This window comes from Carassius carassius, chromosome 10 (assembly GCF_963082965.1).
Source record: "Carassius carassius chromosome 10, fCarCar2.1, whole genome shotgun sequence".
In the NCBI taxonomy this organism is placed as follows: Eukaryota; Metazoa; Chordata; class Actinopteri; order Cypriniformes; family Cyprinidae; genus Carassius; species Carassius carassius.
In genome coordinates, this window is record NC_081764.1 from 29,009,276 (window position 1) to 29,069,683 (window position 60,408).

At 37.8% G+C, this 60,408-nt stretch overlaps 5 protein-coding genes and 1 long non-coding RNA gene across 26 annotated transcripts; 2 read left to right on the forward strand and 4 right to left on the reverse strand.

The window, feature by feature from the left end:
- Window positions 1–1,730: 1,730 nt before the first annotated feature.
- On the forward strand, window positions 1,731–10,096 carry LOC132152095 (integral membrane protein 2B-like). The gene is made up of 6 exons (XM_059560780.1): window positions 1,731–1,933; window positions 5,219–5,350; window positions 7,261–7,476; window positions 7,599–7,709; window positions 7,917–8,067; window positions 9,152–10,096. The coding sequence occupies exons 1-6, from the start codon at window positions 1,847–1,849 to the stop codon at window positions 9,238–9,240; spliced, it is 786 nt and encodes a 261-aa protein (XP_059416763.1). The 5' UTR covers window positions 1,731–1,846; the 3' UTR covers window positions 9,241–10,096.
- A 487-nt stretch (window positions 10,097–10,583) lies between these two features.
- LOC132152096 (abl interactor 2-like) lies at window positions 10,584–31,572 on the reverse strand. 20 transcript variants are annotated; one of them, XM_059560790.1, is made up of 13 exons: window positions 31,309–31,459; window positions 28,116–28,312; window positions 26,495–26,662; window positions 25,874–26,050; window positions 25,392–25,409; window positions 25,187–25,284; window positions 21,455–21,601; window positions 19,937–20,058; window positions 19,408–19,641; window positions 16,047–16,235; window positions 15,700–15,786; window positions 13,528–13,716; window positions 10,584–12,230 (listed from the first exon to the last, which is right to left on the reverse strand). In XM_059560790.1, the coding sequence occupies exons 3-13, from the start codon at window positions 26,555–26,557 to the stop codon at window positions 12,055–12,057; spliced, it is 1,500 nt and encodes a 499-aa protein (XP_059416773.1). In that variant the 5' UTR covers window positions 26,558–26,662; window positions 28,116–28,312; window positions 31,309–31,459; the 3' UTR covers window positions 10,584–12,054. The 20 variants fall into 20 exon arrangements, with proteins under 20 accessions (XP_059416773.1, XP_059416765.1, XP_059416764.1 ...); XM_059560782.1 differs by lacking the exon at window positions 28,116–28,312 and having other exon boundaries at window positions 19,937–20,055; window positions 31,309–31,562; XM_059560781.1 differs by lacking the exon at window positions 28,116–28,312 and having other exon boundaries at window positions 31,309–31,557.
- A 302-nt stretch (window positions 31,573–31,874) lies between these two features.
- Window positions 31,875–37,579, reverse strand: LOC132152099 (cytochrome P450 20A1-like). The gene is made up of 13 exons (XM_059560802.1): window positions 37,222–37,579; window positions 36,896–36,945; window positions 36,658–36,824; window positions 35,973–36,118; window positions 35,559–35,726; window positions 35,389–35,467; window positions 35,184–35,299; window positions 35,016–35,070; window positions 34,449–34,569; window positions 33,974–34,085; window positions 33,782–33,846; window positions 33,607–33,696; window positions 31,875–32,066 (listed from the first exon to the last, which is right to left on the reverse strand). The coding sequence occupies exons 1-13, from the start codon at window positions 37,291–37,293 to the stop codon at window positions 31,916–31,918; spliced, it is 1,392 nt and encodes a 463-aa protein (XP_059416785.1). The 5' UTR covers window positions 37,294–37,579; the 3' UTR covers window positions 31,875–31,915.
- A 231-nt stretch (window positions 37,580–37,810) lies between these two features.
- Window positions 37,811–41,259, forward strand: zp2l2 (zona pellucida glycoprotein 2, like 2). Its single transcript, XM_059560803.1, has 9 exons — window positions 37,811–38,192; window positions 38,655–38,845; window positions 38,976–39,073; window positions 39,158–39,315; window positions 39,905–40,094; window positions 40,231–40,375; window positions 40,447–40,522; window positions 40,891–40,995; window positions 41,084–41,259. The coding sequence occupies exons 1-9, from the start codon at window positions 37,859–37,861 to the stop codon at window positions 41,206–41,208; spliced, it is 1,422 nt and encodes a 473-aa protein (XP_059416786.1). The 5' UTR covers window positions 37,811–37,858; the 3' UTR covers window positions 41,209–41,259.
- Window positions 41,233–41,988, reverse strand: LOC132152101 (uncharacterized). Its single transcript, XR_009436478.1, has 2 exons — window positions 41,835–41,988; window positions 41,233–41,701 (listed from the first exon to the last, which is right to left on the reverse strand). It is a non-coding gene; the product is annotated as an uncharacterized LOC132152101 (long non-coding RNA).
- A 3,708-nt stretch (window positions 41,989–45,696) lies between these two features.
- On the reverse strand, window positions 45,697–59,084 carry LOC132152104 (MAGUK p55 subfamily member 4-like). Of its 2 annotated transcripts, XM_059560810.1 has the most exons (22): window positions 58,842–59,084; window positions 57,532–57,657; window positions 57,240–57,361; window positions 57,091–57,168; window positions 55,958–56,041; window positions 55,529–55,660; window positions 53,942–54,023; window positions 53,705–53,790; window positions 51,979–52,050; window positions 51,189–51,385; window positions 50,955–51,013; window positions 50,829–50,846; window positions 50,328–50,369; window positions 50,221–50,241; window positions 50,018–50,032; window positions 49,846–49,887; window positions 49,405–49,584; window positions 48,266–48,346; window positions 48,069–48,162; window positions 47,853–47,961; window positions 46,892–47,026; window positions 45,697–46,783 (listed from the first exon to the last, which is right to left on the reverse strand). In XM_059560810.1, the coding sequence occupies exons 2-22, from the start codon at window positions 57,587–57,589 to the stop codon at window positions 46,592–46,594; spliced, it is 1,899 nt and encodes a 632-aa protein (XP_059416793.1). In that variant the 5' UTR covers window positions 57,590–57,657; window positions 58,842–59,084; the 3' UTR covers window positions 45,697–46,591. The 2 variants fall into 2 exon arrangements, with proteins under 2 accessions (XP_059416793.1, XP_059416794.1); XM_059560811.1 differs by lacking the exons at window positions 49,846–49,887; window positions 50,018–50,032.
- Between the last annotated feature and the right edge of the window lie 1,324 nt (window positions 59,085–60,408).

Consider the following 60,408-nt stretch of genomic DNA (forward strand, 5'->3'; position numbering starts at 1 on the left):
CTGGACAGGTCTCTCTCAGCTGAACCAGTTAATTCAGAGCCAGAGAAGAATGAAGGTAAACCATTTCTTTGAATGTGTTGTTGCCTGTGTAGTCTCAGGCCCAGATGGCCCACCCACAGATCATTCGTGATAGTGATAAAAATCTGTCATGTGAGACTATTCCCTGTCTCACACCAACTTGGCAGTCACCATTACAACAGGTTTTAACAGTTTTGAGAAAATATTAAAATGTTTAAGATAATGATGGCATGGTTTTTTTTTTATAAAGCTCTAAATGCTTATTTGGCAAGTTATTTTGTTGTAAAAAAGTGTAGGTTTTAATTTTAATTAATTTAATTTATGCATTTAGCAGACGCTTTTATCCAAAGTAACTTACAGTGCATTCAGGCTATCAATTTTTACCTATCATGTGTTCCCGGGGAATCAAGCCCCCAACCTTGCGCTTGCTTGTTTGCTAACGCAATGCTCTACCGCTTGAGCTACAGGAACACTAGGTAATACTGAAACATTAGTGATTTATATTTTATTATTTAACTGTATTTGCCCAAATGGCAAGCTGCAGTATTTCACTGAAATATTCAGATTCCTTAGGTACTTCTTTCTCAGGTTGGACATGGAGGCAGTGGGAAGATTTCCCCCCGAAGAGCAGCTATTCTTGCCCTTAGTCAGCTTGAGGCAGCAGGACATTCAGTCATTCAGAAAAAGAGTTAAAGGCGTTTCTGTAATTAAGAAATCAATCTTATCACTCCCTGACTCACCTTAGACCTTTTCTCACTCATTTTGAAGAGAGCTTTGACCTGATGAAAGGACACATGTCCTGTTGTTAGACTGACGTACTGTACTTTGAGATTGACTGTAATGCATAATTAATTCATTATTGAATGTTATTCCAGCTTCTCAGTAGCATAATGATTTCATTGAACACACATGTATTAAACTATCTAAGTCTATTAAACTGACTATTTTCAGTCAGATATTTATAATGTACATGCCATTAAAGTCTGCATTGAACATGTTATAGGTGATGTTATGTTAAAATATTTAGGTAACAGTTTACAATAAGGTCAGATTTGTTAACATTACTGAATGCATTAGGTATCCCAAGAGCAATACATTTAAAGTATTACATTTTGCTTAAAGCTAATTTCTACATATAAATTTTAATATTTCAAGTAATAAAATAACATTTACCTATAATTAATTGGATTATTTTATTGAATTTAATATTATATGAATATTATCTATTATATTAATTTAATTATATTAATAATGAATTGTATTTTATTGTTAAGTGTTACCAATATTGCGTCATAACTTCTTCTGGCATAACTTACTCTTATCCATTCCCACCAGACAACACCCTTTGCATTTTGCAATACTACTGCAAGGATTTCGCAACATATAGTTTTTTTCCACATAAATCTTACCTGCACTCAAATAAACATTACCTGGTAGGTTGGACAGTCTTTCTTTTCTTTTTTTCAAACCACGCCCCCTATCCGTGAATTGATTATATTATATTATATTATATTATATTATATTATATTATATTATATTATATTATATTATATTATATTATATTATATTGTGCGATCATGTAATATATTTATTACATTGAAAACGTAACATTAAAACAAAACAAACGATGATATTTGTATTTGGTGGAAACAGCGCCCCCTTTCTGTTCATTAATGAACACAGTATTAATCCGGTCGTCTCGACCTAAATGCGCCACAGCAAGTTGATAAGCAGCGCAGTGTAAACAGAGAGGTCGTCGGCTTTGCCAAGCTTTCGCTTATAGTTCGGTGAAAAAAGGAATAGACAAAACTAATTCCAGTTGCACAATATGGTGAAACTCGCTTTCAACTCCGCTCTCGGACAAAAGGATTTAAATAAGGAAGAGAAGGATGAAGCTTTGATCCCTCAGGATGTGGTGAGTTTTGTTAGCACAAACGCTAACGATAACCGGACATTGAGATTAAAAACAACGTTACTTTAAACCATTAAATTCTTAACGTGTTTATTTTTTGTAATGGTGGTCGGCCAAAGTGTAGAGATAAACATGACAACATTAAATTAAAACAAAGTATTTTTTTACATAAAAAAAAAACGTTGTTGTTTGACCGGATCATAGACGTTGTTTACAACAGTGTTTGTTTGGACTTTGAGGATTGTAACCGTATTTTCTGTCAGATAGTTTTGTTTTTGTGTGTGTGGAGGGAAGCCATCTCCTGCCTTGTGTGTGTGTGTGTGTGTGTGTGTGTGAGTGAGTGAGTGAGAGAGAGAGAGTGTCAGACAGCTTTGAGCTTACAGGAAAATGGCCGACAGTTCAACACAAACACCAGGATAAATACACAAATCTTATCGCGTTGCACTTTTGAGATATTTTCCATCAAGATTCCTAATACATGCACATGCAATGTTCAGAAATATATATAAAAAATTCAATAAAACATTCAATTTTAAATGCTTGTTCAAGCAGCCTGATTTATGTCTGTGCAGTCAATGCAATATTTAAAATTAAACACAAGTTCATTTTAAAATGAGATTAGCATTTAAAGGTTTCTGGGTTTGTACATTTGTCCCTTGCACTTCCTGAAAAGGTTGCAGTTGTAAACATAGTAAAATCAGGAAGAGGAAAGACATGTTTAACCAGTCTATCGTGGGAGACTTTCATAAGGGTGAGACCAGCCCACTCAGATGCATGCACCGTCTGGCTGCTTCTGTTCCTCAAATACGATCATCAGCTGCCACTGAGGATGAGTCAGTGCCTAGTGTGTGAATTGGGTTGATAATCAAGAAGAAGAGGTCGTGAATCATTCATAAGACACTGTGGTGTCTGCTGAAACACTGCCACTGCTATCAGACCGACAGTGCAGCCTGATCTCACTGGCACTGTTTCAGCAAGGAGCATTTCAGAAGGAGAAATTTATTCAGAAGATTTCATGCATGGAGCAATGATCCTTACCTTTAGACATTTCTAGCAATCGGAGACTCTAATTCTTATCTAAATCAGTTAAAAGGTACCAATTCATCATGAGATAAGCTGAAAAGTTTGTGCTGTGTGGTCTAAAATCCTCTGTCACACAGTTGATCAAAGCCTCACTGAACTTGTGGCTGGAACCGACTACCAAAAACAGCTATCTTTGTTCCTTCAAGAAACTCCTGAAGGCTCTGGTTATTTAAACAAAGATGGCCTCTGTTAGCTAAGCCGTAATCTGCAGTGTGTGTCTGTGTGTGTGTGTCCGGGTGTATTTGAAACCGCTGTGTTTGTGTGTAAAGTGTGAGTGAATCTTTGAAGCCTTTTGTTATCAACTAATTTTTCACAAACTCCAAAACAGGAAGGGCATTTATGCAACCAGAGCGCCACTTGAACATAGGATATCAGTGCATTTGGGTAAATGCAGTTAAATAGAAAGAAATACAATCTAAAATGATAGAAAATGCAAACGCATTTTGTCGAACATGGCATTAGGATGATTTTGGAAGTTTTTTTTGTTGTACCTGCACAGATAATTAATAAAATTATCATTTTATTAACCCCCCCAGAGTTAATAAAATGAGTTTTACTGTTTTTGAATCCATTGAGCCAATCTTCGGGTCTGGCGATAGCACTTTTAGCCTAGCTTAGCATACATCATTGAATCCTATTAGAAAATAGTTCCCAGCAACACTGCTATTGCTGCAACCACAGACATATACAAGTATTTATGTGTCTATGGCTGCAACTACAAAAACTAGCTGGGAACTATTTTCAGGGACTGCGTAATATCACTACGCCTGCTGTGGCCATGTTACGGCAGCACAGTTCCTTGATTATTACGCCGGAACTGAAGTATAGTTCCTAATCATATTGGCCTAGAAAATCACAACTTTTCATTTTCCGCTGGTCTTAGTACCCGATATAACTACAGGAGAGTCAAGTTTTAAATAGGAAAAATATTGAAACTCTTTGGTCCTTTTTGAACGTGATGCAACTGGTCTAATAGGATTCAATGATGTAAGCTAAGCTATGCTAAAAGTGCTATCGCCAGACCTGGAGATCGGCTCAATGGATTAAAAAATGGTAAAACTTTATTAACTCTGGGGGGGTTGGAGAATGAGCCTATTTCCAAAAAAAGTGGAGTGGCAAACTTCCTCCGATCTATCTCTCTCTCTTTCTCTCTATCTCTCTCTCTCTCTCTCTCTCTCTCTCACTCTCTCTCTCTCTCTCTCTCTCTATATATATATATATATATATATATATATATATATATATATATATATATAGTGTGTGTGTAAGTGTGTGCACAATTTCATTTTGTACTTTATTTTAAGGTGTCTTATTACAGTGTAATTACACAAATAAATACTGAGTAAAATTATAGTATTATGTATGATATTATATTGAAATAAGGTCAGGGTTTGGTTTATGTTTAGCCTAGTTGCTTGTAATTATGCCTAATGCACTATATAAATTATTTCACATACTATATAGTTTCATGTCTAACAAAAAAATATTATAAACATTGTATTTAAATACGGTCACAGACCAGACTAATTGATAATAAAATGTGTTAGTTGACTGTTTTCATTGATTAGTGTTTGCAGCCCTAATCATTTCAAACAGACACAATCTGAAATGTGTCTGTGGAAGATCAGGAGGTTGGTGTTTACTGAACTAGAGGAGAGCTAATGATGACTAGACTAAATTATAATGAAATTAAATTGCAGCATTGTCGTGGGAAATTGAGCCCAGACTGCATCCCTCAGACACACCTGTAAACAAACCTTTCTGTATATTATAGACATTTCCAGCTGAAATGTACTCCTTTGTTTGTTCCTGTTGGTCTCTGGAGGAAGGATGGACATTTCCCAGTATCTGTTGCACACAATGCAATTATTTTGAACAAAGCCACATCCAGACTAAGTGCACTCACAGATCACATCTATGAAAACTCTCTCCTTTAACAAATAAACACATGCAGGTGCTCAAGTGAAGTGGGATCTTTGGGGATTGTAGAGAGAAAACTGTGAACAGTTGTAAACAAAAACACGGTTCCTGAACACATGGCGTCATAGAGGAGACCATATAATACATGAAAATTTAGATTATATGTCTATACCAAAGCTAACATAAGAATAAATGTAGCATGCATTCTTGAAGTCATCAACTGCTTAAAGAAACTTACTTTTTACTAGGAGCATATAGTTAATTTTTCTTTGTGTGTGTTTAAAGGATGTGGAGGACGGTCTACGTATCAGGCAGCAGTCCAGGGGCTGGTGCTGGTGCATGTGTTTGGGTCTGGCCCTCATTCTGTCTGGCGTGGTTGTGGGCGGAGCTTACCTGTACAGGTATTACTTCATAGAGGTGAGAGAGTCATTTCCATCAGCTGCACCACATGAGAGCTCAGAGTAAATATGTGAATCTGTCGGATCCTTAACATAGTATCTTACATAGTATTAAATGTAAGATTTACTTCAAAATGTAATGCAATAAAAAGTCCAAACATAGATTCAGTATGAAATTAAAATTCCTTCATGAAAACATTTAGTAAAAAAAAAAAAATGCCTTAACTTGGTTTTATTGTATTTTAGTTTTGTTTTTTAGTTTTTGCATTAAAAGGATAAGTTAAAGGTGAACTTAAAACTACAGTCGTGGCCAAAAGTTTAAGGAATTACATAAATATTGGAAATTGGAAAAGTTGCTGCTAAAGTTTTTATAATAGCAATTTGCATATACTCCAGAATGTTATGGAGAGTGATCAAATGAATTGCATAGTCCTTCTTTGCCATGAAAATTAACTTAATCCCCAAAAAACCTTTCCACTGCATTTCATTGCTGTCATTAAAGGACCTGCTGAGATCATTTCAGTAATCGTCTTGTTAACTCAGGTGAGAATGTTGACGAGCACAAGGCTGGAGATCATTATGTCAGGCTGATTGGGTTAGAATGGCAGACTTGACATGTTAAAAGGAGGGTGATGCTTGAAATCATTGTTCTTCCATTGTTAACCATGGTGACCTGCAAAGAAACGCGTGCAGCCATCATTGCATTGCATAAAAATGGCTTCACAGGCAAGGATATTGTGGCTACTAAGATTGCACCTAAATCAACAATTTATAGGATCATCAAGAACTTCAAGGAAAGAGGTTCAATTCTTGTAAAGAAGGCTTCAGGGCGTCCAAGAAAGTCCAGCAAGCGCCAGGATCGTCTCCTAAAGAGGATTCAGCTGCGGGATCGGAGTGCCACCAGTGCAGAGCTTGCTCAGGAATGGCAGCAGGCAGGTGTGAGCGCATCTGGACGCACAGTGAGGCCAAGACTTTTGGAAGATGGCCTGGTGTCAAGAAGGGCAGCAAAGAAGCCACTTCTCTCCAAAAAAAACATAGGGACAGATTGATCTTCTGCAGAAAGTATAGTGAATGGACTGCTGAGGACTGGGGCAAAGTCATTTTCTCCGATGAAGCCCCTTTCCGATTGTTTGGGGCATCTGGAAAAAGGCTTGTCCGGAGAAGAAAAGGTGAGGGCTACCATCAGTCCTGTGTCATGCCAACAGTAAAGCATCCTGACACCATTCATGTGTGGGGTTGCTTCTCATCCAAGGGAGTGGGCTCACTCACAATTCTGCCCAAAAACACAGCCATGAATAAAGAATGGTACCAAAACACCCTCCAACAGCAACTTCTTCCAACAATCCAACAACAGTTTGGTGAAGAAAAATGCATTTTCCAGCAGGATGGAGCACCGTGCCATAAGGCAAAAGTGATAACTAAGTGGCACGGGGACCAGAATGTTGAAATTTTGGATCCATGGCCTGGAAACTCCCCAGATCTTAATCCCATTGAGAACTTGTGGTCAATCCTCAAGAGGTGGGTAGACAAACAAAAACCCACTAATTCTGATAAACTCCAAGAAGTGATTATGAAAGAATGGGTTGCTCTCAGTCAGGATTTGGCCCAGAAGTTGATTGAGAGCATGCCCAGTCGAATTGCAGAGGTCCTGAAAAAGAAGGACCAACACTGCAAATACTGACTCTTTGCATAAATGTCATGTAATTGTCGATAAAAGCCTTTGAAACGTATGAAGTGCTTGTAATTATATTTCAGTACATCACAGAAACAACTGAAACAAAGATCTAAAAGCAGTTTAGCAGCAAACTTTTTGAAAACTAATATTTATGTAATTCTCAAAACGTTTGGGCACGACTGTAGAAAACAAAACTAAAATTCAATAAAAACCAAGTTAAGGCAGTTTATAATAAAATTAATAATGGTCTTCAGGAGGAGAGGATGTATTTCTGTGGGGTGAACTACCGTGAGGAAAATTACAAGATGCAGGACAGCCAGGAGGAAACCGACATGGATTTGCCAGCCGCATACAAGAGGGTTGAGGAGAGAGTGAGGGTTCTGGAGGATGAGGGGGTGGAGCTCATTAACATCCCGGTGCCCAAGTTCAGCGACAGTGACCCTGCTGACATCGTTCATGACTTCAACAGGGTGAGAGCAGATATTTATCTCCCTCACAAAGCCATACATTTACACACAATTTCATCAGATTCCCAAAAATAAACTACTTCTGCCAAAATAGTTACTTGCTGGTTTTCTGTCTCTGCTTTTAGAGACTGACAGCGTATCTGGATCTGCGTTTGAACAAATGCTACGTCATTCCTCTCAACACTTCTGTTGTGATGCCGCCCAGAGACTTCCTGGAGCTTCTTGTCAACATCAAGGTAACTGCAGCAACACTGCTATCTTATATTTGAGCTTCTTCAAAATAGCCGTCCTTTAGTCTGCCATAAAACCTCATGAATTGCCTACTTGGACACTATGAATAATGCCCAGAAATGAAGTCTAGGTTGTCAACTGGCAAGGCTTTGCAATGCAGTTTTAGTCTGGAGTTCAAACATGTGACCGTGTGACTTCTGTTGTGTTTGTAGGCAGGAACATACCTGCCGCAGTCCTACCTGGTGCGTGAACAGATGGTAGTGACCGGGAAGCTGGAGCATGTGGATCAGCTGGGTTACTTCATCTATGGCCTCTGCAGAGGGAGAGACACTTACATGCTGGAGCGCAGAGAGACTGTTTTTGGTAACCACATGCATCCATCTATACTTCTGACGAGCATCCCATTGGTCTTATATTGATTACGCACTAACCGTTACAAACAATATTTGCCAATTAAGACTTTTTGACTAATTAATGAGTCTTTACTAGGACGTTTTTTTAAATGGTGTTTTATAATGTTACAAAAAATATGTTAATATTTTATTTATTTTAAATATATTTATTGGCTTTGGTTTGAACAACAACAAAAAAAAGACATTCCAAACTATCAAAACCACTGAAACAAAATGATAGAATTAAATAAAATAAGGTCAAAATAATGTACATTTTCATATATCCACAGATCATAGATTTCCAATGTATTCTTTTGCAATTTACAGATTTTCTGTTTTAAATAAATGCTGTTAATTTCAAATTTTCTATACTTCAGAGCATCCGGGGGGGAAAAAGTATCACAAGTTCAACAAACATATTAAGCATCACAACTGTTTTCAGCATTGATTTTATATATATATATATATATATATATATAATATAATATAATTTAATTTGAGTTTTTAGAATTTTTTATTTTCTATTCCTTTATTAAAAATGTCTGTGTAAATATTTCAGTTTTAGTTGTTTTAGTACATCAGGGTAAACTAAATGAAAAGCAGAAATTAATATCATGGATTCTTCATGAAGCAGCACAACTGTTTTCAACATTGATAATAAGAAATGTTTCTTTAGCAGTAAATCAGCATATTAGAATGATTTCTGAAGGATCATGTGACACTGAAGACTGGAGCAGTGATGCTGAAAATTCAGCTTTGTCAGGAATATATTATATTAAAATAGAAAACAAATATTTTAAACTTTAGGAATATTTGAGAGTATTACTTTTTACTGTATATTTTTTAATCAAATAAATGTAGCCTTGGTGAGCATAAGAGAGTACTTTAAAAAAATAGAAAAAATCTTACCAGTCTCATATAAACATATATATAAATATAATGTAATTTAAAGTTTTTTTTTTTTTTTTTCACTTGAGTACACGTTGACACAAAAATCAGATATTGAGCTCTGAAACAAGCCACATACATTCACCATACCATTTCTCTTTTCACAGGTATCCAGAAGCGAGAGGCTCTCAACTGCCACAAGATTCTCCACTTTGAGAACAAGTTTGTGGTGGAGACTCTTATCTGTGAGCCGTAGCGGGAGTAAAGACAGCTGGGTAACAAGATAAATCCACTTTTGACAAATTCCACTCTGACCCTTCCTCTCCTTCCATTAAGCCTCTTCTGTTTGTGTGCGTGGGAGTGTGTGCTTCTCTCCGATTTGTTTCTCTGTAATGAGACTGAATGCCAAGAGCAATATAATTCATAGAAACATTTGTGTGTAGGCAAACATTTGGACCAGTTTCTCTCTCTTAGTTACCATTTTCCTGTGTCTGGGTTTCTGTTAAGTGTGTGCGGGGTGTAATGTATGAAAGTAACTAGCAGCAAGTTGATCATGGCAGAGGGAAGGACTCGCAGAGGATAAATGTCCAATGAAATCTATCAAAGATGCACATGTTTAGTGTACATTTAAAACTGTGAATTGTCACAGATACCAGATTATATACTGGAAAATATATTTGGTTAGAGATTTGTGATATATGGCCAGTTATTACATGTCGAAAATACACAGAATTGATTTTTGTATTAGTTACACTTAAGTCTATACTTTTATTTTAAAGGAACAATTTTGCTCTGCTGTAAGTTAATACACTGTTAAAACATCCTTTAGTAGAGAAGTAAAATCTTGGATCAGATTTAGAGAATGCAGAACATTTTTTTAAATCTTAAATATCTTAACTTGTTAAACTGCAGACTTATAAAATGTGTATTATGTAATTTAGGGACTGCCGAGGTATTGAGGGGTAGACTGATGGATGAAATATGTAAAGGTTGTTTCAATTGACTAAAATGTCTACCAAGTTCAACATGTGTTGGAATGATTTAAACTTTACACATAACCCAAAAGGTTTCAACGTTAAACATGTTAATACTAATAAAAATTTGACCACTCAGTTTGCTTGTCTTCATTTCTATTTTTAGTGTCATGTAAATACTATCATAGTTTCTATAAGTATTTTGAATTTAATATTTTGTTTCCATATTTTTAGTAATTTTGTCATTTTTCTTTTCCTTTTTTTTTTTTTTTTTTACGTGTCAGTGTAGTTTCATGTTTCAGTTTTAGTGAAGTGCCTTCAGGTCAGCTAAATGAAAATGAGAAATGTTGACTTAGTGACTAGCAGAAATTAATATCATGGTTTATGCATAAATATTAAGCAGCACAACTGTTTTCAACATTGATATGAATTGCTTCTTGAGCATTGATTTGTGAAGCATCATGTGACACTGATCACTGGAGCAATGATGCTGAATATTACACATTTAACTGACAGATTTTTGTAAATGTGAATAAGATGCAGAAAAGACCTTGGAATGGCATTGTGCATTAGTAAAAACACATTCTCATTATATGATTCTTGAACTTGAGGAAGTGTGAACAAGTAGACCAGAAATATCCAGTTTATTCTCCATCAGCAGGAAAATCACAGAAATGATCAACATGCAAGACTCACCCTCACCACAGACCGTTCATTGAAAATAAAGATTTGCACACAGACAAGTCATTCACCAATGATCCAGTGAAATCGATCGATTCACACACACACGCTTACATATAGACATCAAAGAATTTGATTAAAAAAAAGTCTCTGTGCATTAGTACACTTTGTTCCACATTATCTGCATGTGGGTATGAGGATACTTTAAAACTTGGGCTGGTTTCTGTTTTTTAACATCTCTTCATTCAAAAATCAGTTCTTCACATTTTATAAGGTCTCCCTAAGATCACGTTTATCTCTTGTGCTTTAAAAATCTATAACTCGTTGACTAAGGACTTTCTAACTGTGCCTTTGTTATTGCAGATAAATGGGGTTCTCGTCTCTACACCAGTCATACATCAACACAATAGTATTTCTATCATATAAATCAATATAGAACATACATATAGAATAGTCTTGTATCTTTTAAGTCCACAGTTGGTCAAAGGGATGAATCGGAGGTTAAAGATCACAATACACATGTTCGTCCTGAAGAACACCACATCCGGTGCTGAGATTCAACAACCTCTAATGTCCAAAACTATGACCATCAACGAACATTTCTTTATGGCACAAACTTCCTGAACATATTTAATAGTGTTTTTTTTTTCTTTTTATCATACATACAAAGAATACACATACTTGCAAATATTTCAAGCAATAAAATCTTATAAAGGAATGGTGAAAAAGAAGTACGTTAAGGTTGTAGTCGGTCCCAAACGCCACTGAAATCCTTTGGTATATCCTCCTGCTAAAGATATCAAACTGAACTGCACTCGAAATGTAACGGTTTAAAAGAAATCCAACTCTCAACACAAAGAAAAACTAAAGAAATCCATGCTTCTCCCTTATTACCTGGCACAACAATATGCATAAAATCCCCGTTCTGGCATTCTTGGCAAAAGCTTTTCTGTCAGTTGCTGGTCAGTGGACAGCACACGGTTAAGAGGTGATGTAAAAGGAACATGCACATCCAAGATGGCCATCTTCCAATTCCGTGATGACATGAGAATGTACAACTGTCCTTCTACTTGTCAGACCCATTCCTCCAGAGTAGAGACGGATAGGAGCGAAAGCAAAGCGATCACTATCAACACAAGTCAAGCAAACCAACACTTTTCTGATACATGTTTCTAAGAGATTGAAATTAAGAGATGAATAAATGTTCCTAATGTATTTATCTTATACAATAGTTTTTTTCTGTTAAAATCTTCACCGCTGCAGTTTTTCCTGCAGCTCTCAGTCTGTTTGTCTGCAACAAGCCTGTGGATGATGTAGTGTAGCTGAATTCATATGTGTTTGTGTGTGTGTGTATGTGCGCACTCAAAAGAATGAGGAAGATGATGGACAGAGGAGCAGTGGCGCCACCCGGTGGCTCAGTCTGCGTAATGCATGATGGACTCCACGTAGTTTCCGGGGAAAAGACCCGTGGTCCCGCTCATCACGCCCTCGAACCAGCCATCGTCATTCTTCTTGATGACGTAAATGATCGCCCCCTCCTGGAAGGATAGCTCATCTTCTTTGTCGCACGTGTAGTCGTAAATCGCCACCACTGATGGGAATGGTGTGATAAAGACAAGAAAAACTATGTTTGGTTATGTTTTTATTGTAATTAAGTATTACAACATGACAGACCTTGCTACACTCTAAATATTGTATATTGTGATGATGTGGTTATAAACAACTGATCATCTTTGATCGACTTTAGTTAGGGAATTTAGTCCTTTCTCTTAGGAGCTAGCTTGGTGTTTGTTTGTTGTTTTAGCCTTTGCTCACCCCTGAAGTTGTGCTTTCAATTTGTGGTTCTGTAAATAAATGTATAAAGGATCGTTGATTGTTGATTTCAGTTTATGTTGCGGCTTTACTCTGGACGGGGTCGTAACAATTGGGGGCTCGTCCGGGATCTGAACTTGAGACCTCTCGCACCTCAAATGAGAATCATACCCCTAGACCCCAAGTTTATTTTAAATAATGTACTTTTTTTTAATGGTGTTCAGATTTAGTTTAGTAATAATGTAATAACACTGTATCCATTTTTCATACTGTACATTGCTGTGAAACCTAAATTTACTTTTCATATTTAAAATTATTTTTTGGTTTTGTGTTTATTTTTATGTAGATTTTATTTCAATTATGTATTGTTTGTATTGTTTCAATTATGTATATATTTATTATTTACTTGTAATTTAAGTGACTTGAATTTTTAGTGTTTTTTAATTTATGTCATTTATATTATATTATTTCATTTATATATTAATATATTTATTTATTATTTATGGGTCATTGGCCATAATATTAAAATAATTTGCAATCTCCAGATTTTTAATACCCTACAAATTAAATTAAAATTTAAAACCCTACAATGTTTTATAGAAGCCCATATCCACTACAAAACAAAACAAAAAAACCTTTTCACACTTTGGTAAATAAAGACATAATTGTGACATAAAATGTAATCGGCTAAAATTCATGACGACACACGAAATTTTTACTTATGTCATTTGTATTTTTATCTCAATGTCACTAATTATGACTTGTCAATTCCAGCTTTTTATGTCATAATTATAATTTACCAAAGATTGATTTTCTTTTTCTTGTGTAGTAAAAATGGGCTACCATAGATTGTCAATAAAACGTATAAACTGTATAAAAAAATAAAAGAAACATGCGCTAAACAAGTAGCATTTATGATAACTTTGTCAGATTTCATTGCTGATCTAATATACAGTACTATAATGCAATTATGACCAACAGTGTTGAAGATTTTGATCCATTCAAATCGACAGAAGCATTCCTACATGGCCAAACCAGTGTCTACTGCACACTGTGAGAAACGGCTAGATATGTACCTTTCTCCAGGTAACTGCGAGGGGCCCATGGCGGGTCTTCTTCAGCGTAGGGGTCACTGTACTCCACCACCGCTGACTCTTCCTCATCACCCTCCTCATCCTCATAGTCCTCTGGAGGAGGTGGAGGCGGCGTTGCTACCTCAAACTCCACCTCTTCTGCAGGAGGCGGCGGTGGAGGAGCGTCTGAGACTAAAGGGATGAACAAATAATCTCAGACACAAGCTATTTCTGGGAGAATTGGCTAACTTCTTTTAGCTGATGTGAGACAAATGACTCATGTTGGATGGGGAAGGAGGAAAATGTGTTAGTACAGAAGTTAGAAAGTATTAAATTTAGAGAAGGCAGAATTTCCACTGACCTCAAAACAGCAGTAATAAGCTATTATTTTGAAAAGGAAACTTCACTAAGGCCATGTACACACTATAGATAAACAAGGTCCAAGTTAATGTTTTCTTCACCACAACATCTAATAAATTATACTTTTAACTCTTTCAGTCTGAAATAAATGTTGAGATGAAACAAACAAATGATTAGTCTGACTCTTATTCACCCGTTCTATAGAATTACTTAAAGATGCTATCAATAACTGAAACTTAAAGTCTTTACTTTGAGTCATGTCTCACTTCAAATGAAACAAGAAGTGTAAAACAGCAACAGCTGAACAATTCCAGTGTACTTTTCTCCAAAAAATATTTCAGTGTACGTGGCCAGTACAGTGTACGTATTAATCAGAGTTTCTGTCCTAACCAGCTGTGATAGAAACCTTTAGGAAAACCGAATCCTCTATTTCTGCAACGCCGCAGCTGGGAACAAGAACATACAAAGTATATGTCCAATGACAATCACAGGTACTGATTATGTGCTTTGTATAATCTTAAAAGAGTTTACTTTTATTTTGACTTTATTTGTATGAATTTAATCATGCACTTATTTCATTACGAGTACGAGCCTGCCCACACACTCTTCTGATTGGTTGGGATTGATTTTGTTGCATCTTGTGACAAATTACTTGTTTCTGAAATAGTATCTTATTGTGTCTGGTAGGACACACTGTTGGAAATTCCCTGCATGTCTTAAAGAGCTCATCAGATAAAAAATTTCCACATGTTGGCATGATTTATTATTAGGGTCTTCATGAAACGTCTGTAACACATTTTGCTTAAAAACACTCAATGGCTGTGTAAACATCACCCTTATTGCCTTGTCAAAAACAGCTCTGCTCACACCAACCCGTTTTGGTCTATGCCTCTTTAAATGATAATGAGTTACTGCACAACCCACCCCCCTTCTGGGATTTCCAAAAAAAAAAAAAAAAAAAAAAGATCCACTCCTCTCTTGTCTCCTTTGAGGCTGGGACTCTATAAATAATGATTTGTGTTCGTCTGTGCTGCCAACAACATAACATTTAGCATGTTTTTATGCAAACGTTTGCCATGGTGTCAGAACAAGTACACCGCTGTTGCTTGCAAAAACAACAATGGCGGCCGAGCGCCATGGGTGGAAATGTGCAGATTAATGGGTGGTAACACTATAATAAGAACCCCTTCCTATGTCAGAGGGGGAGAGCAATCTGATCGTCTCATTTTCTCAGATACTTGCAGAGAAAGGCTTACAAAACCAAAATTGTTGGGTTCTTCTTTTACACGTTTTCTGAGTTGGTAGATGCACCGACTTAAGTGAAAAGTCAGATTTTCATCCGATGAGCCCTTTAACACTATGTTCTAGCAGGTTAATGATAGATCGAATCAGATGTGAAGTAACATGCAACAGATCTGCTGAATAGAGACATTTTAATATATAACACAAACATGCACGTTTAGAGCTGTTAGACACTAAAAAACATTCACTAATCTACCACAGACACATTTGCATGGATGCCCGTTTATGTCATGAAAAAAAAAGATTTTAATTCTAAGTTTACATCTCACTATTATGACTTTTTTCACTCGTTTATGATTTTACATCTCACAATTCTTTAACCATGAAATAAATAAAAAAGGTAATTGTGACTTTTCACAAACTTTTTTTAACTCCAAGATAATGAGATAAATAGATAAAATGTGAGATAAAAACAAATCACAATATATATATATATATATATTTTTTTTTTTTTCCTGCAGCAGAAACGGGCTTCCATATATTTGAGAGTATTTTCTCAAACGGATAACTTACTGGTCTCCTGAACCCGAGCCACAAACCCCATGAGCGGTAGCTGGGGGGTGATCTGGAGAATAGAGGGGGGCGGAGGGGCCATAGGGGCTACCCACCCCAACAACAGAGGTAATTCAGTTCAGAAATTAAACAAAAAATTGAGTGTGGTTGAAACAAAAGGAATGAAAAGAAAGGAAGTTGACAAGTAAACAGTAGGAGATGGCAAGTTAAAGAAGAGAGAGCGCAATCAGATCAAGCCAGTAAGACCGAGCACACTGATTTAAATGACATACAAACAGGCTACTCTTCTAGTTATTGTATAAATTTCAATTATTATATGGACACTTGAGCATGTCTAGTGTGTCTACCTTGGTTTTGGTTGTAGTGTGGCCCTCCATTAAGCTGGTTTTGGATCAGGTTTGGATTTGTGTTTTGAGGCATGTTGTTGGGTTGTCCAGTAACTGATGACGGCCGGCGGTAGGGCAGGGACCCTCCCACGGAGGGCGTGGGGTGTCGTGTCATTGGCCGGTTCATACTGTAAAAGTGAGGACCATTGCCTGGGAGACAGAGAAAAAATTAATTAATAAAACAAATTCTGTTGCTTCTTCTTTGAATAGCGGTACGTGATACACAATAGGCAGACTACGATACATTCAATGATATATGGAATGAACTGAAAACACAAGCTCTGACGAAACCCTAGTGAGCCGCCACACTCTCTGCTGACGCAGCTACCTTCCTAGGCAGCATCCTACCTGAAATGAACACTGATGTGGATCACACCACAGACAGCGGGTCTGCAAAAGTAGCACTTATGATAAATAGACAAGAGACACAACTAGTGCCAACAACTAAAATATTCCTGACTGCTGTCCTCAGCAGTACTGTGTATTTGAACACTCATCAGCTTCCTACATCAGCTTGTGTCATTATCAATAGTACAGCATGGAAAAAAGAATCACTCACACATAAGCCACTTTCAAATCAAGCAGCCTTCTGTTGATCAATGCAGCAAATTTGTGTAACTAACTTGAAACCTGTGCAAGATCTGCCACTGACTTCAACAGTATATTGGTTACCAATATTCTTTATAATATCTTTTGTGTTCAACAGAAGAAATGACAACAAACGCAATCTACATTTAAAATGTAAAAATAGGGGAAATGATAACCCACAAATTAATCTAAAAAACACTAAAACCATTAAAGGGTAACCAAACCCCTGGTCAGAGCCTGACTCCACCCACTGACAATATTTGAAAAATGCTGAAAAGTGGGCAGATCACAGCGGAAATAGAGGGGACGAACCTAGGGCGGGGCTGAGCGAGTGCGGTGTGATCCTGAGACTCGCAGTGACGGATTGATTGACAGCTGCTGTCAGAGACGCTAAAATGGAGAGTGACTGTAATGACGCAAGTAGCTTTGCAACAGAGCGATCATTTGAAGTAGAGGACTTTTCTCCCCCATCTTCACCTGAAGTGGAGGATGTCGAGGTGTCTGTTCATATCAATTCGAGCCGCTGGCTCAAACTGCGGTCTTAACTCTCGCATCGCGTCGCTTTTCAGCGGGAGCTGTGTGGAGAAGCCCATTTCCACCTCCATTGCGTTGGAGAAGCAACCCTGTGTAAAATACAGTCTGTGTTAGCAGTTTCCAGCCCACCACGCCCCTTGGTACGAGCTACCACGCCCTTGGCAGTATAAAACCATCTTGTTCTGTCAAAATCACTGTAGTGAGTCAGGAGCTGGAATTGCGAGTATTGGTAACGACCAGGATAGACTATTATAGCATCTATTTAGCATAGCAATTATATAGTTATTTAGATCTTCAAGTTAGCGTAGATTTATCTGTATTTAGTACAGTGGTCAGGATGGTACATAGGTGTGTTGCTGGTTGTGACAGCACTGCTGGACCGCATAGTTTTCCAGCAGACTTTAAAATTAGGCGCCAGTGGTTGCATGCACTTGGCCTGGAAGACCATGAGTTCCCGCCTAGAGCTCGAGTGTGCAAACTGCATTTTACACGGGATTGCTTCTCCAACGCAATGGAGGTGGAGATGGGCTTCTCCACACAGCTCGCGCTGAAAAGCGACGTGATTCGGGAGTTAAGACCGCAGTTTGAGCCAGTTGCTCGAATTGGCAGACACCTCGACATCCTCCACTTCAGGTGAAGGTAGGTGAGAAAAGTCCTCTACTTCAAATGATCGCTCTGTTGCAAAGCTACTTGCGTCACTACAGTCACTCTCCATTTTAGCGTCTCTGACAGCAGCTGTCAATCAATCCGTCACTGCGAGTCTCATGTTCACGCCGCACTCGCTCAGCCCCGCCCTCGGTTCGTCCCCTCTATCTCCGCTCTGCCCACTTTTCAGCATTTTTCAAATATTGTCAGTGGGTGGGTGGAGTCAAGCTCTGACCAGGGGTTTAGTTACCCTTTAATGAGGTATATAGATAGATAGATAGATAGATAGATAGATAGATAGATAGATAGATAGATAGATAGATAAATAGATAGATGTATTAATTGTCCACTGGGGGAAAGTTGTTTTCATAGTAAAACATTTCTTAAGCTACAGAATTATGGTATTCATGCATATGCCTTTAGTTTGTTTTATTTTTGATAAAACAATGTATGGCGTATGTCTCAACCATTCAGAAAGCAACAAGAAATTACATTTGCGCTGAACAATTTCCCATTTCCACGTCGATTATTACCGACATCTGTAGCTTGTCAGATGCAAGAGGGGTCAGCTCCGGTGTCCCCTTTCCCCCACCCGTGGCAGACACACTCTGGCGATGGAGCGCTAGACGTTTTTTTGCCTCGACTTTGATGTCCGACCATTTCTTTTTTATTTCGGCCCGAGGTTGTGAGGCTACAGCATTTATGGCGTCTGCCACCGTTTGCCACTCAAGTGCCTTTTTGGCATTAGTAATGCCCACACTGTGCCCTCCAAACAACATTTTTCTCCCCTTTTCCACCTCGCCAACGATAACTTCTACTTCACATTGAGTGAAGTTAAGTTTTTTTGATTTCCTCTCTGTGTTTGCCATGATTTCGCAATCAATGAATATTAACTTGTGGGCGTTTCACAGACTATTTATGGGCAACTATGGGCGTGTCATGAAGCCGCAAAAGCTGCGCTACATTTAGAATTGATTGTGATTTATTAAGGGAAATATGCGTACGATCCGAATATTTCTGTGCGTACGCACGTCCTATGTTTCATCCGTACGCCACTTCTGACGCAAATCCTACGCAAAGTTTTATAAATGAGGCCCCTGGTCTCAAAAATCATGCCTTAAAATACTGTCTAGATAGGCAGATCACTAGTTTTGGAACCGAGCTATAAACAAAAATATGATCTTTAAACCAATCTGTCCATGTAAATGTGTTGGACGGTGATAAATTCCTAACTTTTATTTGTTATAAAACATCTTCTCTTAAAAAGAAAGACCCCAGAATAGTATCTAAGAAAAACTAACAGGAAGTAGAGATGGACCAAATTATGTGATGGAGACAAATGCCACTGGGAATGTAATCCAACCAAGAGCTGGAGCACCGATGCACAGCAAGCCAAGAAAAACCAAGCCCATGCAGGTGAAGTCTGGGTGGGGTGAGGAGCAGGAGGGATGAATCCTGGGTGATGTCGGGGAAATCACGTATGATCACGTGCAGGTTGTCACTCAAAGATGGACGAGTGTGGAGATGGATTTGAGGAGGGGCTGAGGGGACTCACCTTGAGCGGGGGTGATAGTTGCAGCAGCAGGGTTTGTGTTGGTGCTAACTGGAAGGTTGGGGGGAAGCTGTGGGGGTGGTGGTAATTCAGGAGGACCCTCTGCTAGCAGAGCAGGGGTCGGGGCATGGGCAGGGGGCACTGGCTCTGGAGTGGGGGGTGGCGGAGGTACAGGAGGGGCGGGGATAGTAACACTCGGAGGGGGTTTGGGAGGATTGGGAAGGGCAGGTGTTGTACCTGCAGCCCACGTGCCGTACAGAGACAGGAAGCCCAGGGGAGAAGAGAACAAGAGTGATAGAACAGAGGGAAGAAATGTCAAAGAAAATACAGGGCCATCGGGAGGAGGGGTAGAAGCAGCGATTTAAAAGAGAAGAGAAATAAAGAGGCAGTGAACAGAAAGAGAAGTTATCATCACTAATAGTAGGACAGGAAATAGCCTTCAATACAGTAACAATGATATGTTCTTCAGAACCTTGGACTGTTCTCAGATTAATTTACTAATACTTAATTACACAAAGAGCAGGAATCTCACCAGGAAAGGCTGTGGGCGGGGCAGGGGTTGGCACAGCGATGGGCACGCCCACGCTTCCACTCCCACTGTTCTCTCTACTGCTACTGCGACTGCTGGGATGACTGCCACCGCTGCTGCCACTGCTGACACACACAAAACACATCATGCAAGTTAAGGTCAATTAACAATGGTCAAGAGACGTGCCTATGACAGGACAGTGCGGCATTGAACTTTTTACTTCCATAACTTCACATATTTCAGAGTCAATCAGGATAAGGAACTAGGGGCAAAAAAATTTAGGGAGGGACTTCATTTTTGTCCTTCGAGAAATGATTAGATCCCCAACGGCGGTTGTACCAGAATGGAGTCAGACTGAATATAAGGGCTAATAACTGTTTGGTTTACATTATTCAACAGTATTTTCAACAGAAAAGAAAAGTCATTTTAAAGGAAGAACATGTAATAAGCTGTAAAACATTACATTCAGCATTGCACAATTCATGCTGTCCCTTACAAAAAAATAAATAAAAAATAATAATAATTTCAGCACATTTCATCAAATTTTTTTTTACCAAGCCAATTAATTAATCCTTCAAAAAAAAATCAGATTTTCAGCTATTTTCGGATTATCTTCTGATAACTAGAGATAAAATAATTAAATTGGCCTGAACGATATATAGCTGGTATTTAGCCATATCTAGATTACCAATAGAGGACTCAAGGTAATAAAGACATTACTTGGGTTATTTTCAGACTAGTAGTGGAATGATTAAATGACTATGAAGAATACTTGACCATTTTCAGATAAGTTGACAAAAATAGTGGCAGACTGATTAAAAAGTAATTCTGACAATATTTCGCCATTGTTAGATTATCAGGTAATGTCAAGCAGAAGTATTTCCAGATACAATCAGCCAACATTCATATCCACTTGGCCAAATTTCATTAAAAAAAAAAAACCTTGAACAGTACTGTATTAATGTACAAAGATAGTTCTCTTCATACACATCTCGCATGGTCATGAATTGAGGAATTGTGGGTGAGAATCGGAGAAGAGAAAGAGGAGGAAGCTATCTGTAAGAATGTTATTATGTGCTCTGTTTGTCCCCTTAGACTCTCAAAATCAGAGTGCTGAGAATGCACACAGCAAAAAGATGAAGAGTTACGGGTAAGAAAGACTGAAATAGAAAAAGACGGTGAGTGAAAGAGCAGGAAAGAGCTCTTCTTTAATAGGCTATGGTTGTCTGAACCCAAAAAAAGATCCAAGCAAGAGAGAAAGAAAGCAAAGGAGAAGAAAAGAGAAAGTTAGTGAGTGACTGTTACTTTGGCGGAAAGTCACACTGCAACAGGCACCAAACAAAGACAGCTTAAAAACAGAACAACAGCGACGGGAAGGACAGACAGATGGGAAAGGAAAGAGGATGCGGAAAAAGAGGGTGAGAAAGTTTGAGGGACCTTTATTTTTCTTTTCAAAGTAATTTTTTTTAAGCCTGTCCAGGGGATAATGCTGTGTGTGTGTGTGTGCGTGTCTGTGAGTACCTGTATGTGCGGGTCCTCTGATTAACGGATGCAGTTCTAGCCGGGCTCTGCAGGGGTGGTGCGGTGTTTCGTGTTGGACTCTGCACATAGTCGTTAGGGATGACAGGTGGACGCACAGGTTCGAGCGTCCGGTAAGGGGAGTGGCGCCTGCCGAGGGGTGGGGGGTGTGGTTAAAATATTTTAATATCCACTAAGCAGTGGAGTCAAATATCATTGAAGACAAGACTCCAATAATTAAATACTGGGAGATCTTGTGTTACATCTTGTAGTCTGAAAATCCATTTAGAACATCACAACAGTAAAGCAAACCCTCATGAGTCATGTCTAATTTATAGATTTGTAGATCTGCGAGGCAATTATGGTGGGCAGTATAACCAAAATAGATCAAGGTATGAGTAATTTTATGTCTGGATCTACCAATAATATCAATATTTAAACAATGTATGACAATACAGTTATTTTTGCTTTTAAAAAAAATTACGGTAATAGGTTTAAATAATAAACAGTCACCTGAAAATGCCTTAAGATAATATAGTGAATTAAATACTTAAAAAAAAAAAAAAACTTGGTTTGACCAATACTTTTTACACTTTTAAGTTAGTGGTTCTCTAATAGTTTACCAATAAATGTGACACCACTGTGCATTCAACAGGAAATAACAGTGTTAGTTCCTTCTCATGTGAGATATATGTAGCATTTTATCTTAACAGTTAGACACAGTGAAAGAATGAAATCATTTAATCTAACATCATCATTTATTATTAATGACATTTTCTAAAGGCAATTTTCTATTGTTTAGTTAATAAACCAATGTATTATTATTATGAAGTTGTCTTTTATATAAAATTGCGGTATACATTACATATAAAAAACAGAAATGAATAAGATAATTATTAAATCAGATACTAAAACAAAAATATTGTATTGGTCATATAAAAAGCAATACTGTTTAATCTTTACTTTCATTAAATATGATTTTTTTTTATTTAGATGGATGCAAACAAAAAGATATTGTTATTCATAACAAATGTCAATTTGATCAAAAGTCAGATTTTCGTACACAAAATAAGAAATAGTACATAAAATATCATAAAACAAATAGATTCAAAATTCTGGTGAGGGGAGACAAATTCCCTTTGTTGTTAAATAGCTGACATACACACACCTGTGTAAGCACACAGCAGTCTATCATAATGGAGTAATGTAGCTCAGTCTATAATAGTAATGTAGCTCAGCAAATGTAAACAACTATCAACTGTACTTTTCCTCATCTTAACTTCCCTTGGACACATCGCACTCTGCATTTTTACTTTATGTTTCTTCATTGCTCTCATGGGTAAATAATGTAACTTAATGCAGAACACCCTACCAGCGATACATTCTTACTCCTGCATAGCATATATTGTCATACCGCCCTTGCCTAGAGTACCGGAAGCCAAACACACCAAAAGGTGCATTAAATGGCGGCTCAAAAATTATTTATGATTTCATTCATCGAGGCATATTTTAGATTTAAGGATATTTTCCCATTTAATAATATATTTTAAATTTAAAATGGTACATAAATGTAATATTGTGCTGAATGTAGAACTTGACGACAACAACAATAACTTGAAGTACAAAATTTAAAATGCAAGAAGTTGGGCTTGTTCCTCAAGAGGACTAAGGCATTGTAAATCATTAAAGTCTCTGCTTATATAAATATGTGCAATTCTTCAAAGTACAACACTACTGTTCACATGTAGCAGAAACATGATAAATAGTGCTGGGCAACGATTATCTTTTAAAAAATTGCGATTAATCGCATTATTGTCTGCGATTAATTGCATCGTTAAGCACAAAACTAAAAATGCATTTAAAAGTAGTGTACTTTCTATAGGCTATGAACAAAAGTGCAATAACATTTGGTTTGCAAACACTTTAAACAAATAAAGGTGCTTTTTACAGCAGTGTTCCTTTTACATAATAGCAGTTGAAACATTTATTGTAGCCTAAATCTCAACTTATAACATTAATGTAATTAAATATAAAACAAGCTATGTCACTGCCAGGACATTAACATTTTTATAGAAAATATTTCATAGTTTGTTTCAGAAAAACAAGTTATGCTCAGAGGCCAGAGCCTCGATCATAACATTATAACAGGCACCTTCCTATTAGAGACCTTATAGGTTAGAGAATAATTAGGGTCTTCTCACACTAGGCAATCTTAACCGTGCTGGAGAGCGTTTGACCCCCAAAGCCTGGTTAGTTTGACTAGTGTGATCGCTCCGTTTAGAAGTCCCTGGCTCGGTTGGAAGAGGTGGGCAAGAGCATGGATCAGTTATATATAGATCAGTGAGTGTGAGAGCTAACCGCACCAGAGTGCAGATCTTCTGAAATGTGCTGCATGATTGCATTAATATTTCTGGGCGGCAAAAGCGATAGTTCTGTAAAGCATGTATTGTGAGAGGGACGTGTGTTACCGCGTCCCATACGAATCAAAATAATAAACCACAAAATTAACAAAACGATTCACTCAACTGTGTTGAGCAAGAGCGCTTCTCTGCTGTCTTCACGTGCTATTGGAAACTTTCTATTTCCAACTCATGATTACAAGCCCGTTGCATTCTTTTTTGTTAAAAATAACAGTGGACAGTGGTTAGTGAACGTTGATGGGAAGCCTAAATTATTTGATCGGGAGCATCCTCTCCTGTGACCCATGATTTGTCTGTATGTGTATTTAGAGCCACTGAGAAATGGACTTTCTTAATAATAAAAAACTGTGTTAATGAGCAATTTAATAATGCATTAACTTGCCCAGCCCTAATAATAAGCAAAAGAAATATAATAACTTAATATTGATCTTCATTATGTTATGTGCAGGGGAAAACACATTTACATCTGCCGAGCAGTATGAATAGAACAATGTTCGAGTTGCGCTATTTTAATTTATTAGTGTCATTAAAAACTGTCCCTTTGGTGGAGCTCAAAACACATGTAGAGTCAGTCACGCCACTCAGTGCATTGAGTCGTGCCTATGACAGGAAAGTGCGGCATGAACTCTTTAATACCGTGCTGTTTTAACCCACTTTTGGGCTGTTTTTTCTTCCCATACTAGCAGAAATCTGTGCTGTGTCTGTATATAATATATTTAAAGGAGCCTGTTGTGTTGCATTAAGGCCAGAAGGTTTTCTGCATTGCTTGTGGTTGGCCGTTGTGTTGCCATGGTGACAGTGAGGGGTTAGGGCCGTGGACATGTGTATGAGCGGGAAGAACACAACTGAGATTTAACAGTAACAAACATCAGCTGTAAAAACTCAATGACATAAAATAATAATAATAATAACACATCACAAACACAACATGAGTCTTTTCTCCACAGTGACCTGCAGGCACAAAGACTGAAACACACAGATCCAGAACGCTTCAGTCCCTGAACAGAGAACAAGCCAAAACTGTTAACTACAATACAAACATTCGTAGATGTGTGCGAGCCTGGCTGTCAGGAATAGAGATTAGATAAGAGATGGAGAGAAGAGACAAAGAGAATTTCCTTTTCAACCACCAGATCAACATGTGCACAATAGTATCAAACAATTCAAAGGGGACATTTCATACATTTTTATGTCCATTTATAATGCGAGTTAAGCTTTTTGCACTGAAATATGATGCCAAAACAATTCACATCAGGCTGAAATGTTCTGAGACCTGAATATATATATATATATATGCCTTTGCAAATGTACTTACCTCAGGGTTCCTTTGCCCGGGCCGGGAGGGCTGGGTGGTTTCTGGGTCGGGGCAGCTGTGCGTGGAGTTGTACCTGCTTTCATATTCTGGGCATTGACCTGTGGGGCAAGTGTCAGATATCATTATCAGTATTAAAATGTAAAGACACGGACATTCCACCACATACACAAAACACACATCAACCAAAGACCAACTGAATCCTTACCTTAAACCTTAGTAACCACTACACTCAGAAATGAAGGCAATAAGAGAGGTGAGGAGAGAAAAGATGCAAACAGTTAAGTTAGTCTGAAGAGTAAAGAGGAACTCACAAACATGCAAACACACACAGAGCAGCTAGTTAGGCAGAGCAGTCCATATCATCCAAAGCAAAATACATTCATATTAACTAGTGTTGCATGGTATACTGGTATTTGGCAATATTATTCATATTTAAAGGTGCATAATAATTTTTTGTTTTTGATTTGCAGGCTGATATAGCAGCTGACTAGCGGTGTGAAAGCAGAATTGCGCAAAAGCCATTCACAGACAACCATAATTTATTTAACGAGGCAAAAAGTTTTAGAACAGGTGGTTGAGTCATTTCAATAGACATTTGGGAATTTTTTGTGAGGGTGAATGACTTTCCCATGCAGGTTTAGCATCAGGTTCAAGTTGGTCACACATATAAACTGGCTTCATCCCTACCTTTACGCCATGGCCTAAGTCATCCAGCAGACTGTAGTCAATGGGCTTGCGGATGTAGCGTACAGGCCTCTCAGGATTGGCTGGTGCAATAATCTTGTGCGTGCGGGAAGTGTTCTTATTGGTGGTGAGGATGCCAATCTCTCGCCTGGCCACCTTCTCTTTATGGATGTCCACCGTCTGTGGAGGAATGTCATCATATGATTTGATGCATGCAGAAATGTACATGGAAACACATCAAATAACAGGTTTGAGCATGAAATCAAAACCATGTTAAAATCAAGTAGAACCTTAAAGTAAAGCATGAATGACACAAGTAGTCCGTAAACGAGTTTTCAAAAGTCAGTTGACAATAATATACTGTCACCTGTAAAATAAAAAATAAATCTATTTTGATTAATATAAAGGTACTGCTATGCACCAAAGTTAAATACTTAGGGTTATTGATTTGAATAAATAATTGACTTTAAGTAGTAATATTTTAATAGTGATGCTTCCTTTAGAAAATTAACTGAATGTAGATGCAAAATAACTTGCAAACAAAACTGGAATGTACAACCCCTCTCATCTCAACAAGTAGAAGATACCCACACTAGCAGATGTCTGTAAAGCAGTAAAAAGCACCTGTGAGATGTGGTTGATGGACGACTCCATGCGGCGTAGCTGAGACGCCTGTATATCCAGCATCTGGAGCACATTGTTGGCGAGAGTGTTGATCAGATACGCTACGCTGGCCAAAGACTGAGTAGTGTAGCTTTTGGTTTCTTCTAGAGCTCTGTGCTTATCTGGAGACTAGATGGAAAGAAAAGGAAGAGTAGAGAGAGAAAGAGAGAGAGAGAGAGAGAGAGAGAGAGAGAGTGTGTGTTCATCTCAGCACAGAAGGATGAATAGAGGTGAAAGAGAACATGACATTGACTCGTGGTCTAATTTCTGTTCCCTTGTTAACACTCCCCTTTAGGAGAGTGCAATTTGGTTTCATATAATATATACTATAATTTATTAATTGTTTAACGGTGTGCGTGCTGACATTATTGAGTGTGTCTTGAGAGTGTATGCTTTCATTTTGTTATGTAGCCTATTAAAACTCTAGCCTAGAAAAATTCCCCGTATGAGATTTTTTAAAATGTATATCATGTGATATAATTAAGCAATTTCACACGCAAGAGTGCTTTCCATGATATCAGCATCATTGCAATTTATGTGATTTTGTGATTTTATCCAACAGCTGAATAAACACGTTAATATTAGGTGATATACATTTTAGACACAATATGTCAAAGCCACAGAAGAACCATTGTACGGTATGTCTCTGAATGAATCCGTGTTTTTAATGAAACGAGTGAGTCGATGATTCAATGACCAATTCATAAATTCAGTCATTGATTTTACTCCTGAATTAATGAATCAGTCATTTGAACAAATCTGTTAATAAATGACTTAATGACTCGCTTAAGACAGTGACTTAGTTGCCATCACTTACTTTTGGATTTAGTTACATATTAAAAGTAATAAATAAATAAAATCAATATTCACTGAAAAAACAGCCAAGGCACCAACACAAAAATACACTCAAAATATTTTTTTTAAATCACAGTTTGAGATATAATTTTTTTGGTCAATATCACACAACTAATCTTCCATTCATGATTAATTTCCTTTATTTGAATCCGCAAAACAGACACTGCGGCAACCAATCAGAACAAAGCACTGGAACAGAAAAATAAAAAAAACTCAAGTCACTGCATCATTGGCCGCCTACAATCATCATTCATTCCCTTCTGGTGTATCCATGGTGATGCTGTCAAATATATGGGAAGGCCCAGTGATGAACGGTACGGTGAGTGAAGATAGCGGGGAAGGAGGGTAGTGTGTGGAACTCAAAGTGTGAGAGAAACACGCCTGATAGCCTTCAAAACAAATTAACCAAGATAATTCATACCAAATCCAACTAAAATAGTAATTCTCCAAAATATCAGCTGACTGAGTCTTACTCCTGTGCCTGAGCTAACCATTAGTCATTAGTTCCCCCATAGGCCACCCATTGTCACTCCAATGCGCATTATTTTATTTCTTCCATGAAATACAAAAGGAAACGTTAAGCAGAATGTCTGAACTGCTATTTTCCATTTAACAACAATGGATGGTGATTTATTATGCCAGTGCCAAGCTTAAAAAAAAGCATCATAAATATATTCCACTTGGTTTACCATCTACACTGTATGATGAATAAATCTCTTATACTTACATCGCATGTACATCTGCACTTCGTTGTTTATGATGAGACAATTGACCATATTCACGGAGTGTTCTTTAGAACTTCCGCATTAAGATAAGCCAGCTCGTAAACTTCCGGTTAAGCGTCATTTGATGTAGTGGTGTATATATAGGTAGAGACTCTTGAGACCCTCACAGGGACCTCTCCTGCCTTGTTCTTGTCAGAAACTGAGGAACAAAATAATTGCAACACCGTAAATAATGATAGCGGCATTAACATGTTATTTAACATTTAACAACATATAATTTTATATGCCGAGCCTGGTAATCCCAGGAGAGTATCTACACATAATTGTACATCTAAAGGCTGACAACTAAACACTACCGGAACGGTTTAGGCTAACGTTAGCTAGCTAGAGATGTTATCTCATAAACAACATCATAATTGTATTCTTGATCATCAAAAACTGACGTTCACAGTCATGAACACATTATCAAAACACTTTTAATATGTTATAGCCTTTATCATTTCTCATCTCTACAGCTGTGCAGTAAAATTCACTGTAACGGAATCGTGTGTGACTGGTTATAAAGCGCAACACCGTGTAAAACCACGGAAATTTAAATATGATGGAACAAATAAGCCCCTAATATTATTATATATTATATTATCATTATTATCATCTTTATTTAGTCAATGGCAACAGGCAATATCTCAATAACTATTGTCGATACACAATACGATCGTCACAATCCTAGTTTGTGCACTACATTTCAGGTCTTCAACAGCCATATGAAAGCTTTATGTAAGGAATGGCCTCAAAATGGCTGTTGCTTACATACTGATATTGAATAATGACACACACTGATAATGAATATTTGAATAATTAAATCTAATTTACAGTCATGATTTTAGATGCCATGTGACAGATTACAATGCAACACGTGTAAGAACCAAGGGTGATTTGGAGTCAAAAATAATGTCATATCTGTCACAAAAGATAAATTAACTTTTATTCAACACAAGTAAAAGAGATTTGTGAGCTCCAATTCAGATTTTAAGGGAATTACAATCAAATGGCTTTTGAAGACTTGGAATCGCCCTCAAGTCCTAGTACTACTTTTATTGTACTTTCATCTTCTTTATTTTTAATATAAGGACATTTAGCCATTTGGTGTTCCACAACAGGGTTTACAGGGTTTGAATGTTATGAGGAGGAGATAAACTATGGGAGAACAGTTATTGCATTGTCAGCTCGAGATAAAAATCTTCTTTTGTCATTAACACTTTGAGGAAAACATCAGACCCCATTTCATTCAGTAAAATACTAGAGGTCCAAAACACATTAATGTTTCTATCAAATGCAACTTTTCTATATATATGGAGATGACGTGTAGAATAATACAACAATTAACTATTAATATGAACTTCCCAGAACAAAAAACAAATGTGATCGGACTTATTTGTCCAAATAAACTTCCTTACAAGAATGAGAACCCGTCTGAATTCACTAACATATCTGTATGCAATATGCATGAATTCAGGAAGTGGGAAACATTGGGTTACATACTAAACTAAAACCAGACCACAGACATATGCAAGCAAGACATATATCAACCCCAGCTAAATGCTGCCATGGAAAAAAATTCAAGCTTGGTCACAATAAGTTGTTTATGGCATTTCTGAACCCACTGTGACAAAGCTAAGAGAAAAAAATACAATGTTCACAATTTACTCACAACTAACAGACTTTCTTTTCAGATGACATAACAAAATGCATTCATAGAGCATCACTGTGTGCTCTGCATGATTCCTGAGCCTGAATCAGGTGATCTGAAACCCCCCTGAGTCAAACCACAAAGCAAAACCTGTTTAACACATTACAAATGGTAGCTCTCACTCTTAATATAACCCTTCAGCTTTAACAGGGCAGCAAACACTAGACAAGTATGCAATATTTCAGGAACCAGGAACACATCAAGACTCAAAAGTACTGGATTCAGCATCCACAGTGTACAAACTAATTTTCCAGTGACATCTAGTCACTGATCTGCTGGGTCCATGTGACACGCTCTGTTTTTGTTTTGTTTTGTTTTTTTGGAGCAATAAATGTCAAAAGTTTGATTTCTGATTCTCTATTTCTGAAGGACTACAAACACTAAACAAAGAAGTCCAGATCCTTACACATGCACTTCTGTGGATCTCCCAGGAATGCTGAAAATAACACAAATTTAGTCATTCATTTTATCGTTCCAGAAGCACTTCACAGATTCCAGAGTGAATCATCAAACTCATGCTAGCAGGAAAAACTTCATTCAATATAGTTCTAGCATAGTCTATTTTAACTCTGGTAATTGTGTGATATCATAGTAAGCAAGCACTGCATTGCTATGATTAGACAAACATAGCTAACAAACAAACGGTATTTGTTGGCAAAAGGCAGATTTGAACCTAACCCTAACTATAACTACCATATTTGTCATGAAAAAAATACCACAGTTAATCATGTATACCATAGTAAAATTTTGCGATTTCGAACATGCAAATAAATAGTAAAAGCGATAGTAACGTTACCAAAATACTAAAACAGAAAACTGTACACATTCGCTCTCGACAATAAACTAACCCAAACAACACCCTAATAATAGCAAACTAGTAAAAACAACAACATTAATAGATATTTACACTAAAAAGCGAATTAACCAAATAAAAAGTCCATAAGCCAGCAGCATTTAGCAGCAGAGCTAACTTCAAAAACACTGCGCTGCTTTGATTAAAATATCTTCACAAACGCTATTACACATTAATACACCATTTTAAATCATATCACTCTGTTTTAATTATGCATATAAAACTAATAAGTTCATATTAGATTTAAACAGAGGGAAAGTAAACGGTCTTTCGATGTGATACAATTGAGGTTTACCCATTGGTTTCGCTTCAGCTAGCAAGTTAGCCTAACGTACTAGCTCAGCGTTTGAGGCCCCATTTCTGTACAAAACCACTGAAAATAGACAAAAAACGCCTATAAAGTGTGTTAAGTGTTGAACTAGTGTAATATAATCCAGTATGAATAACAAGCAATAATAATACGCGATGAATTCAGTCCGCTCGACTGCATTGCCACTCGACAGCATAAACAGTCGGATCATTAATCTCTCTTGTCATTTCTCATCCTGTACCTGGCCGTGTCTCGGATGTTTTCAAGGTTTTGTAATGTCACCTGTACGTAGTTGCTCTCGCAGTACTCGGCGACTCTCTCTAGGTTGGCGTAGCTGTCCAGCAGAGCTCCTCGACCAGCAGGAATCTCCTCTTCCAGCAGCATCTGCAGCTCCGCCATCTTCACATCTTACTGATGCATGCAGGAGGAAAACACCACCATCACACTCCCCTCTCCCTCACTGATGCACGCAGGAGGAAAACACCACCACATCACCACCCCTCACATTCACAATTCTCTTTCCTCCTCCCCTATATGTTCCCCTTTCTGTCCCCTTTTCTGTCTTTTTGCTGTATCCCAAAAAATGCTCTATACAAAAGCATGGTTTCATTATTTGGCCAAGATGGATGGATGGATACTTTTTATATCACAATTTATTAGTATAGAAAGATTGCAGTTAAAAGATTGCATTCACTGTTGATCATTGTTTATAGAATGTCTGTGACATTCAGAGGGAATGACAGTCTAAAAAAAACTGTGGCATATAGTTTTAATAACCTGGACCGTTTCTAAATGGCATTGCTTTGATCTTATCAATCGCTGCGGCACACAATAGAGAGAACATGACATTTCCCATGAGGCTATTTCAGGGACGTGAGCTATGAGTCCTTCAGTTCCTCTTGCTGACTGTGATCCAGGTGTCATCTTTGGGTGTGGTCACCAGCTCGTACCTGGCCTCAACCACCTGCCCTTCCACTCTGTGCAGTCTCAACCTGCGCACCAGCGTGCTGAGAAGCACTGCGGCCACAGTGTATGCAAATCTAAAGAGAGGAAGAGAAGGATGGGGAGAGAAGATTTGTGAACTAGGTAACATTTGAATGTTTCTTAAAGGAACAGTTTACCCAATATTAAAAAAAATCTGGTCATCATATACTCAGGCTCATGAGGATTAAGACACATATATTATTTTGTTTTATAATAATAAAAACAATTATATATTCCTATATGTTTACCTTAAAATGATTTAAATTAAGGCAAACACAAGCTTTAAAATGAGCAAAAACGGAGATAAGAAATCAAGCTAATATTTCTTATTTTAATTCATTTCCTCCACTACCTTGTTTTGAATAAACCAGGGTTTCAAATAATCTTAGAAGACCTGGATATATGAGGGAATTTTAAAAGTGTGTTTTTTAGACCTGTAAAAGTCATGAAGAAAATTAAATAATTTAATTTATTGAAATTTCTATACCGATTATACATTTTTTTCTAGTTACATCAAGATTTATTTAAAAAAAAATTGTAATTTTTTTGAATTGAATTGAATTGAATTTATTTAAAAAAAAAATTGAATTTGTGAGTATAAAAACTTATCTCAATCACAAATGACTGAAAAAGTAATGTACATTAATTGCTAATTAAGAGTGTGATCCTTGAATAACATTCAGTTCTTAAAAGTTCTAGAATTATGGAATTAAATAAATTTTAACTGTAATTATTTCACATTTTTTGCTTTTTTTTAAAGGGGTCACAAACTATTCAAACAGAGCGTTCTGATGAGGGGGTCAAGACAGGACAGATTTACATCATGTTTTTTTATGTAAAAAATTAGATAACATTTTAAGTGGACCTCAGAGAACAGTACAAGAAAATAAAAAAGGCAGTTCATGACACCTTTAATATATGGCTAATCCTAATTTCTGCAAACATAGAGTTTGAAAACAAGCAGCTTTGTCATTACAGCAGTACCAGAAATATTATCACCTTTACAGGGGCCTATAAATATGGTCAAAGTCCATTACAATGGTAAAAGGAAGGTCACTCAGCAGATATCTTTGCAGTTATTTTGGGCATGCAAGACCAACTCCTGTCTACTTGAATGGGGAAAAATCTGACATGAACTGTCAATTAAATATTTCTTTCTAAGGCTAGTTGTTTTTAGCTTTATTTACAAAGCAAGCCTTATGCTGCCATAATGCAGATTACACTTTCTCTCATTCATTGTAATATGAGTGAACCACCTTAATATACACAGTCTTTAATATTGTCGTGGAAAATGAGCGTCTTGGAATGAAACAGGTTGATGGTCACTACTAGTCAATAGGACTCATGTATCGACTACTTTTATGGGGCTTTTTGTCATTTTTGTAGTCTGACAGACCGCATTCCCATTCACTTTTGCTGTATGAAGTGGAGCAGCCTGAACATTCTGCTAAACATCTCCTTTGTGTTCAACAGAGAAAATAAATTCATACAAGTTTTGAAGGGCACGCGGGTAAATAAATTCTAAACATCACATTTTCTGGTGATCTTTGTTATGGTTATTTATTAAAGAAAATATCTGTATTTCTCTCCTTGTACCTTAGTTCAGGGCAGGCCTGGTTCCCTGAAAACCCGAGCAGCGAGAAGCTCTTCATTACTGACTCATCAGCAAATCTGTCAGGATTAAACCTGTCAAAGAAGACAAACCAGTGAAAATACCAACAAACAATGAACCTTACACAACCTTGTATAAAATGAACACACACAAACACACCTGTATGGAAGTGACCAAGTATCTGCATCTTGAAGGACGACACCCAGGGCATAGATAACCAATGTCTAAAAACATACAACCAGAATTAATTTTAACATTATAGGTCACAGCACTCTCTATATTGACTAGACTAGATATAAATAACATATAAGTTTGTGTGTGGGCCTAGTAATGAAAAAGGCTGGTTCTTACTTCTTTGGGAATGACGTGTTGGTCCACCTTCCCCTCCACCTCCTGCAGTCTGGCAGCCATGGGCGTCAGTTTGGCTGTGCGGACCGTTTCATTCAGCACCTGCTGGCAGTATCTGGGGGACAACGTGATCAAGAATGATGATTTCCAGACAAAGTGATGGCCATGTGGAATAAGGTATAACTCACAAGATATTTTATTGAAATCACAGAATTGAAACACATATGCCACCTGGTGGCCAGAATGTAGAAGGAAAAGAAAAAGCACTACACATGTAAACCCAGGAGAATATTGAAAACCCTTAAGCATGTACATACTGTAAACCCATCTCTCTTGTCCAAAACAGCTCTTAATTTCGTCATGTGTAAACCTTTTTCACATTTGGGTCACTTGATTTAGCATCTGCTAAATCAATAAATGTAAATACCATATGGATAATACTTACAGGATAATATCACAAGCTATGACTGGGGCTCACCTGAGTTGTGGAATCTTCTCCAAGGTAATAGGTTCCTCTCCGAGCACTTCAACCAGCTCATGATAGAGACGTTCCTGCACTGCTTCTGAGACTGAGAGGAAGTGAACTGCCCAGATGCACACTGGGAAATAACATAGATGAGAGCAGACATAACTTATGTATAAGGATGACAAAAATACAGACATGAAAGTAAAAAAAAAAAAAACCTATGCAGTGTTATTATCATTTACTAAAACTATTAAAAACATTTTTGTTAAAAAATTTGCTGAAAAAAAGTCAACTAAGCAAAATTTAGAAAAGTTTAAGTTGAAGCACTAACATTACTAACTAGAATTATTTTTAAATAAAACTGGGATAAAAATATATTAAAGCTAAATAGTAATAAACAAAAAGTAATGAAAAAAATGTAAAGCCACACCATAAAAATACAAAATATTAATCTTAAATTAAATTGAAAACTTAAAATATAAAAACAAAAGCTAATGTTAATAAAAACTATAATACTATAAAATACTAAAACACATTGAAGCTATGCCAATCAACTAGAAAGAAGAAATTGAAACTCACAGTTAGCAGTGATCACACAGCCAGCTAGAGTAAAAACCATACCATCTTCCATCACCTGAGGAATGGCAAAACAGATTAAATAATTGTTTGTTTATAATTGATGCATGTTTATGTAAATATTAGTATCTCAATTTGAAAATGAATCGTTCTGTGTTGAGATGATGCTACCTGACGCTCTGTTAGCTTGGCCTGTAGTAAATAGTTAACAAAAGATGACTGACTGGATCCTTGTCCACTGTTCTGCTTTGCCACAGACTTCAGCACCGACTCCATCTCAGCCAGAGCTGAAAATAACAAAACCCCACAATCAACTGATACGGAACAATCCACAATAAGGTCAGCACTTTCAAATGTTGCTCAGCTGCCTTCTTACCACTCTCATAATGGGCCTTTCTGCTGGAACTCTTCTCTAGGGATCCATCCAGATAACCTTTACCGATCTCTGACCAGATCTATATGCGTTTCCATGTAAAATATCACATTTTATAACAACGATCATTTTCATAAGTATGACACTAAATAGAACTAGTGAAGAATGCTCACCGCTTCATGGCTCTTACGGAACTGAATGATCTCAGCATCATCCCGAAAGCGACTCCCCATGGCAAGCTGAGTCACAGCCTTCATAGCCAATCCAAGCAGGTGAGCACAAAGAGGCATGTGCTGTGATTTAGGATAAAATGCCCACTTATCAACCAGCTCCTCCACCAGCTAAAATAAGGCAGAGTTTTAAGAGAGAGATAACATGTTTGAAAAAATATGCACTGTTCATTATATTCAGTATTGATTATTATACGAACAAAAACAAATCCCCTATGGTTTAATATCAAAAAGAATTCAAGAACTTTCCTTTAAGGCAGATATCACTGGATCAGATAGATTTATGCAATGAAGAAAAGAACTTGGTCCTAATCGTGAAATCCTGAACTAGTGATATATAAACACTCCTGAACAGACCTGAAGCAATAGAGGGAAGTTGTTCTCCAGGGTTTTATTAATAGCTCCCTCATACACTTTTTTTCTTATCATCGACCCTGTCACTCCCACTCCTGAACCTGACTGGTAACCCAGCAACGACTTGAGCATTGTCTCAAAGGAATCCGCTGAGGAAAGGGTACAAACATATGCGTTAAAAAAAGCATGCATAATTATATGCATAAAAGGGGATTTGTATTTTTTTATTTATTATTATTGGTATGGTAATAAATGCTACTTCACACATTACCATCCAAATGTTTATGTCAGAAAGGTTTTTTTTTATGATTAAAAGTGACAGTAATTACACGTATAATGTTACAAAAAGGTTTCTGTTTTTCAGAAAAATATTAAATATATTAAGAAATGTTCTTTAGCACCAAATCAACATTAGAATGATTTATAAAGGATTGTGTAATGCTGAAAATTACTTTTTAAAATATACTGAAACAGATATTTTAAAGTGAAATAATAGTTCATAGTATTTTTCTTTTATTGTGTTATTGATCAAATAAATGCAGCCTGGGTGAGAAAAGACACTTCTTTCAGAGACATAAAAAAATCTTACTGACCTTTTGAAAGGTAGCTTATGAGGAATCAAATGAATAACATATAAAACACATGTAATTTTATGATCAAATATTAACTATAAAAAATATTAACTCACTGGTCCAGTTGGGGTTGATGTGTTGTCGTAGTTGGTCCACAGCACCCAGACTCACCACTGGTCTCCCACCAAACCAGAAAGATGCCACAGACCCAAACTCATCGTGAAGACCCACCAGGAACTCATGCAGGCTTCCTTTGTTCACTATATCTTGCAGATTCCCATCTCTGGAAAAATATTAAAGAAAGACGTTTGTTGGAGATTGACTAAAGATCAAGAGGAAATCGCAAACCCTTACTTCTCTTCTGTGGGGTTTAGTCCAGGCACACCAGAGGCACTTCTAGATGACTGACATTAAAATAAGAAAACATTGGGTTAATATACACATATCTGAAATATGAAAGTCCCATGATTACAGATTATACCAGATTTAATGGCTGACTTTCTTTTACACATATAAGTAACGTTAACTGTAAATTCAAGCGTAGTTCGGTTATGATCTTCTAAATGCAGCAGGTGAGAATTTAAACCGAACATATTTAGTATTTATATTTCATAAAAAACATAATCACAACAACTACAACACAGTTTGCAAAACAGGTCAGATAATAATTATATTTTCACCGGATACAAATACAGGACGGCACCGATCAGTATAATGACAAATGTCACTGCAAATATTGCAAAATCCAGCATGGTTGCCTTTCAGAAATGTCTATGACCGTCATTCATGTAATCAAACTGTTCACTGGTCTAGTAGCTAACAATCCACGTCTACAGTGAGCATCAGAAACCTGCGCCTCTGTGGCTCGGTACTCAACTACACATCCTGTGAACACGCCTAAACTAATCAATCGCAGAGCGTTGTTGTTTAGGGAGGGATATTTACTTGAAGTCTGTTAAATACAGCATGGATATTTTATTTTAACATGATTGCAAATTATTATTATTTTATTATTATCTTGTACCCACGTGTGCCAAAACAGGTTAATATAAATCATATTTGTCCCTTCTTTATTATTTATTTTGCAATATGAGTTATTCTAATTATAGCTCATCATATTAACGTTAGTCGTTTTGTAAATTTGTAAACGCGTGACTAAAAACTGTAGTATTAACTCGTTTTTTTACCATATTATGAGTTTGTTTATAATTAAGGGGGCGGAGCTAATGATAATTAGGCTCGTTATGAACTCTTTAAATGTGACACACAGGAAAAAGCACGTTCTTAGCGAAAGTAAGCCGCAAAAAAAAAAAAAAAATGCTGGTAATCGCAGGGTTAATTGTGTTTACGCTTAGTGTAAATTTGAGCAATGCTCAGGATCAGCAGTTTCCCCGGCAGCTGCTCCAATATCAGGCCGGTGGTTTATCATTCTCCCCGGTTCTGAAGGACTTCCCACATCAAGAGATGTTTGAGCTCCAGCAGGGCTTTTCCCCGGAGCTGAGTCAGATGAGCTCGTCGTTCTCCGGCTCTCAGCGCTGTGTGGTGGAGCAGTATGAGCGCATTGAGTGTGGAGAGCCTGACATCACTCCAGCTGAATGCGAGGACATCAGCTGCTGTTATGATGCTCAGGGCTGTTATTATGCCAGGGCAGGTGAGCGTGAAAATGAATGATTCTATCTGAATACTGTGATGCACTACCATTCAAATATTTGGAGTAAGTGCATTTATAAAAAAAAATAAGAAATAAAAGAATGTATTGCATTTTCATAATATTGCTGTTTTATGTTCTTTTTCATCAAATAAGTGCAGTCCTTGTGAGCATAAGCCATTTCTTTAAAATACAGTATAGAATCTTAATTCCAAACTAGTGTATTTTCATACTAGTAGTGGGTATGGAAAATCATTTGACATCTATGACAGTGTTTTAGGCAATTTTTTTTCATAAATATTACTACTATTACAAATACCACACCATATGGTTAATCGTTGATATAAATATATTCGACACACACACACACACACCCATTTAAGCACTGTATAATACCTCCGATTGCAATTGTGTGCAAAACATCACATTGTATCTTATTAAATTTTTTTTCCCTGTTTCTTCCAGTTACTCTGCAGTGCACGAGAGATGGGCAGTTTGTATTGGTGGTTGCCCGAGATGCTACCATGCCACGTATCAGTTTAGATTCCATCCACATGCTGGATAATGACACCAGTGACCACTGTGCTCCTGTCGGCAGCACTGGCAGCTTTGCCATGTATCAGTTTACCGTTAGCTCCTGTGGCACAAGAATGAAGGTGGGTATGAATGGTGGGAGAACCTTTGAGCATGTTATTAATCAAGGGGGAGAAAGAGAACGACATTGTTGCATCACTGTTTTAGTTTACCCTATGGTCACTATTATGTGTCCTCCATTATATCCTTCAGGAAGAAAACGGTTTTGTTATTTATGAGAACATGATGTCATCGGTGTATGAAGTGGCTGTTGGACCTCGTGGATCAATTTTGAGGGACAGTTCTTATGAGTGAGGAGGCTCATCTGTTTTTATGTTGAAGTTTTTGGCACCATCAGTGGAAGGGGGCCCAGTTTTTCCATCTGTGTCTTGAAGGCTGAAGTTCCAGTGCAGGTATTCGGGATCAACAGTTGAGGCTCTGGTGGTGGAGGTGAATACGGTTCCTCCTCCTCCCCCTGTCTCTCAGAATGGCTCACTCAGAGTGGAGCTCAGGCTCGCCAATGGACAGTGCACTACTAAAGGATGCTCCGATGGTGAGCAGAATCCAGAATTGCTAATTTCTCCGCAAAACCAGTGAGAGTCATGTTTTGCACATGTGGCTTATCTAGCAAACTCCTTTTATTTAATTACATATTTTGCAAAGTCATCCTTAAATGTACTTGGTCAAAGAATACAAGGTCCCAAAAATCTAGAAATATTAGATTTTTTTTGACTGTTCTCCAAGAGCCAGTATGTTACAGAAATTTGCATTCAAAAATCATTCAAAAGTATGAGTTTAAGATTTAAAATTGTCTTGTGCACACCAAGACTGCATTCATTTAATCAAAAATACAGTACAAAGTCATATTGTGAAATTATTACAAAAATAAAAGAACATTTCCGTTTAAATCAATTAAAATGTAAATTATTCCTGTGATGGCATCGTTACTCCAGTCTTCAGTGTCACATGATCCTTCAGAAATCATTCTAATATGTTTTTTTTGTTTTTTTTTTTGCTCCGGAAACCTTTCTTATTAATATTGAAATTTGGGTACTGTAAAATTACTTTGAATGCCAATTCATTACCAGGTCGATGACTGGCAATTTGATTAATTCAGTATTATCGTTGTGTATTTATACCAGAGGATATGTACACCTCGTATTACTCGGAGGCAGACTACCCTGTTACTAAAGCGTTGAGAGAACCTGTGTATGTGGAGGTGCGGATTCTGGAGAGGACTGATCCAAACCTTATCCTGGTCCTAGACCACTGCTGGGCCACTTCTAATCCTGAACCTACAAGTCAACCTCAGTGGGACCTTTTGCTAAATGGGTAAACACAATTTTTTTTCTTAGCAACTCCTCTTCCCCAATTTATCTAAATAAGTTTAAGGGAATGTGGGCGTTTTGTTCAATTCCAAAACAACAACCTCAAATTATGCAAATCACTGGTTTACTTCTCTTCATAGCTGTCCATTTAAGGATGACCATTACCTGACCACAATGCTTGCTGTTGGACACTCAGAACTGCAGTACCCATCTCATTATAAACGCTTTGTTGTGAAGATGTTCACTTTTGTAGATCAGTCCTCACTTGTGCCTCTGCAGGAAAGGGTAAGTACTGTCTTCCCCAACACATTTCTCCTTCACTCTCACTTATTTACCTCTGCCATGTTATGTACCAGATTTTTATTCACTGCACTACGTCTGTTTGTCCTCCCATCACTGAGTCATGTGAGCCCAGCTGTGGCAGCAGGACAAGTGAGTACACCTATAGATTCAAGATATTATGGTGACTAAAATAATAGTTATTAATATTGCTAATTATATTAACTGTTATTATTTTTTTAACCAACATGCATTATTTATAAATATGAAGAGATTGGGATCTTCAATAACTACAATAATTTTAATATTATTATTCATACATATTGGTTGTAGTCAATTAACAAAAATGACTTGTATTTATTAATTACAAAAATGTAACTTTAATAATATTAATAATTATCAAGAAAATTAAGTTAAATTATTAATTGAAAACAAAATTTTTACATTTTAATGGTATAATAATAGTAGTATAATTATGTCTTTTTTTTTTTTTCTTTTTTTTACCTTTCTCTGTCCTTTAGGAAGGTCCATTTCAGAAGACTCTGAGGAAACGGTTGTAGTTTCGAGTGGGGAGGTTATACTTGTATCCCATTTGCCAGTTTGTGAGGCAAATCTAGCTAAGGAAGGTATGAACTCACGGTGTTAATTGTTAACATTCATATAATGAATGACCCATGCAACTAACTTCGACCTGGAAATGTTTGCCTCTTCTAGTCCCACAGATATTGGATTATGGATTATGGGCGGCAGGAGCTCTCACAGTGTTTGGTGTCTGTGGGATTGTGGTGGCTGTTTTAATACAGGGGCCCAAACCTCGCCCTCAGCCCGCTCCAGTGTGACGTTAATAAAATGACAAAAAAAGGTGGCCTCACTGGTTTATTTAAAAATTGTATTGCTGAGAGAGATGTATAGAATACATACATTGACAAATCTACAACCATGTATCAAAATATTGTTGAGAAAAAAAATTGCCTTCGTGTTTACCTTCTGTGTGGTCGATATCTGGACTTGTTGACATCAAAACCCAGGCTAGCCCAACCAGCAAAGTTACCACCAGGTTTAATATGATCCAGAGATGAATGATGCTGCGCTCTGAGCCTGGCTGCCTGAGAGGAGGTATTATAATATTACTGTACAGTATTTACCCAGCATGCACTAATGAGAGGGCTCATTATAGCTGGAGTACTGATTATAGAGATTGATGCGATCACATCTGCTGGCTTAATGATAAAACAAGGGCAGAAAAATACACTGAAAAAGAAAAGGTGTACAAGCGCCACAGGACTGTGCAACACTAAACTCATGGCTGTAGCAGCTTTGGCAAGATTCAACCTGTTAGGAGAGAGAACAAACAATAGTTTAATCTCAAGGTTTCAGGCATCTACAAATACTTGAGGCTACTGTGTTTACTCCTCTTTTGTTTCTATTAGTCTAAGAGAATGGGCATTATGATTTGGTGATTCACCTGTCGAAGGCAGAAACCGTGCTGAGGGTGATACTGCTGCAGTATCTCTTCCCCTGCCAAAACCTAGACCACAATGATATTCCACACAGCATAACCAGCCAGGAAGCCATGAGAAAACAGGCCAATCACCCTGTGCAGTAACACCAATCTGGGTTCAGGAAAAAAGTAGTGTACTGTATCAAATAAATGCAGCATTGATGAGCACAATGAGCATTTTAAAAATCTCCAAACGTTTGAACGGTAGTGTATTTACACCAACACAAAATCTTTTGAAAAAAAAAAAAGCTCAATGAGCATTATCTTTCTGACCATAGCCGTCCAGCTCAGGTGAGCCTTCCATTTCTGCATCATGATCTCCATACAGATATCAAAAAAAAAATGAAAGAGGCCGTTTTCTTCTCGCATCCATCTGTTTCGGCATAAGAGTAAATCTGCCGACATCGAGGTGATGCGCGAAGGCAGCTATAGGATGCCCCCTGTAGAAAGAGCTATAATATAAAATTTCTTTCTGAAGGGGAGGCATCCTCTCTTAAGCTCCCTCCTTGCCATCTAAGCCACTTCAGAAATTCATCTGGTTTAAATGGCAAGGCATACGCAGCAGCAGGTCAGGCTATGGTTTTGTTACACACGATGGTGTTGCTTCAAGCATATCAGGCTGATCTGCTAAGAGACCTGGATGGAGGCAAGGGCCTTTCTCCTGATCAGGTACCACGCTGCACCTCCCTCCATGCTACCAAGCAGGCCGCCTCCGCCATGGGCGGGACTATGGCGGCCATGGTGGCAGCGGAGAGACGTCTGTGGATGAACCTGGCAGACAGAAGGCTAGTGTTGCGACTCGTGCTCCTCCCCCACCTGCGGGCAGGGGTAAGAGGAATCGTGGGTCAAAAGGAAATAAGCAGAACCTAAGGGATGTGATCCAGATGAGGCAGCATTCTCGTCCGAATCAGAGTGATACAAAGGAATCAACTCATTCCCTTCAGGGATTTTTAACTTCTGCTTTTATCCTCCCCTTCCTAATTCCCCTGTAACCACCAGCTCTCCACCTGATCAAGGTTAGGTGGAAATCTCTCGCATAACAGTCTCCTATGCTGGACATATAACGTTTTGGGCTGGTTCTATGTTCATAGCAACCACCTTACTGATGGTCCAGACTAAAAGGAGGCGCCCCTTGAGCGGTGTTCCAGCGCACGAGGGTGGGTGAGTATGTAACCCTCTCTGTGTATACTTATGTGTATTAAATTGCTGGTGGTTATGTGTCTACTAATAAACTCTGTGAGTTTCCTTTGCAGTGCTTAATTACAGTGTTTCCTAAACATTCGCCAGCACCAGCCATCCGGCTTCATGTCCCGGTATTAAGCGGCTGAGATCACAGGTTTCTGTGGGAGCCTTCTTGATCATCAGGCCTGGCACAGCACTGCAGGGAATTTCATGGATGTCCAGCCAGGTCACCCTGAGGGGTCTCCTGGCCACTTAGTGGTGCTGTTGCATCTAGCGGGAAGTGGAGGTGGGAGTTACAGAAGTCTTTTTGTATATGCTGCCTCAGGTGTTGCTCCCTGAGCTTGCCTCTCCCTTGCGATTCAGCGCCTCTACCGCGATGCTTAGGAACCTTTAGGTACACACGCTAAGCTTTGTGTACTTTCTCAAGACCACATGTTGGTCAGTGTGCATGTGAACACTTTGCACACTTTCTAAAATCCACGTAAGTGGTAAGTGTGCACGCAAGTCTCTGCGCACTTTCTGAAATCCTGTACAGTAAGGGTTACTTTCTTGAGATGATTACACCTTGGTTCCTTGGGCTCCATTCAGCCAGTCAGCATTTATTTATACACCTCAAGCATCGCTTCCCTCAACATGATTGGCTATTTGGGTGATTCTCATGGTAGTTTAGCAGAGCTCCCCTTTTTTCCAAAAAGGGTCGCCTATGAGCGCGCTACTCTGAGCTCGGAGTTCTCCTCTCATTTGAGACTGAGTTCCAGAGCGCTCCAGTATTGTTTCCTTAGATCGAGTTGATGACTCTCAAACATACTGTTTTGAGATACACCATTCCATCTATGATCTGCTCTATCAGAGTGCCACGAGAGCCCCTCCTTAGAACAGTATTTGAAAATCCATGCTATGGTAAGTGTGCACGCTAGTATTCTGCGTTCTTTATAAAATCCTATATGGTGAGGGCTTCGCGTGGTTGCTTCGTGCCCTTTCTTCAGTTGGTAAAAGCCCCGTTCATCTTGGGTTCCACTCCACCTATGTATCCTCGGATACCTATCTAAATAGGGTGTTGCTACTAGAGAACTGTTGAGACAGCTCTTTCGGCAAGCTTATGCGTAAGCTAGCGGTTGCCCCTATATGACAGGCAAGACTTGGCATAAAATGCTAGGTTCTTAGCCGTATCCCTTTAAAGGAATCTTTCTTGTTTCCAAGCCTTCAGCTCTACCCTGGGCCGAGGCCCTAACAATTAAGTTGGGTATGTAGCTTAGGCCTTTGGCCGTAAAGGGTACTGTCACAGACAGCCGTCTAAACGTCCCAGGGGCAACTCCTGTGGAAATGGTAGAGTTGGTACTTAGTTCTCGCCATGATTCGGTCCTGCACTCCCCTCAGCATGGAGGCGTGGGTATACTGTTCCCCATAGCGCCCCCTAGAGGATGCAATTTGAAGTTCCCTTGAAAGGGAGCGTTTCAGGTTACGAATGTAACCATGGTTCCCTGAGTAGGGAACGAGACACTGCATCCTCTAGCTCCCTGCCATACTTCGGACACAAGCTTCAGACAAAGAAGTTAATGACGTGTTCTCCCAGTGCCTGTTTATAGTCGCACCGGTAGTGACGTCAGAGGCTGTAGCCGGCCAACAAGTTGGTGTTTTTCAATGTATGCTTCAGACACGGGTCACGACGAGGTGTTCCCAATAGCACCCCCTAGAGGACGTAGTGTCTCGTTCCCTACTCGTTCCCTACTCGTTCCCTACGAACCATGGTTACATTCGTAACCTGAGACGTTTTCATGTAGAACCATGTCCACAGCTGCAGCTTCGGGAACTGAACAATAATCATGTCCAGTCCTCTCCACATCAAAGTCCATATCTTCTTGGTCTATGTCCGAGTCAGGATCAGGGGTCAGCGGTCTCTCTCGACATTCTCAAACACTCAACCTCGGCAGCTGCTCCTGGTAATGGTTCCCCTCAAACAGTGTAGCGAAAACACCTTTTTTTCCAGACGTTTCAGATGAGCCCCTTCCATAAAGTCATCAGGTCTGAAATGAACGCTACACACTTTTGTGTTTTTGTTGACTTGAAAGTCATCTCTCCTGATCTGAACGATCCACTTTTTTTCTGAGATCCTCTTCCACTGAAAATGAATGGAAACTCACAGTAAAGTTGTATCTTGCCGACCCTACGCACAACGGCAAACAACAATGTTTCGATCTAGGTCGCATTAGCTTTTGGGATCGGATGGTTAAGCTGCCAAAAACTAGATATAAGAACAACCAGAAATGTTTGTCGCTGTTAAGTTTCGTGCCAATCACAACAGTAGAGAGTGTAGTCGGAAACACGTCACAATCCCCACTGCATAGAGCCCTTTTCAAAACGTAATTGTATATATATATATATATATATATATATATATATATACACACACACACTATAATGTACACAAAAGATAGATAACACTTACGTTTTAAGATTTTAAGTATTTCTTCTCGTTTTTATTTACCCTCCTGAGAGCCATAAATAAAGTTTTGTTATTTTTTTTTTTTATGTTTTTACATCGGTTGGAGCATATAAAAAAAAAATTTAGAAAATGATTCATATTTTATTCTATGTCCTTTGTAGAGGATGTCAATAAATAAATATATAGACATGAAAAGGCATGTATGGGCAAAAATAATGATTTATTTTTTTCATTCACCAATCAGTTTTTAATTTTCAGACTATTTTTTACCAAATTTTGTACAAAGATGATTCTCAACTATGTTATGAAAGATATAACAGAATGACCTGATGTGCTATTTTAATTTATTCAATATGTGTGTGTAAAATATCCACAAATGTGATGTGATATTCACATTTTATTCAATGTATCTATATACTGCATCTTATTTGCATATTAATGTATTCATGGGGCAAACCATAGTGGAAAAGAGAAGTGTTATAAAGGGAGTAATACCTTGGCAACATTTTCATAAGAATATCTCATATTTCAAAAGTCTATGGACTGGGCCTCAGAGGTTTCAAAAAAGCATTTAAAAATGCATGTCAAATATGCAGGTTTAAAATAAAACTGAAATGAGTAAAATATTCACTTATTAACATTTTTTAAAATAATTTACACAAAAATATTTTCCAATCTGAATGTAAGTGGTGTGACATGTGCGTAACATGAAGTGTGATGGGTTTCATTTTTCACTGTCCCATAAACGCATGTCAACTCAAGTGATGTTAGTTCTGTTCTTCTCATGAACCCCATCACTCATCACTCCAGACCTGAAAATCCTCAAAATCACATTTTAAAGTGGATTAACAAATACCAAATCTCTTTTGGAGAGCTCAATAAATATTTAGGTTTTATTTGTTTTATTTGTTTTTCACAAGGGCGAACAAAATGTCCAAACAAAAGATTGACACCTGAAAAATGTGAACACAATTTGTATTCAGACTCTTACATTTTTAAAGACAAAACACACATTATTATCACCAAAAAAGGTGAAAAGAAAGTTCATTTGCATATTCCTGCTCATCTGCTCTCCTATAGTATCCCTGAGCTCATATTAAGACTGGCCAGTCGGTCTTATCCATGCGGCCGGTACCCACTGCGGTTCATCCTGAGCTCTCCTCACAGTGGTCAGCAGCTGCACACATGCAGCCTGCAGGCCATCGTTTACTAGCATATGATCAAAGAACTGACAGTAATGCTGTTCCATATCGCGTCCCGCATCCTCTATCTCCTGAAAATCTTCATCCTGATGCAAATATAGAGATTAATGGAAATAATGTACCTTTAAGACACAAATCATACCTTGAAAGGTGAAAAATAAATTGAGTGGACAGAGGTAAAGATGCTAGCTCACCTTAAAAAATCGGCTGGTGTAGTAATTTGTGATGATATGTGAGTTCATCCGTGTGCTTTTCATCTGCTCAACACTGGGAGGCTTTATAAAGATGACATAAGCCCTCAGCTCTGCAGTCCTCACAGACTCTAATGCCTGGAGGTCAAGAACATAGAAAGCAAAGTAAAGCATCAGAACAAGTCAGGCATAATCCAGATCAGAAAACCATTTTTGCTTTATAGTAGCATAATAATAGCACACTCCTATTCCAGGGTTATTATCAATGAAACTTTATAGATTCAAAATATCATAGATTAAATACTTTCAAATAAAAAAATGAAATTATAATAAATGAAACCAAAATAGTAATATTTAAATATGTAATGTTATAATAAGACAATTATAAAAATGGCAAAAGAACACAGATAATCCAAAAAAGTAACTAAAATTAAAATAAAAACTTAGAATATAAAAATAAAAGCTAATTTAAAATATTAATGAAAACTATAATAGTATAGTTTAGTTTACTATTCATATTTAAGCTTAATTTATTTGTTAATATCTAGTATTCGGTTAGTAGTATTCGGTTTTAGTTTTTATTTATTACTGGAAATAAATGAAAACTTAAACTGAAAAAAAAAACTAAATAGTAAAACTATAAATAATAAATCCTAAATATTAACAAATAAATAAAGCCTAAAAATTATATTTAAGTGCTACAGTTGCCATGGCAGGATTTCTAATTTCTGTTTAGTTTACATATTTTATTTTAGCTTTAACAAAAATAACCCTAATATTATATTAACAATACTAAAATAACACTGTTCTCTTCGACAGATCTGAACACGAGTTACTCGCCTACAGTAAGTTTAATACGCAAGTTAAAGTGTTGTGCACTTTCCTAACTTGAAAGATTTATAATTAAACTTCGCAAACACCACTAATAACAACACAAAGCAATATATTCCCAAGAAAAACTCACATATGGCTCAATGTCAATCACACAGATCTTTCCACTGGCCAAGACATCTTTAACCGCATCTACACTAGTACCATAGAGATGACCTCTCAACTCCCCAAACTCAATAAACCTGAGGAGGAAAGAGAGAAGTCGTCACTGGCCTATCTAGGATTAATAAAAACATTTTGTTTGATTATGCATTGCCCCTCTGAGTATAGCTGGGTATATTTGGGCCACCTGTGATTGCAGACCATGGTGTCAAACTGCTCTCGACTGATAAAGTGATATTCTCTGCCAGACTCCTCATGGCATTTGGGTGGACGTGTGGTATCTGAATGGAAATGAAAGTCAAATTCAAAATTAGCACACGTGTCCACTTTTACATATATGCACAGTTAAATCACACAAAGTCATATCTATAATATGAAACTCACGAGGAACGGCTCCTTGGTAGACCTTTGGATTGATTTCAATTAGCTTCCTGCGTAATTCATTTACCCCGACCCCGGACGGACCTGATGGCAGAATTCCGGTTCAGGAAATTAGGATGTCTATGAAAAGTTTATTTATTTCAGTGATTCAACTCAAATTGTGAAACTCATGTATTTAATAAATTCAATGCACACTGACTGAAGTACAGTAGTCTTTGGTTCTTTTAATTGTGATGATTTTGGCTCACATTTAACAAAAATGTTGCCCAGTGGTCCAAATCCTCTTTTCAGATTAGAACAAGTTTTGTATTTCATTTGGACACCAAGGTCCTAGAGTCTGGAGGAAGGGTGGAGAAGCTCAAAGTCCAAGTTGCTTTAAATCCAGTGTTAAGTTTCCACAGTCTGTGATAATTTAGGGTGCAATGTCATCTGCTGGCATTGGTCCATTGTGTCTTTTGAAAACTAAAGTCACTGCACCTGTTCACCGAGAAATTTGGAGCACTTCATGCTTTCTTCTGCTGAGCAGCTTTTTGAAACCCACACTGCCAAAAGCACCAAAAGTTGTTAAATGACCATGGTGTTTTTGTGCTTGACTGGCCAGCAAAACTCACCAGACCTGAGCCCCATAGAGAATCTATGGGCTATTGTCAAAAGGAAAATGAGAAACAAGAGACTAAACAATGAAGATGAACTGAAGGCCACTTTCAAAGAAACCTGGGCTTTCATACCACCTCAGCAGTGCCACAAACTGATCACCTCCATGCCACGCTGAATTGAGGCAGTAATTAAAGCAAAGGGAGTCCCTACCAAGTATTGAGTAAATTAACATACTTTCCAGAAGGCCAACAATTCACTAAATGTTTTCTTTTTAATGGTTTTATGAAGTATTCTTATTTGTTAAGATAGTTAATTGGTGGGTTTTTGTTAAATGTGAGACAAAATCATCACAATTAAAAGAACCAAAGACTTAAACTACTTCAGTCTGTGTGAATTGAATTTATTAAATACATGAGTTTCACAATTTGAGTTGAATTACTGAAATAAATGAACTTTCCCTCGACACTCTAATTTATTGAGATCTAATTTACCTCCACCTGTAGGTGTATTTTTGGGATGATTGTAGCCCACTCAGACAGACTCACCCAGCAGTGCTATGAGGCGGTGTGGGTGCTCTGGATGGTGCTGGTACTGCACCACCTCCTCATACGGGTTGTCCAGTGCACTGTAACAGCTTGTGGGGCAGCGTAGGGTGCAGAACTGGGATGATCCAAAAGCCTGACCTCTCTGTTGGCGACAGAGACGCAGACTTCGTCGAAAACCAGCTGACATACACAGAGAATAAAAACACGGTCAATAATGAACACAGAATCAGGAACACACAGTTAATGAATGGTATGCGTTGTATTTTGTTATTAATCTACTATAAACAATACACTTAATATCTTCCACCTGACTAGTCAATATGAAAAATTGTGACCTCCTAAGTTTCCTTCATTTAGTATTTTTCAGTTGCCCTCATCTAGTGTTTGTATAAGCTATAATAAATATAAACCAGTAAATCTTGTAATATCTGAGTCACTTACTCAAATAAATCCCCTCAATGTTGGTGCTGAATTCACTCTCCTCTGAAAAAGACACAGTTAATGCATCTACTAACTAATGCAGAATAATTATCAGTGACTTGAAGAAAAGTAAAATATCATATCAGCACAAGCAGCTGCAATTAATATAAAATTGTATGATTTCTACACTAACCATCCTTTAGCTCCTCTGAAGAATCATCATGAAGGACACAGGAACATAAGTTTTAAGAGACAATCGTTTTAAAGTGTTTAAAGCTGCACTTTTCTCACAAATCTAGTTGTTGCTGTGGTTGTAAGAATGGTTAAAGATGTAAACATTGACCCTAAATCTGAATTCACTACAGTTTACTCCTGATATGTTCAGGACTTACCTACCAGATTCAAACGCCTCCTCATCTGTGCATGAAGAAGCAAAAACACGTATAAAACACGTTACATAGATAAGGTTTTAATACTCATTTAAATCAGACAAGAAAATGTACCTGCTTCTACACATTTTTCATCAATGGCAATCAGTTCATCTTCTGTAAGAATAAAAAAAGAGGAAAAAAGAAAGAGATCAGAGATGAGCCTGGGGTGTGTTACACACTGCACACACAAGCAGTGTTCACACAAAAATATTAAGCAGCACTACTTTTCTCAACAAATGTTTCTTGAGCAGCAAATCAGCATATTAGAATGATCAAAAGGATCATGTGATACTGAAGACTGGAGTAATGATGATGAAAATTCAGCTTGACCATCACAGGAACAAATCACAAATAAAATATAATAAAAAAAGGAAGCAGCTATTTTAAAATGTAAAAATATTTCACAATTTTACTGTACTGCAGTTTGATCAAATAAATGCAGTCTTGGTGAGCAATAGTCTTTATTCAAAACAATTACTTCTTTTAAAAACAAATCTTACTGAAATTAGAAATTCTAATAATTATAATAACCTACAGGCTTGTGTTTTTCTAGACTCTTGACTGAATGCTCACCTTCGTCCACTGTGCTCACTGCAGGTTGGCATGAAAACAAAAAACAGCCAACACATAACAGTTGAATTAAACACATATTGAGTAAATGCACATATAAAACAATAGCAGCATATACTGTTTACTCACAGGTTTTGACACAAGTGTGAGGATGATAAGGCTGAGACCACCATAACTCTTTCTGCTTCCTACAAAGGGACACACAGTCACATTTTGGTTTTAAAAACGGGCCCCGGCAATGATTATCAACATAATCATATTCAAGTCAGCTGCCAAATCTCATCACATCATCACACAGTCTATGTGTGCAGATGTGTAATTATTCTGTCACTGACCTTTAACCCTCGACTACTTAGAACTGACCTTTTCAGCAAGCTGGTGGAAGGAATGAGGCCAGCGCAGGCAGAGATACTGGGTAGTTTTATTGCCTGCCACCAGAGAGTGTCTGACTGATCCACAATCTCCAGGATATCTCCCTTCTTGAACGCCATGCCAGCATCTGCGCAGGGAATGGAAGGGTCCACGTGGGGACTGTAGTCCACCATGGCACGCACATACAGCTTGTGAAGAGAGCAAAGCCATTAAAAGCATCATACACATTCGCAGTTGATAGGCACAACGATATATGCAATAAAACTTCCTTTACCTATTATAAAAAAAAAAAAAATAAATAAACTGAAACAGTCAGCAATGTTAATAAATATGTCAAGGAGTAGTATGCCAGTATGTTGTCACATGACCTCATTATTACATGCATAATAATTCTGTAAGTGGAATCTAACAATGTCCTTTGACAGTTATTTTGTATTCCAATTTTGTATAAAATGTTTTCATTCTTGTTAGTCTGTCCAAATAATTATTGAAGATAAAGATGTTCTGGAATATTCATCACACTACAAATTGAAGGTCATGCCAAGTGCAATGCATTCTGGGATACAGTATACTGCACAGTGTGCTTTGTTTTGGGAAAATGAAGTAGTGTGTGTCACTGCTTCACTGGTTAATGTGATACATGAGGTTGAATAAAAAGAGTAATATATAAGTAGCTCATTTGGGTTTTCCATACTATAGACAAGTTATGATCTTTTGATAGATCTAGAATAGTATAGATTAAGGACTAGTAAAGATCTAGGGTTGATGTTTGGTAACGCACCATGGTTTGGTTGTTGACTGGCCTGTCAGTGCTGGGAACCACCTTAAACATTGTGGTTCCATGGGAGTGGGCCTGTGGTAGGAAACGAAGACACAAAACTTAAAACTAAATATTGTTGATTTATTATTATTTTCTTGTTGAAAGACAAGAATAGTCAGAATAGTTGTTGTTTGGTACAGTAGAGCCTTGGTTTGTGATAAAAAAAGAGTCATTTATTCTACTTTGCTGTAGAATAAATAATGGCACTATCAATTTCTTTAGAGCTGCTTTACAGCTGAATTGCATATTGCAACATTGACATTGGTATTAAACTGAATTGAATCGACACTGAACTAACTCAAAGTGAAAAATGAAATTTCTGCCTTTTATAGAACTGCTTATAGCTAAACTAAACTCATTTTAAATTGATGAACTTTACATTGTTATTGATCAACTGATCCAACACTGAACTAACTTGAGCTAAATAATGACACTTTGTCTGCATAGTTGAGTTTCCATAATTGATTCTAATAATTTCCTGTTTATTTCTGTGAAACTACTTTGGCACAGTGTGTATCAAGTTCTAAAGAAATAAAGGGGACTTGACTTTATCTGACATTGGTGCCGTGACTAGGGATGGGTATCGTTAAGGTTTTAACGGTATTACTACTCTTACTGATACTGCTTAACGGTCCGGTACTTTAACGGTATTCTTATCGGTACTTTGTGTTGTGTTACTTTGTGTTGTGTTATGCAGTCGAAAACTTTGCATTTCTCTGTCTGCACATAATGCACTTTTGAAAGATGCTTTGACAGATTGCTTGTGTTTCCGCCCTTACATGCAAAAATTTTGTTGAACTTATGACAACCAGCGTTGTCTGCATCAACTCTAGTCAAGTATAACCACACTTTGGAACGTTTTGCTGTCTCTGCCATCGTCACTCTTTGTATTAAAGCAGGAATTTTCGTACTGTAAAGGGCCGTTCACATATCGCGTCTAAAAACGCGTGGAAAACGCTAGGCATGCCGCTTTCTGATTTTTTTTCCCCAAAGCCACCGGGCACTTGAGCTCCTGAAGAGTCTGCTGTTGCTAAGCAACCATGACCTGCTCTCTACATGAAGACGCGGAAATTTCAGCAATGGAAAAATGGATTTGCAGCACTAAAAACTGCTTGCAGTAGCTCTGCTACTAAATTAATTTAAAAATCCACATACAGCTATGTTCAGCTGTTCCTTCCTCTTTCCTTCATCTTGGCTGAGCTTTCAACGTTGTTACGGAAAAGGTGAGGAAGCTACATGACCTGCGGTGCACTTGCGGCACTCTTTATTATTTAGCGGGAGTTTTCATACTGTTATGTCTGTGCGTGCGCCACGCTCATTGTGGCGTGTGTGTGTGTGTGTGTGACAGTGACACTGACAGACAGCCTCCGCGGCGCGCAGATCTCACAGACAAACGTCTTAATATGATCGCACATTAGAAATGTTTGGTGAGATAAAATGTGCACGATAACATTATTAAGCAAAAATACATAGTACATTAATTTTTCCCCTCCAGTACCGAAAGCAGAACTGATACCGTCAGATCTTACTGATACTATGGTATTTCATAATTTAGCCCCGGGGCCATTTTAATACCGGGTTTCGGTACCCATCCCTAGCCGTGACCCGGATGGAAATGTGGGACATAAGTGTAACAGAATCCCATTTTGTGGACCAACATATAATAGGAGAGTAAATGTGTACTAACCAGAATTTGTATAATCTGTTCTGGTTCCAGTCCAAACACGGGTTGACCGTTTACCTCCACCAGCCTATCTCCAGCATGCAAGAGACCTTCAACAAGCAGCACACAGACAGGAAACAAGACTCCATGAGAAGTAATTCTGACATAGAGAGTACCGTATAAAATACGTGAGCATGGTATATCAGAGACACAAATAAAAAGGAAGGATTCAGAAAAACAGTACAGCCAGGCAACCCTCACCACTGTGGTCGACCAGTCCTCCATGTATAACCCGAGCAATGTATATTTCCCCTGTCACATCATCTCTCCTGATTGTTGCTCCCTATACGTTAGAAGACAGCAGATATCAATCTAAATATCTACAAGGCTTCATTTGATATGAATCAAGCACAAAACATGCATTCATCAAACATCTGATGGAAGTGGTATGCCAGGAACAATATTCAATGAAAAACTGAACTGCAATGTTACATGATGATATGAGAACGGACAGTCATGGGGATATTGAACCAATGAGAATGACCAATAAAATACCAAACAAAACAAAACATCACTTCCAAAAAGGTTAGACAGCCATTAATGTAACAATGGTAACATCAAGGACTGGTGGTGACAAATTAAGCTTCTCCACTACATGCGTTAAAATCGCCAAAGCCTGAGAATTCTCTTGTACACTCTCATATATGCGTTCAGTAGCAGTAGCCATCCTCTCTCCAAGCAGGTGGACGCTTTCTGAACTGCGCTCCATGCAGCTGGTGGCTTGCTGCAATGTATTCCGCAATTCATTCAGACCTTCCTCCTTTGCCGGCCTTGTATGAGAGCATGTGATGGTCTCCCTTACCCGATGACATTGCAATGGGCTTGGGGGGGCAGTTCGGGAATGAGGGGGAGGATGTTTTGAAGGAGGATTTGAAGCATGAAAGCAACAAGATGTTGACGAAATCCATGGGGATGTTTGGGGAAACTTATGTAGCATAGAACTGCCATCACTCTCATCCCCGCTGTCTAAATTCTCAATAAAATTTTCTTCAGTGAAAAAAATGATAAATGAATGGTGAAATGGTTGAAGACAAGAAGACAAAGAACACTAATTACATAATGCTTTCAGCAGAGGCATTCAAGTCACAAATCTTGATGAATGTAATAATAGGAAGCTCCAAATCTAGTTTTGGTCCTTACCAATCAAAACAGAGCTACAGACACAAGGGGTAGAGGAACTGAAGCTCTGTTTCCATAATATACTGTTATGGCAGCAACTTCCCAAAGTGGTGCAGTGGTGTATAGGGGTGGGAGCAATAACGCTTGGTGATGGTGGATTCTTGCTGGATGTTGAACCACCCACCCAGGGACGCTTGGGGACAACTCAGAATCGTTGCTGGATGTTGAACCACCTACCCTGGGACCTTCCATCATGGCATCTATGCCTCCAGCCAGCTGTCCCCCAGCTGATAAGAGTCCACAGTGGGTTGCTTGCCTTAAAGTGACCCAGTGGCTTTGAAACTCTCTACCAGCTCCCGTTTATCCATGACAACACACACCTCATAGTTACCAGAAACACTTTTACTAGATAAAAAAAAATGAATGAATGAATGAACAAACATCTAAATGTAAATCTAATATTTAAGACAATTAAGAAGAAAGAACCTCATGGCTAAAACTCTTCCAAAGCAACAAGGTTTATAACCATTTTTTATCACTAAACCTTGTTGCTATGCTGATCTGAAAGATGGGCTCCAGTAATGTACACTGAAAGAGTCAAAATAAATCACAGGTTAGTAAAAGCAAGCCTTAGATTTGCCTGCCACTCCTTTTTCTGGTCATGCTCACCAGAGGCTGATTGTTTTTGACCAAACAAACAATCCTCATGGCTTCTTCATCTTCAGGCAGGTCTTTAGGCAATGGTGGCAGATCTGGCTCATAGTCTCTTAAACTTACTGTGTCATGAGCAGAAAGGAGAGCCTGAAAAGAACATGTGGTTTCTGTTATTTCTGTGGTTGACAACACATTCCACACAACTAATAGAATCATGGAAATGGTCAACTTGAAAACCTTCTAATTAACAACAATGTAAAGCAACAGTGTCTACAATCATCTTCTGGTCCATAAAGTCTACCCCACATCACTGCAAAAATGTCTGGGATGAGACTTTAGAAAGGTTCATTCAAAAAGAGGGTAATGGCGAGACACTATGCCCCTCAAAACACCATGCTGTTTAAAAAACATGTATTCATATCCTTATATCCTTAGATTGCTCACCTGTACGTGGGGATGGCTTAAGAGGGCATATAGTTCTTGAGCTTCATTTGAGGGTTTTGGGACTGCCAACAGGTCAGACACAATCTAGAATGCCAAAACATGAGTCAGGACTTAGTAGGAATTGAAAATGTATTGCTACAAAAATTGGAGTCAAATCCAAGACCTCTAACATACCCTCTAAGATAGGGGTAGTCAACTCTGCCCCTCAGGATTTAATGTCCTGGAGTTTAGCTCAATAACACCAGCCTCTAATTTTCAAATAATCCTGAAGACTTTGGTTACATTATTAGAACAGTGGATCTCGAAGGCCAAAGTTGCCCACCCCTGCTCTAAGACCTAGATCCAAACCAATATTAGACCCCCTACAGCCCAGACCAAGGACAACAGTAAACCTCATGAGCCCCAGGCCCATTCAGGCCAAAACCTATACCCCACAGAGTAATAACATCATTTCAGTCGGGTAATAACATTATGTTCATGTGGTGTCAAGAGGTCTAAAGACCAAGTACAATCTGCAATGAAGTACTCAGGCACACTAAATGATGAAGCTGGAGTTCATACTTTGGATATTCTTAACTCCATCAAGGAAGCATGAACCCGAAACTACAAGGTATGAGTGGCACAAACTGTGGAGAAAATTAAAGGATTAGTTCACCCAAAAATGAAAATTCTGTCATTAATTACTCACCCTCATGTCATTCCAAACCTGTAAGACCTTCTTTCATCTTTAGAACACAAATTAAGGTATTTTTGATGAAATCCCAGAGCTTTCTGACACTGCATAGACAGCAACACAAGTACTATGTTCAAGGCCCAGAAAGGTAGTAAGGAAATAATTAAAATAGTTAATGTGGCATCAGTGGTTCAACCATAATTTTATGAAGCTATGAGAATATTTTTTTGTTGCAAAAAACAATACAAAAATAATGACTTTATTCAATTGAATTGTTGTCTATGGAGGGTCAGATGCTCTCAGGTTTTGTCGATAATATCTTCGTCAAAAAACGAATTTGTGTTCCGAAAATGAGTTATAGGTCTTACGGGTTTGGAACGACATGAGGGTGAGTAATTAATGACAGAATTTTCATTTTTGGGTGAACTAACCCTTTAGGGACAGTTAGAGTGGAGCTAACCTGTAGAGAGATTCCAGATGAATAAGAAAGATATGGCCTAGCTGGACCCTTTAGGTGACTCTGTAGACATTCATACACCTGCAGAGACAGAAGGAGATGATGAACCCTGACTTTTAACTCACTGTTAATAAGTGTATGAAGGACTCTACCTTTAGTAGGGAATGCAACCAGGGGGTGTTGAGACGATTGTACAATAGTTCAGCTCCATTTATATCTTTATTGACAGAGCCCCTCACTTCAGCAACCACATGTGCCAAGATCTGTGTCAGGCCTGGAACATGCAATGCAAGCACGTTCGGAACTAAAAGCTGGTTGAGTACATGTCAGTTATATGTGATGCTCACTGCTTTTTTAGCAGCCACAACAGTGCTAATATTAGCAGGTTGTTAATTAGCAGGTCAAAACTTGAATCAATTTAAGTAGATACTTGCAGCATTGTACCTTTTTCTCCCATCTTCAGTGGAGTTGACCCAGGATCAGTCTCCACGTCTGGTCTCATTGTCAATTTTGGAGTGTTTTAGGGTTCAGGGAATAAATAAATGATGCGCTGACCCTCCTCATATACAGCTGCAAGAAAAAGCACATGAACTCAAGGAGAAACTGCTGACTGTTACATACAAGTGAACTTCTAATTCAATAGAAATGTTGTGTTTTTACTGTTACTTCCTCTTCGCTGGTGTGAATAAGACATTCTAGCTTGGGATACATTTCACAAAAGCACCATAAGGTTAAGTAACTTTGAACCATTGACACTGATGGTCTCTGCAATCTACTTAGCCTTACAATGCTTTTGGCAAATGCATTCTAGAACTTCTTTGGTTGTAAATACAATTCAAGTTTCCAGCCTTACCTAATTTAAATGGTTAATATCTGAGACATGATGATTTGGATATGCACTTAAAATATTTACAGACAAAAACTAGTGGTAATTTAGGATGGTGTGGCATGAAGTTCAGCACTAGTAACCAACCGTTCGTAGGTCCCTAATAGGATCAATTGGTCTATAGGGACTGTCCATATTATTAGTGTAAAATACATTACTTTGAATAAAAACATCAAGGTTATGACAAATTTGGAAATGAAAGACAATTGATTGGTTAAAGTGTAGGGGCTGATAATGCTTAGGTTTTAAGTTAAATACAGAAATCCCAGAATGGAGGTGGTCCACCAATGCCCTTGTCACAGTTTGACCTTGAGCAAAACACATAAATACAGGTAACTCCAAAGGGCCTGTCCTTGTAATAAGTGCACCCTAAGTAGCTTTGAAAAAAAAAACCTGTATATGACCAATAACAATATCAGAGGGAAGAGTGTGATTTAAATTTCTCACCATGATTTGTAATGATCACTGCAGGTGAAGACACTGGATATTAATCTGCAGATCTTTTGAACAAAACAGGTGCACCTATTTTCAGACTTTATGACTTAATGGGTGTTATATAAAACTCTGGACATCATATCTTCAAATATTCTTTCTGAGAGTTACTGTCCTTTTAAAAGTGGTTTTACTTCAGTGTTTCTGCATTTGAGTCTATTTGCATAGCCAAATCTGATTTCAGACTACAGAATATGTCTAGAATTTGCACGTAACGATGCTGAATCCAAGTTGAGGAAGGGTTTAACAATCACAGTAAATAAACAGCATACTACATTTGTCGCAGAGGGAGCTTCCTCGTAGATAAGTCTGGGAAGCAAGAACTATAAACCCCATTCAGGCAGAGAAACTTATGTAGCAAATCCTGTCCACTCACCTCCCTCTTCCCTCATGTTCAGTTTGTCTTTCTGTTTGGATCCCAGTTTAGAATTTAACACACTGAAGAGTTTCCAAAGAGGGTTTGCATGATGATAGTCAGTTTTAACTCACTCAGATATAATGTTATAAACAGAAGAATAAGCTGAATAGTATTCCATAAAGCACGCAAAAGTCCTCTTGGGAAAAAGAAGTGTAATCCCTCTCTATCCTGCTTAATCCCTCACAAGCAAATGAGTCAGTCGGGGAGAGAGAGTGTGTAGGAACGTAGGGAGGAAATCAGGAAGGGAGGGAATGGAGACAAAGTCAGGATGTGTCTGTGAGTGAATGTGTGTCCTTTCATGTTCTTTCAAATGTCATTCTATCACAAAACTCCTTTAGTCTTTCAGTTATTAATTCCTCATAACACAATCTCACACAACATGTGCAATCTCTCTCTCTCTCTCTCTCTCGCTGTTTCACTCACACACATTTAACATCTGATGATCCCACACTGAATACATTCTGCATCACATACGCACATATACATGGGATATAATCTCCTTGATTAAAACAGTGGAGGCAATGGCACACTCACATTGTTTTTTATTTTTATTTTATTTTTAAACCACACTGCAATGTTTTCACATTATACCTTTGTAAAATAAAACTGCATGGCAGATCGGGGACACGGGGGGTTTATATCTCAGTAACTAGTTTTACTAGTTTTTTATTTGAAATGTCTATCTTTGCTGATTTGAACAGTGTTAATTTATTCCTATTTTTTTAAGTAGCTAACCAATAATAATAATAATAATTCTGTCTTAATTTACTTTCCTGTGTTCTTTCAAAAAAAAAAAAAAAAAAAATATTCTTGTTCTTTGTCTTGACCTTATAATTAAAGTCATTCGGGTTCAATGTTGTTGTGTGTTCTGCAGATGTGAGGAATTTATACAGTTATGAATACTTTATATAAGTTCCAATAAAACAAAAGTCTGTTTAACACAGCATGATCCAGAGCATTTTTATTACAACCCGAATTCCGGAAAAGTTGGGACGTTTTTTAAATTTTAATAAAATGAAAACTAAAAGACTTTCAAATCACATGAGCCAATATTTTATTCACAATAGAACATAGATAACATAGCAAATGTTTAAACTGAGAAAGTTTACAATTTTATGCACAAAATGAGCTCATTTCAATTTTGATTTCTGCTAAAGGTCTCAAAATAGTTGGGACGGGGCATGTTTACCATGGTGTAGCATCTCCTTTTCTTTTCAAAACAGTTTGAAGACGTCTGGGCATTGAGGCTATGAGTTGCTGGAGTTTTGCTGTTGGAATTTGGTCCCATTCTTGCCTTATATAGATTTCCAGCTGCTGAAGAGTTTGTGGTCGTCTTTGACTTATTTTTCGTTTAATGATGCGCCAAATGTTCTCTATAGGTGAAAGATCTGGACTGCAGGCAGGCCAGGTTAGCACCCGGACTCTTCTACGACGAAGCCATGCTGTTGTTATAGCTGCAGTATGTGGTTTTGCATTGTCCTGCTGAAATAAACAAGGCCTTCCCTGAAATAGATGTTGTTTGGAG

Bases quoted from the DNA above. Each gene is read 5' to 3' on its own strand.
- LOC132152096 (XM_059560781.1), bottom strand. From the start codon at position 31,425: ATGGCGGAGCTGCAGATGCTGCTGGAAGAGGAGATTCCTGCTGGTCGA. The intron at 16,236-19,407 runs GTGAGTCCCCTC...TCTGTCTCCCAG, and splicing joins AACTATCACCCCCGCTCAAG to GCAATGGTCCTCACTTTTAC. The intron at 12,231-13,527 runs GTACATATCTAG...CATTCCCATCAG, and splicing joins TCGCAGTTACCTGGAGAAAG to TGGTGGCGATTTACGACTAC.
- LOC132152095 (XM_059560780.1), top strand. From the start codon at position 1,847: ATGGTGAAACTCGCTTTCAACTCCGCTCTCGGACAAAAGGATTTAAAT. The intron at 7,477-7,598 runs GTGAGAGCAGAT...CTCTGCTTTTAG, and splicing joins TCGTTCATGACTTCAACAGG to AGACTGACAGCGTATCTGGA. The intron at 7,710-7,916 runs GTAACTGCAGCA...TTGTGTTTGTAG, and splicing joins AGCTTCTTGTCAACATCAAG to GCAGGAACATACCTGCCGCA.
- zp2l2 (XM_059560803.1), top strand. From the start codon at position 37,859: ATGCTGGTAATCGCAGGGTTAATTGTGTTTACGCTTAGTGTAAATTTG. The intron at 39,074-39,157 runs GTGAGGAGGCTC...TGTGTCTTGAAG, and splicing joins TTGAGGGACAGTTCTTATGA to GCTGAAGTTCCAGTGCAGGT. The intron at 40,996-41,083 runs GTATGAACTCAC...TGCCTCTTCTAG, and splicing joins GGCAAATCTAGCTAAGGAAG to TCCCACAGATATTGGATTAT.
- LOC132152099 (XM_059560802.1), bottom strand. From the start codon at position 37,293: ATGCTGGATTTTGCAATATTTGCAGTGACATTTGTCATTATACTGATC. The intron at 36,946-37,221 runs GTGAAAATATAA...TTTTAATGTCAG, and splicing joins CCGTCCTGTATTTGTATCCG to TCATCTAGAAGTGCCTCTGG. The intron at 33,847-33,973 runs GTAAGAACCAGC...GTATGTTTTTAG, and splicing joins AACACGTCATTCCCAAAGAA to ACATTGGTTATCTATGCCCT.
- LOC132152104 (XM_059560810.1), bottom strand. From the start codon at position 57,589: ATGAGACCAGACGTGGAGACTGATCCTGGGTCAACTCCACTGAAGATG. The intron at 48,163-48,265 runs GTGAGTTTCATA...ATTTCCATTCAG, and splicing joins CTACCAAGGAGCCGTTCCTC to ATACCACACGTCCACCCAAA. The intron at 47,962-48,068 runs GTGGCCCAAATA...TTTCCTCCTCAG, and splicing joins ACCATGGTCTGCAATCACAG to GTTTATTGAGTTTGGGGAGT.